The 71004-nt window shown below is 45.7% G+C and overlaps 2 protein-coding genes and 1 long non-coding RNA gene across 5 annotated transcripts; 2 read left to right on the top strand and 1 right to left on the bottom strand.

Annotated features, from left to right (window-relative positions):
• Positions 1-1769: 1769 nt before the first annotated feature.
• On the bottom strand, positions 1770-6350 carry LOC133381334 (uncharacterized). The gene is made up of 3 exons (XR_009761662.1): positions 6263-6350; positions 5103-5125; positions 1770-1855 (listed from the first exon to the last, which is right to left on the bottom strand). It is a non-coding gene; the product is annotated as an uncharacterized LOC133381334 (long non-coding RNA).
• A 14808-nt stretch (positions 6351-21158) lies between these two features.
• Positions 21159-31452, top strand: LOC133381296 (zinc finger protein 436-like). Of its 3 annotated transcripts, none has more exons than XM_061620240.1 (4): positions 21159-21259; positions 26385-27284; positions 27979-28090; positions 29164-31452. In XM_061620240.1, the coding sequence occupies exons 2-4, from the start codon at positions 26511-26513 to the stop codon at positions 30432-30434; spliced, it is 2157 nt and encodes a 718-aa protein (XP_061476224.1). In that variant the 5' UTR covers positions 21159-21259; positions 26385-26510; the 3' UTR covers positions 30435-31452. The 3 variants fall into 3 exon arrangements, with proteins under 3 accessions (XP_061476224.1, XP_061476226.1, XP_061476225.1); XM_061620242.1 differs by having other exon boundaries at positions 21178-21264; XM_061620241.1 differs by lacking the exon at positions 21159-21259 and adding an exon at positions 21317-21415.
• An 8075-nt stretch (positions 31453-39527) lies between these two features.
• LOC133378893 (uncharacterized) lies at positions 39528-68055 on the top strand. The gene is made up of 11 exons (XM_061613508.1): positions 39528-39604; positions 40203-40351; positions 42678-43743; positions 46011-46140; positions 47250-48516; positions 53231-53473; positions 54167-54206; positions 55422-55722; positions 58372-58763; positions 59488-59617; positions 62509-68055. Exons 3-11 carry the CDS (start codon positions 42937-42939, stop codon positions 63855-63857), a joined length of 4659 nt encoding a protein of 1552 aa, XP_061469492.1. The 5' UTR covers positions 39528-39604; positions 40203-40351; positions 42678-42936; the 3' UTR covers positions 63858-68055.
• The last annotated feature ends 2949 nt before the right edge of the window (positions 68056-71004 follow it).

Here is a 71004-nt window from a genome sequence, read left to right as displayed (position 1 = left end):
CTCAAAGACTGGAAGTTAAACCATCAAAAGTCACATTATATGTGTTTTTATTGTATTTTATATTGTTGTACGTCGCCCAGAGTGTCCGTTAATTCGGACAGATGGGCGACTAACAAATAAAATTTATTTATTATTATAAGTGGAAGCTGCAACAAAATGTTGCAGTGTGGGCTGCTCCTGCTCTGGGCACTCCATTCCATTCCCCCTCCTCCTGACGTTTTCTCTTTTTTGCCCCTCCCCACGAGTCAGTCAGCATTCTGTGGCCACTGGGCATGCTCAGACCTCATTGGGTTCCTCTTGCTTCCCCTCAAGGCTTTACAGTCTTGCAAGCCGTTGGGGTTTCCCCAGGCCTCATGATGCTTCCCTCTTGTGACTGGGAGGTGCTCTATTAACAACGGCACTCACCGCCTGAACACTGAAAACAGAAGGAATGATGAAGAGGTATGTCACATGTCTCCTCTACCCACCCTAGAGTATTGTGTCCCCTATGGACTGGAGATCCTTCTGATTGGTTAAGTTGAACTGAGGGTGCAAACTCAGCTAAACACAGGGCAGATCCACACCATACATTTAAATCACATCCACTGAAGACTGAAAGGGCATGACTTCCCCCAAAGAATCCCGGGAACTGTGGTTTCCCCCTTGATGAATCTGGTGGGCAACGATTATATGATCTTATAAGTTGTCAGGCATCAAATGCTGAATATCATTGCATGTCAACAATTCCATAAATACTAGTCTGGGCATTTGACATCCATAATACGCCTGGTAAACATTCTGCTAATGTTCAAATATGCGGGAAATAACAGGAGAATATGCACCATCAAAATCTTACAGCTGAAAATCTCTTCATTTCATTTCTGTGGTTTAGATTTCATTTCAGGTTTAGCTCATTGCCATGGTGATGAGTGGATTTTGCTTTTTAAGTCTCTGGTGAGTTTAAACTGCAATCCTTATTTTTTGGTATTGTAATCTATCTTGACATTAAGTTAAACCACAGATGGGGAACCCGTGGCCTTCTAGATGTTGTTGGACTCCAACTCCCATCAACCCCAGCCAACATAGCCAATGGCCAGGAATTATGCTAGTTGTAGTCCTACAACATCTGGAGGGCTACAGATTTTCCACCCCTGCATTAAAATGTTCTGTGGTACACTTGTCTACAGTGGGTGCTTCTCTCCAAAATATTTTATAAGGGCCTGTTTCTCTCTCACGCAATCCCAGGACAAGCTCCGCCCACCAGTGACATCGCTACCAGCGTTCTTTGCAAAAAAAGACTATCACAGACATACCTGAATTGTTACCCACTTCCAGCCGCAGATTCTCTAGGAAAGAAGAGACGAGGTGTGAAGATCCTCATAAAGAACTTCCTGCTGAGAATTGAATTCGCCTACTTTGACTTCAAGAAAGAGGTTTACACCTCAAATCTTTGCAAGTTTTACTTTACGCCCACCAATTTCGAAAGGATTTACTTTCCTAGGACATGCAAATAAGATCACAGCTTTCAGAAAGGATTCCGTTAACCCAGGCACTTTGTTAAAAGCAGTGACTTCTTTAGTGGTCACACCGAGGCCCCCTCTGCTCTCTAAATAAAAGCCCTCTTGTACCGCTTTTGCAGTCATGGTTCCCCCCAAAGAATCCTGGGAACTGTAATTTGCTAAGGCTGCTGAGAGTTGCTAAGAGACTCCCTGTTCCCCTCACAATTCCCAAAGTTCCACGAGAACAGGAATTGACTGTTAAACCACTCTGGGAATTGTACTTACCTTTGAACTCCAGAAGCACCTCCTGAAGGATGGTCCTTTTCTCAGAGAAACGGCCAAGCCTCAGTTCCAGCTCCATGAAGCCAGATTGAGGCCTCGGAAATGCAAATGAGGAGAGGGTGGGGGTCAAAATGAAAGATAGTGATTTGAATTCTACAAGCCCATTGTTACAAGGTGCAAGGCCCGGAACTATAACTCCCACCCTGCACTCCCACTTTTGTATGGCGGGCTATGAGTTCCTGAGGTATTGTGCGAAGGACAAAAAGCCTGTTTTGGAAGCAACAAATATAACTAAGAGAAACTGATATAAATGTTATCTTCTCCTTGGCAGATTTCCCTCATGTGGAGCAGAATCATCCCATTGTTCAAAAAGTAGCCTGAGTTTCTCAGGGTCAGCAAGAAACATACACCGACACACATAGACACACGTGAAATCACCTCATACCCAGACCCCTCCTGTGCAGAGAGGGGGAGAGAGAAAAAGTCTTTTAAAAAGAGGCTTGAATCTAGGAGAAGGGGGGCTAACGGCGATCTGAGCTCCAACACATGTTACAACGCTCTCAATGCAGGACTGCGGGAATGGAACCAGGGAGTCTGAGCCTCGGGCGAAGTCTTGAGGCAAACAGATTCCTTTCTGATTTTGGGTCAGAGCTCTTCCACATCACTTCAGCTGTATTCAGCTGCCCACTCCTGGACCTAGGATAGATAATCTCTCCTACCGGTCACTCCTTATAGTAATAGGGTCCTTTGACCTCTTTAGTTTAAAGTTATGAATGGGTTAGGATATTAATGATTAAGTTGCCATGTACCCAGTAATTTTGTAATGCTATTCTTCTCTTTCTCTCAATAAAAGAAAGCTTTGTTTTATTTTGGATTGGACCTGCAATTTCTTGGGTTATACACGCACCATTTAGGCACACTTCAGGGCAAACTGCTTGTTTTATCCCTAGCAAAAGATCCGCCTCCTCTCAAGGAGGTGTGTTTCATGGGACATGTGGGTGGCAAGTACGTATACTCAGGTTCCCAAGAGCACGTGTCGTAACACCATTTAGGTACAGATGTGTGGTGAGGTCTGCCTGGTGCCATCATTAACATGCTTTCGGAACCAGGCATTTGATAGGTTATGATGATTTTAAGAAGAACCCTGCTGGATCAAACTAAAGGGCCATCTAATCCAGCATCCTGTTCTCACACTGGCCAACCAGATCCCTTTGGAAAGCCCTCAAGCAGGACATGAGCGCAACAGCACTCTCCCCTCCTGTGGCATTCAGAAGCACACTGCCTCTGACTATGGAGGTGGATCGTAGCCATTGTGGCTAGTAGCTACTGATAGCCTTATTTGTCTAGTCCTCTTTTTAAACCATTTGAGTTGGTGGCCATCACTGTTTTGCTGGTCCTGAGAGTCAACATTCAGCTTCACTGGATGTCCTCCAGTTCTAGCGTTATGAGAGAGGGAGAAAACTTTTTTCTTAATCCACTTTCTCCGTGCCATGCCTAATTTTATATACTTCTATCAAGTCTCCTCTTATTTTGCTGTTTATCAATTATATGTTTTGTTTGCTGAAGTTTCTGCTCCTATTTTAGTGGGCCTGGTTTTATAAGTTTTTGTCTGGCTTTTACTGTAATATATTGTTCCTTTTTTTAAAAAAAAGTTCTGCTTTATGCTTTTAACATTTTGTAAGTTGCTTGGTGACTTTGAAATATTATTTATTTATGTAACAAAACATACATACTACTTGATTGTGACAAAACCTCTAAGCGATTTACAAGAAATATTAAGATTAACAATAAAAACAGTTAAAATTAAAACATTTAAAAGACAATTAAAATCAGCAATAAACCAAATAGATATTAAAACACGTCAACATCTATGTGTCTGGATAGGCTTGCCTAAACAGAAAATGCTTTAAGCAGGCATCGGAAAGAGCACAGCAAAGGTGCCTGCCTAATATCAATAGGTAGAGAGTTCCAAAGAGTAGATGCTGCCACACCAAAAGAAAATTTTTTTACAAGTATGGAACAAATATTATGTGGCGCCTGTAACCGGGCCAGACAGTTCCACAGATCAAAGCAGTCAGGTGGGCATATAGGGGGGGTAAGGCAATAATAATTATGATAACAATATTACGTGTAGACTGGAAGTGTCTAAGTGTCCGCAGAAACTGCTAGCTCTGTGTAAGATACCTCATGGGGTGAATCGCTGAACTACATGCGGTGGCCTTCCCAGTGAAGAAACTTCATGCCTTAGAACAGCCTTCCTCAGCCTGGTACCCCTCAGATGTTTTGGTCTTCAACTCCCATCAGCTCCACGAAAGAATGGCCAATGGTTAGGGATGATGGGTGCTGTAGTCCAGAGGTGGGGAACCTCAGGCCTGGGGACCAAATCTGGCCCTTCAGGCCACTCCGTCTGCCCCTCAAAGCTCTTCCCAGAGCACACCCCTCACCAGCACTGCTCTGTGACCTCCTCAAGTGCTTTGGGCTCACTGGAACATGTCCTTGAGCAGCGACGATGCCTCTTGCTTGCCTGAAGGGAGGCTGGAGGTACATGTATGTAGAAGCCTCTTGACTTTTGCATGGCTAGAATGTAGACTACTGTACAAAGGTCAGAGAACATCCATTGCTCCACCCACTTTTTGCCTCTGGCCCTGCCCAGTATTGGCATGTAACCTCCTTAGGGATACGCTAGAATTCTGCCCAATTTGGATTGGGAACTGAATTTTCCATTAATTTGCTTATTCTCAATTGCCAAGGATTGGATTTTAATGTAGCAAATTTCCACAGCTATTTTTGAAATCGGACTTTTAAAAAACCAAATCCGCCTCTAAAACATTGATTTCAAGAATGACAATATATCAGTAGTTCCTTTAAAAATATCGGTATGAATACCTATGTTTTTTCCAAGCAAAAAAAAAATGGGTTGGTAAAAGCAGCAGCTAGCAAGTACAGAATGAACTCAACTCAATGCCAGCCTGTTAGGTTGACAGAACGCATTCAAAGCAGCACCACCCAATGAATCCCACCCCTAGGCTCCCAGAAGGTTCCCCAAGAGGGAACGTGGTCCTCAAGCTGAAAAAGGTTCCCCACACCTGATGCAGCCCAAAACATCTGAGAGGGCACCAGTTTAGGGAACCCTGCCCTAAATGGACACCACTCACCCAGGCTAATCTGTTCCAGCTGAGCCTTCCTCGAGCAACATGGCCTACCTGAAGCTCTGCTTTGCTCCGCTATCCTTGGTTATTCTCTAGTCCTGACTTTCTCTTTGCCCCTTTCCTTCTGGGTTTCCAACCAAAAGTAAGATCAACCACAAGAAGAACAGAAGGGAGATCAAAGGCAGGAACTCACCTGATTCCAGCGCAATCCATGTCCTGGCGTGGAAACAAAGAAGAGGATGTCAGCAGGTGTGTCTAGGCTTTTACAGGTCCCGCACATAATTTCAAGAACATAGGAAGCTGCCTTAACCTGAATCAGGCCATTGCTCCATCTAGCTCAGTATTGTCTACACTGACTGCCAGTAGCTGGCCAGGGTTGCAGGCCAGAGTCCCTCCCAGCCCTACCGAGAGAAGCTGGGGATTAAACATGGGACCTTCTGCATTCAAGGCAGATGCTCTGTGACTGAGCTTTGGCCCTTTAGCATTGCCACTGGATAATTTGGCATTAGGAGAGGCCCAGCCAGGCATTCAGTTCCAAGAGCAGGCATATAGGGTGGGCAGGCAACAGTCAAGCAGGAAGCATTCTTGTAATCTGGCAGTAGTCTCTAAGGGTGACATTCTCTCTCCAGAGAAATATAACAATAATAAGATTACTCCTGGATCAGGCCAAAGGTCCATCTAATCCAACATCCCATTTCCCACAGTGGCCAACCAGAAGCCTTTAGGAACTCCTCAGGCAGGGCTTCCCCTGCTGTCACCCAGCAACTCGCTACTCAGCAGCAGACAGTCTCTGAAGGTTCAATTTAGCCATCATGATGGTTCAATCCTTCCAATTAAGGGCCCCAGCTCGGTGGCAGAGCATCTGCTTTGCATGCCGAAAGTCTCAAACTCAGCCGCTGGCATCTCCAGGTAAGGCTGGGCTGGCAGCGTTCCCCATCTGAGACCCTGCAGACCCGCTGCCAGTCAGTGCAGACAATACTGGACCAATGGGCCTGACTCATTATACGGCAGCCTCCGATGCTCCTAGGAGGAGTCCGTTTTTTCTCTCCCAACATGCTAGAACTCAGGATCACTCAGCGGAATTGATTGGTAACAGCTTCAGCATAGAGAAAAGGAAGAACCTTACACAATAGATTGTTGCATTGCCCCCACTTATACAAAGATTTATTTCACTCCCCGCGACTGATAAACACCCTGAAGATATAGCGAAAATATAAGGCTAAGCCGTAACTCAATCTGTGACAGGCACACTTGTCAATTGCAAAGAGGGTTCCAGATGAAACTGACACCTTCCTAGGGCGCAGCAGCACTGCCCAACCGCATGGCTGTCGTCGCTGCATACAGCAGCCTCACCTGAAGGAAAGATCTCGGTGGCTTTTGGTCTGCTTTTTCAGAGGGAACTGCCCCAGCTCTTCTGCCCCGACTCCCTCTCTGCCGGACAATGTCCCGATCCAGCTCCGACAGCCAGCTCAGCAGAAGCTTCTCCTGCTCCTCCAAGAACCGGTGCAGCGCCTTCCACTCCCACGTGATCTGCTGCCTCTCCGAGTCCACCCGCCCCTGCAATGGAAAGAGTTCCGACATAAAGGAGCCTGACGCTCATTTTGCATTCATCTTGGGTGAGCAAACGCAAGGGCCAGATGTGGGATTCAGCCTAATTTCATATTAGTGGCAAGAAGGGAGAAATTGAGTGAAAGGAGTGTCAGAAAGAGAAAGAGAGAGAGAGAGGGAGAGAGAGATGATATCTTAAAGAAAAATGGGTGGCAGAAAGAGAGAAAGAGAAGGGGGGTGCTGCATACCCACTTTCGGTTCTGGCTGTGGCTACTTGTGGCTCTAGCCCTTCTCACCAGCATGCAGCCACTGAGGAAATGTGGCCCTTGACCAAGGTTCTCCACCCGACTTTATGCATTTAGGGTCAAACTAGATGCCATTAACACAATTAGCTTTTTTGTGTGTGAGCACCTTTTCAATAGAAATCTTTATAAAAGCCAGAGTGAGGAAGCATCTAGCTTGGGACCCAAATATGGTTGGCAAGGGAGGGGCTTTAACCCTGCCCTTCTTGCTATGGGCTCCCTTTGGGAGGAAAGATGGGATATAAATTTTAACAGTAACAACAACAATATTAATATCTGGGTGGGGGAGGCATGCCTGCAAGTTACTTTTAAAAATCCATTTACAGGATTGCCAATTAGTTGCCAGTTCATTTCCGGGCCCAATTCAAGGTGCTCACATTAGCGGTTAAAGGCCTAAATGACTTAGGTCCCAAATATCTGAAAGATGTTTGATCTCCTTCCCTATAGATCGTCTCAGGTGTTAAGATCAGCGGAGGGAGCCCTCTTGGTAGGCCCAACACCCTCATTGGCCTTCATTGTATAGCTTTTGTCGTATGCTGAAGATGCACCTCTTTACCCTGACCCTTTGACACTTGAGATGTACATTTTTAGGACCCAGCCTATGCTCTTGACTGTAATTTGTTTCAAAAGCTTAAACGGCTTAGGCGCCAAATGGGCTCCTGCTGGGAGGAAGGGCGGGATACAAAATAAATAAATAAATAAATAAATAAATAAATAATAAATCAAACAATACGTAAATAAATAATGTGTGGTACTGTCTTGAGAGGTGTCCAAATGCAGAGCAAGCAAGGAAATCACTTTCCAAAATATACAGTGAATTATTTTCAAAAAGCACACGCAACCTCCCTACCCACCAACAGTTCATTCCACTTTTCCAGCTCTTCCGGCAATTCTCCATTCTCTCCCTCTTCCTTCATGGAGGCCAAATGGTTCTGCAGTTGAGGAGAAGCAACAATGAGAAACGAAGGAAAAGGTTTTTGGACTACAACCCCCATCAGCCCCAGCCAGCATAGTCTTCATCACTGGCTATGTTTCGCTCCGTCTCACTGGGTTGCTCATGGGCAGATTCGAACCCTGATTAGATTCCCAAATTAACACTAGTCAGAGGAGAAGATGCGCTTGTGAGGAACAGGAAGGTGACAAGGAACCAGCGTTATGGGAGGGCCCACTGGAGCCAGCCCCATCATGGCACAAAAATATGGATCCAAGATTGAATTCTCCTGATTTGCACAAGGCATGCCAATGCACTCACCCAAACCACCCTCAAATGAAAGCTGACCTTGGCTTCTATGGTTTGCAAGGTAAAAGCCACCTATCCAGCCCTTGCCAGAGTCATCATGGCACAAAAACAGATGTAAGGCACTGGCCCGGTCCTCATGATTTTTAGAAGAAATCTCTTGAAAGCCACCAACGTATCACAGTTTGGAAATGGAGCGGAAATTCCTGCAATTCGCATGTTCGTCTGAGGTCAGGCATAGACATTGTGGAAGCAGATACAAGCATTATTTTTGACGTTTCCTTTCCATTAAAATGCATTGAAATGAATTACATAACTCATTACATAAGTTTCAGCCAGAGCAGATCATGAGACAAATGGCTGAGGTTTTAGTGGAAGCTGGCACTGACAGCGCCGAAGCCAGGACAAGACAGAAATCACTGCCTGCTTACATCCCCATCTGTGATCTGATTATGGCTTTCAAGGGATTTCTTGTAAAAATGTGGTTATGTGCTTTAGGAGGTGGATCCAGTATGAAAATCATGTGGATCTGTGCCCCAGTGCCATCGAAACACCAGACTGGACCTTGCCAGGAGAAAACTGGAGGTTCTCTTTTACTTGGCTGCCTCCATCATCCCGCTGTGGCCTGTGAAAATGGTCAATGGATGCCGTGTGTATTGGGTTAATCGTGTCCCCTGCGCCACCAGCTTCCTTCACACTAGGGGGACATTCGTGGACTCTGAAGCTGTAGACGTTGGCGTAAGCCTCCGCCGGGTGCAGCTTCTCTGCGCTCCCTTTGTGGAAGCTGATGTTGTTCCTCCACTTCCAGCGTTGCAGCCACCCATCGTTTGGGTTGAACTCTGGCCGGCCCAAAGCCTCTGCGATCTGCCGGGCCTTCTGCGCCAGGATGGGGCCGCTGATCAGCACATCAGTAGCCCTGGCGGTTTCATACCACTGCAGCAGGGCATCCTCAACATCGGCGTCTTTGCCTTTTCTCTTCCGCTTGCGGTCCGGGTTGGCATTCCGCTGCCACTCGTCCCAGAGCTGGTTCTGCTTTCTGAGCAGGTCCGAGACGGTCGATTTCGGGAGGCCCAAGTGCTTGGCGAGGTCCCGGTGGCTCATTGGTGGCAGGTGTCGTAGCTGATCCAGGATGCCGATTTTTGCCCCCAGGGAGAGAGTGTTCCTCCTCGCTGCCATTTTTGGATCCGGGGCTGGCGAGCCAACGTGGGAGGCTCTGGGGCGCCTTGAAGCAGCCACATTAAGTAACAGGTTTGGGCTCAAGGTACTTTGTAGGCCTTTCGGCAGGAGTCATTCAGCATCAGAAAACCTTTCAGGATTTTGTCCTGCTAAACCAAAAGCACAAGGGACCCTGCAGGGGGAAAAATGTAAAAAAATGAAAATGCAATTTTAAATAGCTAAAAATATAAAAATAAATAGCCTCAGATTTCTGGATTGTTTGATGGTTTATAGCAGGAATGGGGAACCTGTGGCCGTCCATGTGCTGTTTGACCCAGCCAGCATGGTCAATGGCTCAGAACCTGAGGCTGGGTTTCCTTATTTCCTCCTCCTTTCCAGTGCATTTTTCTTTTGTGCAGTGTCTTTTTGGAACATAAGCCTGAGGGCAGGGACTTTTTTTTAAAGCTGCTAGACAAGACTTTTTGGGCTGAAGAGTGGGATTTTTAAAAAAATCCTTTAAATAAACCACTAATGGTCAGGGACTATAGGAGTTGTACTCCAATAACGTCTGAAGGACCACAGATTTCCCACCACTGGTTTATACAGCCAAGCAGCAGAGCAGCAGTAATGCATCACGTGGAGATGGTCCTATCTAAAGGATCTCAGCTTGCATGATTGGGAAAGACCGCTCTCTGCCAGGACCTTGGGGATGCTCCGCTTGTCCACAGGTAGCCTAGGTGGTGCCATCCGGATGTTATTGGATGACACATCCCGTCATAATCGGGGCAGTCCAATGGGACCATGTGTCACCGGTCCTGAAAGTGCTGCACTGGCTGCCAGTGAACTACCGGGCCAATGTCAATGTACTCGTAGTAGCATGTAATGCCATAAATGGCTTGGGACCCAAATACTTCAAAGAGCCCCTTCCCCAGTGGACGCTATGACTGGTAGGTGAGGCCTTGGTGGTGGTGCTGCCCAGTTAGCATTGACCCCGTGACAAGGTCTTTTCAGTGGTAGCTCCGTTTGAAGAATGTCCTCTCTGGTGAAGTGCAACTTTATCCATCACCATTGACGTTTGGGCGGAATCTGAAAACATTCCTGTTTACCCAGGCATTTGATGACCGAAGGAGACTCCTTCTGGCAACTTGGAGATTAATGGATGAAAGAATGTTTTAACTGTAACTGTTTTTAGAATTCTTTTGTTTGTTTGTTAAATTGTTTTGTTGATGTGTTTGCCACCCTGGAAAGAAGAGCAGGATATAAATTCAACTCCAGTTGCAATCACCCCTGACCATAGGTCATGCTGACTATGGCTGATGGGAAATTGAGATCGACAACATCTGGAGGGCACCATGTTGCCTACTCCTGGGGTAGTTGATAGCAGGAGGACAAATGGTGTGACTCACATAAGGCAGCTTCACATGTTCAAACAAAACTTTTGATGACACATTGTATTCCTCTGTTGGTTTGCATTGGATTGTTGCTGCTAGCAGCAGGGGGAAATTACGGGGCTCATAGCATAGCCTTTAAGATGCTAGTCCTGTGTAAGGATGGACATAATGTTAATTTAATTTTAGACACTCAGTAATGAGAAGGAGATGCTTGCGTTCCTCCCCCATTCCAACCAGTCCTGAATAAATACAATACTTTAATAACAAATCTTCCTAGGCTACGGTGTTATCTACACTTATCTGGGGGTAAGTAAAATTAAATGGGGCTTACCTCCGAGCTGACATGTGCGCTGTTACTTTCTCCGATTCCATGGCACCGTCTTGTTGTTTGGTTAGGAGTTAACATACAAGGATTAATATCCTCATTCTTAATGAGAAAGGCCAAACACCCACACCTCTCACTTAGAAGCGGCCTTATAGTGAGTCAAACCATTGGTCTATCTAGCTCAGTATTGTCTACACTGACTGGCAGGGTTTCAGGCAGGAGGGTCTCTCCCAGCCCTACCTGGAGATGCCAGGGATTGAACCTGGGATATTATGCATGCAAAGCAGATGCTCTGCCACCGAACTGCAGTCCTTCTCTAAACAACACACATTACAGGAACATAGGACACTTCCATTGATCCATCTAGCTCAATATTGCCTGCACTGACTGGCAGTGCCTCTCTGGGATTTCAGATGGAGTCTTTCCAGCCCTACCTAGAGACACCAGGGATTGAGCCTGGGACCTTCTGCTTGCAAAACGCCTGCTCTGCCACTGAGCTGTGGTCCCTTCCCTTAAAGATAAGGTAAGCTTCCAGTCCTCATGGTTCGAAATAAAGAGCTGTTTAAACAGGAACACAGGCAGCTGCCTTATACCAAATCAGGCCATTGACTGGTCAATCTCATCTTAGTATTGTCTACACTGACTGACAATGACTCCCCAGGGTTTCAGATACGGAGTCTTCAACGCAAGCACTTTTGCTGGGTTTTAAAGGAAAGAGTGATAGAAGATGTGGATAGCGCTGCAGGGCCTTTGCAGAGGGGGAACTGGGGGAATTTCTGGAGAGACTGAGGGAGGGAACCCCTCACTGCCTTTTCCCAGTAAGGTCAAGGTTAAAGGCTGCAATCCTAGGCTCACTTACCTGGGCGCCAGTCCCATTGAACTCCACAGGGCTTGCTTTTCTACGCACGCTCGCCTAGCTTTGCATCACAAGATCCACTTCCAGATCTCGGTCTCCAAGGTGGACAAAGGATTGGTCGGGAGACGCCTGTCTCTCCAATGGCAGATGATTTTCTTCACAGCCTGGACGCTGATCCCACCGAAGAAGGCAGAAGCATGAGTAGCAATTGATGGTCCCCCGATGCAGAAAATCCTAGAGCAGCAAAATCTTTAATTAAAAAAATTTATCTGGTAAAGAAAAAAATGTTCATTTTTCCCTCTCTTGCACTAAAACTTCAGGATCTGGTCGCCCACTTAGAGCATCTCAAAATTGCAACACAGGAGTCATGGCCCCCTCCTCTTAAAAACCTGCAGAGTGGTGTGCTTGCTTTGAAGATACCCTCTAATGCTCTGGGGTAAATCAAACAGCTGAGCATTGATGAGAGAGAGAGAGAGAGAGATGGAAGGTGAAAGGGGGAAAGGGAGGGGTCTTCCTTCTACTTTCTAAGAGTGAAAAAGAAAATCAGAGCCCTCTGCTGGTGTGCAATGGATGGATGGGGGGAGAGATGCGTGGAGGGAATATATATATATTTGCTTGCAAAAGCTTCCAACACGTTCCTGCCGAATTATAAGGCCATCAAATTTGTTTATTTTATTTTATGAGGATTTATATACCACTTTATCATCAAAACCTCTTCAGCAGTTTACATAAAGTATACATTAAGATGACTGATAAAAATCAGATGTTAAAAACATCTTAACCCTAATTTTCCCCCCAAAATACAATCAGTTGTAAAAAATACGCATTATAAAATTCCACATTAAAACAAATGTCAGTTTTACATGTCTAGATTAAAAAAAAAAAGGTTGTAGTAGGTGCCAAAAACAGTACAGGGAAGGTGCCTGCCTAATGTCAAGAGGCAGGGAGTTCCAAAGTGTAGGTGCTGCCACACTGAAGGATCGATTCCTTGCAAGTGCAGAGCAAACATTATGTGCGGCTCATCAGTTCTTGGAAAGTTCATTGAAAAATTAGTTTCTGTTCGGGTTCACCCCCTCCAAAAAAAGAATTAATTCCAGTTTGAGTTTTGCCCCTCAAAAAAGGAACTAATTCCATTCCAGTTCACTTCACACAAATCATTGACATGGTCCTCAGGATTTTTTTCCAGCCTTCAGAACTGTACAAGCTTCTGCGCTAAAATACAAAGTAGATTTAAGGCTGAGAAAACATCAACACACACACAGAGTGATATGAACAATTGCTGTATTCATTTCCCCCAACAATTGGGATCGTTAGGCTTAAACAGCAGCATCGCTTTTCAAAGAGGTAAAAAGGGTAAGTGCAGCGGCCACAATCAAAGACAGAGTGAAGGGCAATGAAGCTCACATTACTGAACTAAAATTAAAATGGAATCGAACGGAACCTTTAGAAAGCAATACTAGTTTCGTCCTCATCTTTCTTCCTGCCAGGGGCAACACTGAGACCAAGGATTAAAGGCAGAAGCCGAAACATTTTGCCACATTAATCAAATCTCTGTTTTGTTGATAGAAAGCCAATGTAGTGTAATCGTTCGAATGTTGAAGCAGGGACCTGGGAGACCAGGGTTCAAATCCCCACTCAGTCATGAAGTTTGCTGGGAGAACCTCGGTCAGTCATAGTATCTCAGCCTAACGTGCCTCGCAGGATTGTTGCGAGGATAAAATGGAGAGGGAGGAGAACCATGTACACCGTCTTGAGTTCCTTGGGCAAAAGGTGGGATAAAAGTGTAATAAAATCAATAAACATTCACAGTAATACACACACGTGCGGATACGCACGTATAAATAACTACCTTAAACGGTCTGTCTTGTTCCGAAAAAGACAGCTTCACCTGTTAATAACAACCTGTTGTATATTGGCCCTCCAGGCTTGCCATACAAGGAACTGCCGATTCTGCCTAGGGCTGTGGCACTTTTGTTTCAGTTCTGAGTTGCAGTTTGGCCTGCAAGCAGCACCATGCTGTGGGCCTTGTTCTCTTCATCTCTCCAGTGATAGTAAAGTTCTTCTTGTATATCCTCTGTGTGGCCTTTTCCTTCAGAATACTTTTTATTATAACCTATATATGTAAAGATGTAAGCCCTCGTGCTGTCCCACTGTCATGGCATCACAGCATGACAGGGGGGGTGGCGCGGCGGCAAAGACTGCTGAGCTTTGGTGAACCATGGAGGGGGGAAACGTTGGCTCTGGTAGGCAGGGTTGGCGAGCGAAGGGAGCAAGGGTGGCACCTCCTAGTAATAATAATAATAATAATAATAATAATAACAACACAAGAAGGCAATGCATTCTATAAGCCAATGTAGGTACCAACAGTCTGTAACTACCAGTGACGGTAACTACAAAACTGAACTTCCACTGAGTATGGATACTGAAGTCAAACAACAGGATGTAACACCAACGAGACCTGGAGTATTTGCCTAGCAGAAATCAAGCCGTCAGAGCCTTCCCCTATTATAACCTTCCCCAACTGGACGTGTTATGTAGACTGGGCTGGCTGGGAGCTGATGGGAGGCATTACCCAAATTGTCTGGAGTGCTGGGCTGGCCCTAGGATAAATGGCAGCCTGGTTGAGGAGTGCCTTTGGCACCCCCTCTCCCCATCATCAGCTTTGCAGGGCCGCCCAGAAGGTTTATGGGGCCTGGTGCAGGTGTGATGTTTGGGGGCCCTACTGCTGCCCCCACAAGGACCGCACACATGTGCACAAAGCTGGAGGCCACGTGCACAGTCTCAGTGTGGGAACGCTCACCTGCAGCTCCTCCTTGCCCTGGGATCAAGCAGAGAATGATAGCTGCGCTTCGTTCTTTCTTACCTGGGGATAACAGAACAGGGATCAGGTTGTGCTTCTCCTGATAGGGTTTTGTTGTTGTTATGTGCCTTCAACGTCGATCACGACTTATGGTGACCCTATGAATCAGCGACCTCCAATAGCATCTGTCATGAACCACCCTGTTCAGATCTTGTAAGTTCAGGTCTGTGGCATCCTTTATAGAATCAACCCATCTCTTGTTTGGCCTTCTTCTGTTTCTACTCTTCTGTTTTTCCCAGCATTATTGTCTTTTCCAGTGAATCAGGTCTTCTCATGATGTGTCCAAAGTATGATAACCTCAGTTTTATCATTTTAGCTTCTAGTGACAGTTCTGGTTTAATTTGTTCTAACACCCAATTATTTGTCTTTTTCGCCATCCATGGTGCGCAAAGCTCTCAAATTCCAACCCCCTTCTGGCAGAGCTTCTTTCTGCCTCCTGGGGCTCAGCCTCACAGGTCTTCTAGTTCTTGCCCACTGCTGGCCTTCGCTACTCCCTCCCTCCTGATTCCTCCCTCAAGGCCTGGCCTCACACCACTCCGATGCCTTTTCCTGCGGTAACTGCCACAGAAAATTACTCTCCAGTGGCACTTGCCTGGAAATCTTAGGTGGCGTTCGCTCACTCACTCAGCTTACTGATTTTTTTACCTAGCACAAAAGATATCAAAGTGGGAATTTAAAAAGAAACATACTTTAAACCTAACTGAAGTCAGTTCATTTTTGTCGTTAGTACCCAAACCACCTGTAGAATCTCGCAGGGGGGGGGGAAGGTTACAGACACTTGCTTTTTGCCACCCTAGTGCACTGCAGACAGTACATTCAACAAACACAGCCACTGAGCTCAGCTTGGAGCCCTTCTCACCCCGAAGGCTGGCCCTGCTGGACAGCACCAGGTTGGGGAAGGCTACCCTATCACTTTATCAAGCTTGGAGGCCTAAGATTGGCCTGCTCCATTTCTGCATGTTGGAGTCATCTGTTCAAGAAACACACACACACAGAGGAGCCCTGCGAGGCGGTTGGGTGATCAGCAGCTGCGGGGAACAAAGATGTCAGGACAATCTGGTGACTTGGTTGAGGGAGTCTCGTGATCCACTGAAGGACAGAAGATCCATAATAGTTCAACTGTACAACATGTCAAAAAGGTTGCAGGTTCAATGCCCAGCTGTTTCCAGCTAAAGCAATAACCGGAAGCAGAGCTGGAAAGTTTTTTCCTTTTTTTCTCTTCCTCAGATCTTGGAGAAGAGCTGACCGGCACTATAAGGACTGAGAGCAATGGGGTTTACTCCCAGGGAGGTGTGCAAAGCATTGCAACCTTAGAGAAGAAATGCCTCTGAAGCAGGGTTGCCATATTCCAGTTCCACAAATCTGGGCAGGCTAATTTGCATATTATGTAAATTATTTGCATATTATGCAAATTATTTGCATATTATTTGCATATTATGCATATTATTTGCGTATTAATGTTTGGATTGTCCAGTTGTTTTGTTTTTGTGCCTAGGAATTACCACTAAAAACGGGAAAGATGGGAGAAATCTTTTTTTTAAAAGCAACATTTTCAGCCTTAAATGCCTAGACTCTAGTTTCCAACACTATGGAGTATTTATTGATTGATTAAGAGGATTTATATCCTGCCCTTCTGCTGTTAAAAACAGAGCTCAGCACAGCTTACAAATATAATAAAAACAATAAAAATACACAATCAATATAAAAACATAATAAAAACACAAAATAGCAACAAACATAAAGTAAGTCAGCGCAGCAGTACGGTTAACCGTATACGATACATTTCAAAGATGTGGTGGGTGGAGAAAAACAAGAAGCCAAAATGTTAGGAAAAGGAGTCTTTCACACCACATGCTCAGTTCTAAATACTGTTGCAGCAAGTTTTACAAGTTCCTCCAGTATTCCACTGGTGCAGGCACTCAGACATTCAAAGTATCTGTATGTTTCTTAGGTTTTGTAAAAGCATAGCTTTGCTTAACTCAAAATTTCTTCTCCCTTTGATCAACCACATCTACACAGGCTCCACCTCCATACTCAAAATGAAACTGGGCCTGGAAGTGTGCAACAACCCCACACATACCTTGCTAGTAAGATTACCAATGCCAGGATGTCTGTCTTATCGACTGCTCTCCTGCTCCCCCCCCCACCGGGCATCATGAAAGACCCAGTCCTGGGCTCAGAAAGAAAATAAATATCTGGTCCTCTTCAAAGTATTGATAAGCCTCTTGTTTTAATTGAAATAATAATTATAAATTCTTGCTCTTATCACTAATGGGAGTTAATTATCTTGCATATGCTGCTGTTGCTTCTATGGCTGTAACGGAGTGAGGTTAAAGATAAGTGGAATGCAAATAGGAAAAAAAAAACACAAAAGGCAGTATCACTTTCCTAAATGTAATACCATACCAACCACAACAAGATTCCTATGAGTAAGGCAGAAAACTAAGCATCTCACAACCAGTCAGGATTCATAAGCAAAAACCAAAAATATGATAAATGAAGAAATATTTATATAAGCATGACTATCAAATATATTTATTATTTACACAAACTGTAAAGATATTTATAGTGCAATCCTAGGTTTATTTAATCAGAAGCAAGTCCCAGTGTATTCAGTGGGGCCTACTCAAACAGGGGCAGAAATGCAACCTCAAGTGATAAGCAACATATGGGATTAGCATTGCTTTTACAAAAAGCAAGTATTGGGAAGGTTTTCAAAACACTGCCCAAGATCTGACTCCTGCACACAAGAGGAAAAGAAACTAAAATGTATATACTTACCCAATTTATGAGATTTTCAGATAAACAGGTGGTGAAACCACCATTTTGTTTTCTAGACATTGCCTCAGGTCAATGAAACTGAAACAATCCTGGCTTTTCTGATTGGCTGCAATGCTGAACGGGCGGGGTTAAAGCTACCAAGTGCTAGTACTGTTTAAAGAAAGATTTAACAGTTGGGGGGGCGGCTGACGTTTTTATGTATATCTCGAGAACCGGACCACCTAGAAACTTAATTTTTTTTAAAATTAAAGGTGAGAATCCGGGCCACCTAAGGGCTAGCTGGGCACCGGGTGGCATGCAAAGAATCTGGGTAAAACCCAGCTAACCGGGCAATATGGCAACCCTACTCTGAAGAGTTTCGGTGAACAGATTTACAAAGACAGGAAAATATCCCTCTGCATGCATTTAAAGCACATTTCCTTCCCTCGAAGAATCCTGGGAACTGTAGTTTACCCCTCACAGAGTTACAATTCCCAGCACCCTTAACAAAGCACGGTTCCCAGAATTCTTTCAGGACAGGGATGTGTTTCAAATGTATGGTATGTGTCTCTGGAGGCTCAAACCTTCTTGGCAAGACTTCAATAGCTGTAATCAAAGCCTGCAGCAGCTGCAACAACTGTTTTCCCCACTGACATTCCCTGTTGTTTCCAGGAACAGCTGGCATACTCTAACTGGGCTTTTCCTTTCTGATCCCTTCTCACCCATCGACCCGCCCCGATTTCCTGATATCCCTGGTAGGATCTCACTCCTAGGTCTTATTCAGTAGGACCTATAACAACAACAAAAATATATTGCAGTGCGGTATATTTTCATTCAGCTTTCTGCCAGCTGAGTCTTTTTTCCAAGATATTCCATTCCATTCCCTGTCCCCATTTTCCGTTTTCCATGCCTACAAAGACAAAACCAGGTCACTACAAAAAAGAACAAGTAGCAGTGAGAATTGCCAGATATCCAAGCTGGATTTAGAAAGGCAAGAGACACCAGAGATCATATTGCAAACATACGTTGGATAATGGAACACACCAAGGAATTTCAGAAGAAAATCACCCTGTGCTTTATAGATTACAGCAAAGGCTTTGATTGTGTAGATCATGAAAAACTATGGAATGCTTTAAAAGAAATGGGGGTGCCACAGCATCTGATTGTCCTGATGTGCAACCTATATTCTGGACAAGAGGCTACTGTAAGGACAGAATATGGAGAAACTGACTGGTTCCCCATCGGAAAGGGTGTGAGACAGGGATGTATTTATCACCCTATTTTTTAAATCTATATGCCGAACATATCATATAGAAAGTGGGATTGGACCAAGATGAAGGAGGTGTGAAAATTGGAGGGAGAAATATAAATAATTTAAGATATGCAGATGATACCATACTACTAGCAGAAACCAGTAATGATCTGAAATGCATACTGTTGAAAGTTAAAGAGGAAAGCACAAAAGCAGGACTACAGCTGAACATCAAGAAGACTAAAGTAATGACAACAGAAGATTTATGTAACTTTAAAGTTGACAACAATAACATTGATCTTGTCAAGGATTATGAGTACCTTGGCACAGTCATTAACCAAAATGGAGACAATAGTCAAGAAATCTGAAGAAGGCTAGGACTGGGGAGGGCAGCTATGAGAGAACTAGAAAAGGTCCTCAAATGCAAGGATGTATCACTGAACACTAAAGTCAGGATCATTCAGACCATGGTATTCCCGATCTCTATGTATGGATGTGAAAGTTGGACAGTGAAAAAAGTGGACAAGAGAAAAATCAACTCATTTGAAATGTGGTGTTGGAGGAGAGCTTTGTTGATACTATGGACAGCCAAAAAAAAAATAGGCGTTAGAACAAATTTAACCAGAACACTCACTAGCAGCTAAAATGATGAAACTATCATACTTTGGACACATCATGAGAAGACATGATTCACTAGAAAAGACAATAATGCTGGGAAAAACAGAAGGGAGTAGAAAAAAGGAAGGCCAAACAAGAGACGGACTGATTCTATAAAGGAAGCCACAGACCAAGATCTGCACAGGATGGTTTATAACAAATGCTATTGGAGGTCACTGATTCATAGGGTCACCATAAGGTGCAATCCACTTGAAGGCACATAACACACACACAGTAGAATAAGAAAAGAGAGGTGTTGATATGCTTGGGGTAATCCTGACGTTTGCAGAAATAGGGTTAAAACAACAAAAGCAAAAACAAAATCATAAGGGGAAAAAAAATGACAGCGCCAAAAAAGTCAAAATGCAGCCCAACAAGGAGAAGACATGCTTAGTAGTCATGGAATATATCAAAATAATAAACAAGCAAATCCCCCCGAGCCCCTTATTGCAGGGCCGGGGAACACATGGATCTTCAGCTGTTGTTGGGACTCCACCTCCCATCAGCCCCAATCAGCAGAGCCAATGGCCCAGGATAATGGGAGTTGTAGTCTGACAATATTCTGGAGGGTCACCGGCTCCCATGGGAAAGGGCCCTAGCTCAGTAGGAGGAAGACACCTGCTTTGCATGCAGAAGGTACCAGATTCAGTCCCCAGAATCTTCTAGGTAGGGCTGGGAGAGACTCCTGTGAGAAACTCTAAAGAGCTGCTGCCAGTCAGTGTAGACAGCACTGAGCTAAATGGACCTCAGCGGTCTGGCTCAGTTCCCCATTCCTGGTTTGTGATATCCTGGAGGAGAGGGCATAGCTGACTGGAAGCCTGAGCAGCAGCTCTCTTGTTAAGGCACGGCTGGGGAAATCTGTGGCCCTCTGGATGTTGTTTGACTTTAACTCCCGCAATCATCTCTAACCAACCGCACAGTCTGAATTTCCCTGTATGTTATTGAATCCCACCCCTAAAATATTACCAACAGCACTCCCAGACAAACCACCTTTTCTCCAGGCTTTTAGAAGGTGTCAGGTGGAGTCATTTCTGAGTTTAGTTACTGCCAAGTATGGTGTTTATGAGAAACTGCTTTCACGTTTTGTTCAATTATACTTGATTGCTGGCTGCAACCATGGCTTTTTTTGGTAATAGTACTCACCAGTATGGAGTACCAGCTCCTTTTTCTTTTCTTTTTTTGCTGCCATTGGCACCCACAGCACTTTTATCAAGATATGAGTACTGGTCCTTCATTTTTGACCCAAAAAGCACTGGGTGCAACAAACCTACTTCCCCAAAAGATCAAGCCTTTTGTGATGTGCCTCTGGAAAGGGTGGGATGGCACTTGCTTTGATGCAACATTGTCAAACCTCTCCACAAACAAATCAGCGCGAATGCTCGCTGAATAGCCCACATCGTCTCATCTCCCTGCAAACAAGTCAGGATGAATGCTCAATCAACAGGTTCATAAGGCATTACGCTTTGTGTTGCCTTATTCTGACTTAAAACCGCCCTGTGACAAAATTGGTGAAGGGCAGGATAGAAACATCGCAATAAACAGCTAACCAGCTGATAATATTCTCAGCAACAACATGGCCAGGTAATGTTTGGGTAGCAACGCTTGTCCCTGTCTCTCTCACTCTAGCACCTAATGCGGGAGGGACGGAGGGAGTCCCCATACTATGCGCCTCCAAAGCTCTCTCTTCTCTTTTTATGCTTTAAGTTGTGTTCCTGCATTGAGCAGGGGGTTGGACTCGATGGCCTTACAGGCACCTTCCAGCTCTACTATCTTGTGATTCTTTTTACTTCCTTTAACTTACGCAGGCGGTGCTGAGAGAAAGAAGCTGGGTGTGGCTATTTGAAGGGTTAAGATGACAAAGCTCCCTATGATGAGATTCCTAGAGGGGCCAAGAAAACTTCAAAGGTGTGCTTTGTTGAAAAGGGGCGGGGAGGGGGGAAGTAAGAGTTCCTTCCGGTCGGAATACTCAGAGCAGCTGCACAGCAGGAGATGAATGGCGGACGCGTGGTAAGGTGGGAGAGGTTTAAAACGGGATGCGCCCCGTGGTGGGTGGGAACGATGCAATTGCGGACGATGCAACGGGAGGCGGCGGTGCTTGTATGGAGGGAGCAGGAGGGATGACACGGGTGCACCCCTCAAGCCAGCCCCTTCCCTCATCCTGTGGTAGGGACGCCTTGCAGCTGCTCCTGCAATGGGGAAGGGCCTTAGCTCAGAAACACCCGGGTTCAATCCCCGGCATACCCAGGCAGGGCTGAGAATGGCCTCTGCCAGTAGTCCTGGAGAGCTGCTGCCAGTCAGTGTAGACAATACTGAGCTAGAGGGACCCATGGTCTGACTTGGCGTAGGGCAGCTTCCTATATTCTTATCTGCCCTGCATGAAGGCGTCTTCAATACAAGAGTTGTAGGTCAGAAGTATGAAGCATCTGGTTTGCATGCAGAGGGTCCCAGATTCAATGCCCGGTATCTCCAGGTAGCGCTGGGAGACACCCCTGTGGGAAACTGTGGAGTGCCACTGCCGGTCAGTGCAGACGATGCTAGGTAGACCAATGGTATGACTGGGTATAAGGCAACTTTGTATTTTCCCCACCCTGCTAGTCTTGGCTGAGTAAAACAAATGTTTTGGAGAGAGTTCAGTAAAGAGCAGTGATAAACCTTTAGAGAAGCTAGCCAGTGTCGGAAATGGACAAGCTTTAGAGTTCACTTGGGATTCTTCTTCAGGCTTTTCTGCTGTGTTCTCAGCAAAAATAAATTAAAATGGCAAACCCTTTAGAAGTTGGTTGCTCCTGTTCTGTGCCTTTTACAATAGAGATGGGAAACCTCTGTGACCACCCAGATGTTGCTGGACTTCAACTCCCATCAGCCCCAGCCAGTATAGCCAGTGGGAGGGGCTATAGGAATTGTAGTCCCCATCACTGTAATAAAGGGTGGAAATAGTACACTGGTCCTGTTCTTAAGAAAAAAAGTGATGTATGCCAGCAAGAGTATTTCACATTTCCTACATGGCAATATCCCTATCATTATGCTGATGTAAGGTGAATTCTGAGGGCTGTGGGTTCTGTTCCTACAAGCTCTCTATTCTTCCAATTGTTTCAATTGATTTTAATCTTCTGCTTCAGTATCATTGTAACCTGCCCTTGGCCTTATAGTGAAGAGCAGGTATGAAATCCAATTAATCATTCAGCTGATGCAGGGACCCTTGTTGTGAAAGCTTATGTTAGGAAGGCCCATCATGGTCCAGGGTCCTGTTCTCACAGTGGCCAAGCAGAGGCTCCAATGGGAAGCCTGCAAGCAGACCCTGAGCGCAACAGCTCCTCTCCACTTACGATTCCCAGCAGCTGGCATTCAGAGCCTTGCTGCTTCCGACTGTGGAGGCAGAGCATAGCCGTCATGGCTAGTAGTCATTGATAGTCTTATTCTCCATTTCTGAAACATTTATTATTTAGTTGTTTAGACAATTTATATACTGCTTATATTCAAACAAAACTTTAAGTGGGTTACGACATGAGTTAAAACATCTTAAACAAGCAGCATATACAAAAAACCCAAAAGAATGTCTATATTCTGTAAAGCTCTATTAACAACTAAACAGAACATCCCCTTTAGTATCAAAATAAGCATTACATAAAAATCAGCTACAAAAATGGAAGGTAAATTCATAATGCACATAGTAAACTAAACACATTGTAAATTGCTTTAAGATGCCTTATAGGAAGTGATTCATAAATGAGATAATTAATGTTTAGCTGGTGGGGATGGATGGGAATTGTAGTCCTTTGACTTCTAAGTTTAGAACTGGAGTGTCTTCTGGTGAGCGTAAGCTCACAGCATGATGCTGTGGCATAGGAGGCTAGGACAATTGCATTATAGAATTACAGGAATTGTAATCTTAAGGCTTCAAGTATCTCCTCGCAAAGGGGTGCTCCATCCTGCTCCTCCTTGCTAAGCTACAGTCCTTCCCTCAGGAAACTAGTCCTTCTCATTGGATACCTTATTAGCACCACCTCTACATCCTGCATAAATCCGCATTTTAAAAGTATGATTTAAAAGTATGGGGATGATTGTTGTTTGATGGTATGACGTAATTACTCTTCTTTTAATAATGTTGTAAGTTGCTTGGTGACCTTTGGATAACAATCAACTAATAAAAATAATTAATCTGGATTAAATGCTATTGTTTGTCCACCTATTGTCTATCGCTAACATGGTGCTTTGAATTTGCCGTGGACTCTACATGGGGCTGCCCTGGAAGGCGACTCGGCAACTTCAGCTGGCCCAAAATGCAGCAGCCAGATTACTGGCTGGGGTTCCTTTTAGAACATATAAAATGCCTGTTTCAAAACAGCTGCACCAGCTGCCGTTTCTTTTCTGGGCCCAGTTCAGGGTGTTCCTGTTAATGTTTAAAGCCCTAAATGACTTGGGTCCCAAATATCTGAAAGACCTTTTGGTAGTTCCGCCTTCCTCAGAAGCTCAGGGGATGGTTGCCCAGGAGAGGGCATTCTCTATGGCAGCCCCTACGGTGTGGAACTCCTTCCCCACCAAGGTGCGTCTGGCAACTTCATTGTACAAATTTCGGCAAATGTTGAAGACGCACCTCGTTACCCTGGCCTTTGACACCTGAGATGTGGTTTTATAGGACCCGCCCTATTTTCTGTGATGTTGTTCAGGTTGTTTTTAATTGTTTTAATTATGTGTTTTATAATTGTTGTAACCCTCCCTGGGACCTCTAGGTGAAGGGCAGGTATAAATTCTCAATAATAATAATAATAATGAAAGCAAGGTATGAAGCTCACAAGAGGTGGAGGATTGGCTGGTCTGTGAGAGGTTGAAAGAGGGCAGGATGTCAGATTAATGTGTTGATCTCTCTCACTCCAGTTCTCAGGTCTTCCATTTTGTCCTTCATGGAGGATGCAATCAGTGGCCATGATGGCTAAATTCTTCCTCCACTGTTGGAAGCAGTATGCCTCTGAATGCCACTTGCTGGAAATCAAAAGTGGAGAGAGTGCTGAGAGACCTGGGTTCAAATCTCCACTTGGCCATGACGCTCGCTTGGTGATCTTGGGCCATTCATTGGTTTTAAATTGTTTAGGACTGTGGTTGTTTGGTATATTGTATGTTATGTATAGCTTTTATTATTGTAAGTCGCCTAGAGTGTCCACTAACCTGGACAGATAGGCAACCAATAAATAAAATTATTATTATTATTATTATTGTTATTGACTCTCCGCCCAACCTACCTCACTGGGTTGTTGTGAGGAGAAAATGGGGAGTGGGGAGAGAGCCATGTATGTTCCCTTGACCTCCTTTGGTGGGATATAAACGGGGCCGGCACCAGGCATGACTGGGCCCTTGGGCACCAGCCTGCCCTGGGTCCATGGTGCCATAGCCCAACCCCCCTCACACAGGTAGGGTGGGGCTAATAAGCCCACCCAGACATCTCACCTACCTCTTCTGTCACAGTGAATGACGTGTGTGGTATACGCACATGCCTACCACCGCAAGATGGTGGCCGGGGCATTAGCCCCTTAGAGAAGCCTCCACCACTATCTTGGTTGATGGCAAGAATGTGCACGCAGCATGCATGTCATTCATAGGGATGGAAGAGGTAGGTGGGACACGTGGGCTGACTTACTGAATCCCTCACTGACTGTATGGGGGGGGGGTCCCTGGGAGCTCCCTCTCTGCGATTCACAGCAGGGTTGGAAGCCGATGCTGCTGTAGATCACTGAATGGGAATGCTACCCTCCCACCCTAAGGAGGCTCCCTTCAGGGGCCCCTCTGGGCCGCAGGTACTCTCGGCCAGGGCCCATCCTGGCTGCCCTTTGGAGCCAGCCCTGGGTATAAATGTAATAAAATAAGGTTAAATAAGTAACTTCCCCTCTGACGCCTCTTCCCCACCCCCCGCAGTCCAAACTTATGCTTGTATTTAACTAACTTTTATTCAAAGTGGACCCATTGAAATTATTCACTATGACTAACTCACATCCATTAATCCCAATGGGGCTACACTGAGTCAAAGTTATTTGAATACAACCCTCCATTTTTAAATTCTAAGCAACCCAGGGGAAGCAGGATGGGGGGGAGGATCTTGCAGAACTCTAATTCTAGATTTAGCAGTGAGAGTGGTTTAGGCCATATCCACACCAGACATTTATTCCACTTCAACCGTCATGGCTTCCCCCAAAGAATACTGGGAAGTGAAGTTTGTGAAGGGTACTGAGTGTTATTATTTGACTCCTATTCCCCTGACAGAGTTCCAATGACCAGAGAGGTTTCAACAGTCAGCCTCTCTTCCCAGAGAATTCTGGGAATTGGAGCTCTGTGAGAGGAAGAGGGGTCTCCTAACAACTCAGCACCCTTCACAAACCACACTTCCCATCATGCTTTGGGGGAAGCCAGGACTGTTTAAAGTGGAATAAATGCCTGGTGTGGATGAGGCCTATAGTTAGAATATCTGAGGACTTGGGAGGAGGGAGAGAAGTTGCTCCCCCCAGTTGCTCCTGCCAGAGGCTGTGACAGGCCTCTGAATCACAGTTGCTGGGAATCGCAAGTAGGGAGAGTGTTGCTCTTGCGCTCAGGTCCTGCTTGCAGGCTTCCCGTTGGGGCATCTGGCTGGCCACTGTGAGACCAGGATGCTGGACAAGATGGGACCTTGGCCTGACCTAGCACAGAGACCAGGATTCAAATCACCATTCAGCCATGAAGCTCCCTTGGTGACCATGGGCCAGTCACCGTCTCTCAGCCTAATCTACCTCACAGGGGTCTTGGGAGGATAAAATGGAGAGGAGCAGAATCTTGTATGCCACCCTGAGTTCCTTGGAGGGAAAGTGTGTTATAAATGAAATAATAAATAAAATTTATTTTATTTATTTAAATTATTTCTATCCCACTCTTCTACCCTATAATAGGGTGGCTTACAAAAATAAAATCAAACATGTACATAATAAAATTGTAAACAGTAAAATCACAAAAACATTAAAATAAATTTAAAATACATAAAATACAATTAAAATACATAAAATACAATATACACACACACATATATACTAAAGGAACTTCAAAGGTAAAATTTAATGCAGATTTAATGCAAATAAAAACTTTCTTACATTATTTTGTTCTTGTCTGTTTCTTTCAGGGAACAGGCCCTCTGGAACATTATTGGCTCCCGTTTCTAACTAGTTGTGGGGCTGGGGTCCCCGATTAAAATCTGGAGAGAGACAGAGAGACCTTGGGAGGCAGTAGCGAAGTTGCTTTGCCAAAGATGTCTGCTGAGCAGGAGATGCCGTCAGATTTGGGTGCTGCTTTCCCAGAGGAGCTGGATGGGGTGGTGCTCTCGGAGACGGAGGAAACAGCAGACCCCACGGCGTGGGCAGAAGGGATGAACAGCCCTGGGGCCACCCAGACCAGCAGTATCGGGGATTTTCTGCTGAGTTCGCCAGGGCAATGCGTTAAACATGAGCCAGGTCAGGGGCTGCTTCTGCATAAAGAGACCCGGTGGCAGGAAATCCTGAGCACAGTGGAGTCGCATAGTTCCGACGGTACAGGCCAGCAGATGCCGGACCCCCATCGCCAAGAGGGTGCCCAGCCTTCTCCAGCCTTCGTCAAGGTGAAGGCAGATGCCAGCCGGTGCCCCACAGAAGAGCGGGAGACCCAAACCCAGGCAGGCTTTGGCAGAGAGACCCCCCTGAGCCTGGACCCCTCTGGGCTGCTGAAGGAAGAAGAGGCCCCTAAGGAGGACATGGTCATCTCGGAGATCCAGCGCCAACGCTTCCGACAGTTCCGTTACCAAGAGGCGGAGGGGCCCCAGGAGGCCTGCAGCCGCCTCTGGTTCCTCTGCTGCCGGTGGCTGAAGCCGGAGAGGCACACCAAGGAGCAGGTTCTGGAGCTCATCATCCTGGAGCAGTTCCTGGCCATTCTGCCACCCGAGGTCCAGAGCCAGGTCATGGAGGGTTGCCCAAAGAGCTGTGCCCAGGCGGTGGCCCTGGCTGAGGGATTCCAGCAGAGGAAGCGGAAGCCTGAGAGGCTGGATGAAGAGGTGAGGGCGAGGTTGTGTTCTGGTCAATGGTGGCCAGTGCTCATTTTGGTAGGGCGGAAGGAAGAGTGACCCAACAGTAGGTGGCGCCAGAGCCAGTCACAGGCAGAGCCAACTAATTCTAGATTTGTCCCCATCCTCCTTCCTGCTGAGTTTCATAGTGGCAGTGCTGAGGCTAAGGGAAGTAAGAAAGCAGGAAGTAAGAAGGCAGACCGGTGGGGGCTGGCTGGGGGCAGACTGAGGTTGGTGGGGCAGTGCCCCACTCGCCCAAATGGAGAAGCTTTGTCCACTGGTTGTGATGAATCATAGAATTGGAAAAGGGTCTTCAAAGGTCATCTAGCCCAACCCCCCGTTCAGTGGAGGATCTCCAGTGCAGCACCGCTGACAGGTGGCTGTTCATCCTCTGCTTTGATACCTCCAATGAAGGGCAGCCCACCACCAACTGAAGCAGCTTGTTCCACTGTCAAATATTTCTTCCCATTAAGAAGTTTACCCTAATGTTTCTCCAAAATCTGCCACTTCCTCCCATTGGTTCTTTTTCATCTTTTTTGGCTTCTGCCCACCTACATCAGATTAGGCGACGGGCTGTAAGTTTTTTGCACCACATTTGTGAGGCCTGAGAGCTTCTAATCTTCCCAATATTTCTCTTTCCTGCTGTATCCCTCTGTGTCAAATGGGATCTTTGTTTCTGTTTCAGGTGCCAATAAAAGAGAGGGGCCTGGATTTCTCTGTGACAGAACAGGCACTGCTGGATTGTGAGCAGAACCAGGCCTTTGGGGAGGGTGACGCTCAAGTCGCTGACTCGTTGGGTAAGGATTATCAAAGTTATGAATGCTTTGTTGACATTGTGTGTTTCATAGGGTGACCACCCTGAGGTTTCTACCTAGAAATCAGACTATAATTCAGACACTAGTTTTATACTTATATGTATGTGCAGGTCTTGACAGTTTCAAGTGTTGCCACATGACTGCCAGCTTGGATGGCTTTAAAAGGGGAATGGACAAATTCATGGAGGAGGCTATTGCCTCCAGGATCAGAGGCTGCATGCTGATGACCAGCTGCCAGGGAACAGGAGAGGGCTATTCTGCTTGTGGGCTTCTTAGGGGCATCTGATTGGCCTCTGTAATGACAGTGCTGGACTAGAAGGGTCTGGTCTGATCCAGAAAGAGATTCTTTTGTTAAATTTCTTTTTAAGTCACCTTTTAAGCCACCTAAATAATGGTGATGGGGACACCTTACAATGTGCCCAAGAAGAGTTTTCCCTAATCTGAGTTCCACCTTGAAGCAGAGCCTCGCCAGAAGATCTTCAGGCAAGAGGCAAGTTCATATAGCTCCCAATTAAGAACCGGGCCAGTGAACTCTGAGCTAGCATTAAGGTTGGTATAGTGGTTCAGGTGTCTTAACTAGGTCCGAGGTAACTCCAGTTTCAGTCCCCACTTGGTCATAAAATGCATTGAGTGCTCTTGCACAAGTCTCACCCTCACTCTTTCACCTACCTCACAAAGTTGCTCTGGGGAAGAAAGTAGGGGGGAGAAGCCACGTATGCCCCCTTGATCTCCTTGGAGGAAGAGCAGGCGATAAATGCAGTGAATAAATAAAAACAGCATACATGGTTGTCTTCCCCTCCCTTCCTCTTTTATCCTCACAACAGCCCTGCAAGGTAGCTCAGGCTGCAAGAAAGCAACTAGCCTAGTGAGTGTCATGGCTGGGTGTGCATTTGAACTCTGATCTTCCTGGCCTCACTCTGGCAACGATAACTACTATGCCCCCTGGGTTGGACTTGAACAGGCATGTTTCATAGTCAGTCCCATGTATGATGTGTTGCAGTAGCATAGCTTGAATCCTATGTAAGGTTTCAAATTCTCCTTTTTCTTCACCTCAGTAGGGGAAGAGCTGATGAGTACGAATGAAGAGCGAGATCACCCAGAAGGTTCCGATGAAGAAGCGAATGGGGTAGTGATGGGCAGCCTGGAAGAGGAGGGTCCCCAGTGTGATGATGAGCCAGAAGAAGTTGCCAGAAGTTGGCAGGGGCCCAAGGAACATCAAGGAAGTTCTCTAGAGGAGGAAATAGAAAGTCCTATTGCTCATAAGAGTGACGAACCCCTTGGTGAAACCACAACACAACAGAAAATCCACATGGTGAAGAGTGAGAATACTGGTGTTGATGATGGCAGCTTTCCGGACAGCTCAAGCATCATCGAAGTTAAAGTAACCCACACAGGCAACATGCCCTATAAGTGCTTGGATTGTGGGAAGAGCTTCAATTACAGCACCAGCCTTGTCAGGCATCAGAGAATCCACACGGGAGAGAAGCCGTACAAATGTTTGGACTGCGGGAAATGTTTCTGCCAAAGTTCAGGCCTCACAATTCATCAGAGAATCCACGCAGGGGAGAAAGCCTATCAGTGTCTGGACTGTGGAAAAAGCTTCCGGGTGAAGTCGCACTTAATCAGGCACTCCATAATTCACAAGGGAGAGAAACCATATAAATGCTCTGAATGTGGTGTTGGCTTCTGTGAAAGGTCGGAGCTTAGAATCCACCAGAGAATTCACACAGGAGAGAAGCCGTATAACTGTGCTGACTGTGGGAAAAATTTCTGCCGGAAGGCAGATCTTACACTGCATCAGAGAATCCACACGGGAGAGATGCCGTACACCTGCTTGGAGTGTGGGAAAGGCTTCCGCTGGAGCTCAAACCTGATTACACATCAGAAAACGCACTCAGGGGTGAAACCTTTCGAGTGCACTGAGTGTGGGAAGAGCTACTATTCCAACATGAGCCTTATTAGACACCAGAGAGTCCACACAGGAGGTACCCCGTATATATGCTCTGACTGTGGGAAAAGCTTCTGTGATAGCACCAGCCTTACCAGGCACCAGAAGATCCACACGGGAGAGAAGCCCTATGTCTGTATGGATTGTGGGAAAAGCTTCAACCGGAACTCCAACCTCATTTCACACCAGAGAACCCACACGGGAGCAAAGCCATTCCTGTGTGTTGACTGTGGGAAAAATTTCAGGTCTAAATCGGAACTTCACAGGCATTACACGGTCCATGTGGGAGAGAAAAGTGAGAAAAGCTTGGCTGGTGGGGATCCAGAGAGTATTTCATGTGAGAAGACTAACAGTGAACAGGAAGTTAGAAATGAATAGAGAAGGGCTGGGGAGGAGGTCTGTTTCTTTTTAAGAATGTAATAAGGCGTGCAATGTATCGTCCCATCAGTTGATGTACTTTTGACACTTTCCAAAGGAAAAGGAAAATAACGCAAAGCAATCTCAAGACTTTAAATTCCTGTCTCAATCAATCACTTCTGGATTCTGGTAGCCATCACTGCATCTTCTAATTTTTCTCCTCCCCTTGTCTCAGCTGGGGTTCATGGGAAACTTTTTTTAAACAAAACCTTCCTCGTTTCTTTCTTCCCCTTTGCCCCAGTTGGGGTTCATGGGAAACTTAAAACAAAAAAACTTTCCCTTTTTATTTTTTAAAAAAATCTTACTGCGTGCTAATTTATATCAGGAATTGCTGCTCCTTGCATGATTTGAAATGCAAACTTATTAATAATACTCCCTTTGTTTTTGTTGGTTTTTAAAAACACTAATGTTTTTGGCATTTTTGTTCATGGCACTTGTATTCCGGGGCCTGCTGTGGTCAGGTTGCTTCCATGCCTTGGTAACAGAGCTCAGTCTCTGCTGAAGGCCTTTGTCGATAATCTCTCTCTGCTTGGAGACTTAACGGGGAGACATTGCACTCTTGATCTCCCAGGGGCCTTTACAGTAGTAAAATCATGCAAGGTTTGCTACTCAGTCAGATATAATTCAACATTAGAATGATACCTGGCTAATACTCTTTAAGTATTTAAATGTAGAGTTTCTTTTTTCCTTTTTGAAGTACTTACTAAGTTATTAGAAAGCATTTTGGAGGCCTGAAAGGCAGACATTTAATAATAATGTTTATTAAGCTTTTCTTTGTTCTTCACTCTGATAGGGCAGCATTTCCTAATGAGCTTGTGCAGGTTTCTCTTAAGAGTGCCCTAATCTGTGTGCAACTCCATTAAAAGAATGTTCATTTCTTCCTATTATGTATTGCATGATATTCCCTAGGTGGCAATTTATTATTAATTTTTTCCTCCATAATTAACATGCTCTGAACACGTTTATTCAGTAAAGTTTGTTTAAAAGATCTGTTCCTGCTATGGTCATTATCACCTGGGTTGTGACTTCCTTAATAGTATTTATTTAGGGTTGTGCCCAGTGCTACTCCTACTCAGAGTAGACCAGTTGAACTTACTGGACACAACTTAGACCCCATCTGCACTATGCAGTAAAAGTAGTATCATACACTTTAAATTATCATACCTTCCTCCAAAGAAACCTGGGAGGTGTAGTTTGTGAAGGGTGCTGAGAGTTGCTAGGAGACCCCTATTTTGCCTGAGAGAGCTGCAATTCCCAGAGTGGTTTAACAATCAATCCCTCTTCTCAGGGAACTGTTGGGAATTGTAGCTTTGTAAGGGGAAATAGGGGGGTCTGTTAACAACATGTCCTTGTGAAATAAACAGCATTTCTCAATGAATCTTTTCCCAAATACTTTCCATCCATTTGTATTATAAGAATATAATGAACTTGCTGGATCAGGCCAAAAGCCCATCTAGTCCTACATCCTGTTCTCACAGTGACCAGCCGGAAGCCCGCAAGCAGGACCGGAGCGCAAGAGCACTCTCCCCTCCTGCAGTTTCCAGCGACTAGTCTTCAGAAGCATTCTGGAGACAAAGCATAGCCATCATGGCTAGTAGTCACTTAGCCTTATCCTCCACGGATTTGTCTAATCCTCTTTTAAAGCCTTCCAAGTTGGTGGCCCATCACTGACTCTTGTGGGAGCGAATTCCATGGTTTAACTATGTGCTGTGTGAAGTACTTTGTTTTGTCTGTCTAAATCTTTCAACTTTCAGCTTCACTGGATGTCTGTGAGTCCTAGTGTTGATGGGCTAGGGGGGAAAAGTTTCTCTTACTCACTTTCTCCGTGCCATGCATAATTTCAAACGCTTCTTTCATGTAATCGCTGACTCGCCTTTTCTCTAAACTAAAAAGCTCCAAATGCTGCAACCTTCCCTCATGGGGGAGTCACTCTATCCCCTTGATAACTTTGGTTGCCCTTTTTTGGAACCTTTTCCAACACTACAATATCTACTTTGAGGTGAGGTGACCAGAATTGTACACGGTATACCAAATGCAGCTGCACCATACAATGCTGTGAAAAAGTATTTGCTTCTGCCTGATTTTCTGCATTGTTGCATATTTTTGGCACTGAATGCTACCAGATCTTGAATCAAAATATAATAGTAGAGAAAAGGGAAGCTGAGTGAACAAACACAAAATTTTGACACTTACTTCGTTTATTTATTAAAGAAAGTTAGGCAACACCTAAGGCCCCTGTGTGAAAAAGTAATTGCCCCTATTAACTTAACCCAGTGAATGGATTATTAGGGCCAGGTGTCTGAATACCCTGGTAAACAATCAGACCTGATTTGGGCCAGCCCTGCCCAATATAAATCTAACTTTGGCCCTTGCCATCAGATTGAAGTTGCCACCACACAGGTTCCAAAGCCACATCATGCCACAATCAAAATAAATCCCTGAACACCTCTGGAAAATAGTTGTTGATGCATATCAGTCTGGAAATGGTTACGAAGCCATTTCTAAGGCGCTGGGGCTCCACCAAATCACAGCCAGAGCCATATTGACCAAATGGAGAAGGTTTGGGACAGCAGGAGTGGCCATCCTGCCAAAATCCCTCCAAAAGCAAGGCATAAAATGCACGAAGTCACGAAGAACCCCAGAACAACGTCCAGGGATCTGCAGACCTCTCGCCTCAGCCAAGGTCTGTGTTTATGACTCCGCCATCAGAAAGACACTGCAAACATGGGATTCATGGCAGAGTGGCAAGGCAGAAACCACTGCTCACTAAAAAGAACATGAATGCTCATCTAGAGTTTGCCAAAAAGCACCTGGGTGATCCTCAAAGAGTTCTGGAACAATGTTCTATGGACAGATGAGTCAAAGATGGAACCTTTGGGTGACATGGGCCCCGTTACATCTGGCAAAAACCAAACACTGCATTCCACATGAAGAACCTCATACCAACAGTCAAGCGTGGTGGCAGAGTCATGGTTTGGGGATGCTTTGCTGCATCAGGACCTGGACTACTTGCCATTATTGAAGGAACCATGAATTCTGCTTTGTCTCAGAGAATTCAACAGGTGAAGGTCAGGGCTTCTGTCCATCAGCTGAAGCTCAGCTGGGTCATGCAGCAAGACAATGATCCAACACACACAAGCAAGTCTACATCAGAATGGTTGAGGAACAAGAAATTTAAAGTTTTGGAATGGCCTAGACAAAGTCCAGCCCTGAACCCCATTGAGATGTTGTGGCAGGACCTGCGAGGAGCAGTTCATGCTCAAAAACCCACAAATGTCACTGAGTTAAAGCTGTTCTGCATGGGGGAGTGGGCCAAAATTCCACCACAGCGCTGTGAGAGACTGATCAGGAACTACAGGAGGTGTTTGGTTGCAGCCATTGCTGCTAAAGGTGGCGTAACTAGGTTTGAGTCTAAGGGGGCAATTACGTTTTGAGGGCATTGGGTGTTGCTTAATTTTCTTTAATATATAAATGAAATAAGTATCAACATTTTGTGTTTCTTCACTCAGGTTCCCTTTTCTCTAATACTAGGTTTTCGGTCAAGAACTGACAACATTCAGTGCCAAAAATATGCAACAATGCAGAAAATCAGACGGGGCAAATACTTTTTCACAGCACTGTAGATTTGTATAATGGCATTACGATACTGGCAGCTTTATTTTCAGTTCCTTTCTTAATGATCATTAGCATGGAAATTGCCTTTTTCACAGCTGCTGCACGCTGGGTCAACATCTTCATCGAGCTATCCACTACGACCCCAAGGTCTCATTCCTGGTCAGTCAACACCAGTTCAGACCCCATGAGTGTGTATGTGAGATGAAGATTTTTTGCTCCAATATGCATAACTTTACACTTGTTTATATTGAATTGCATTTGCCGTTTCACTCCGTTAGGAGAGCTCTTTACAATCACTTATTTTAACAATTCTGAACAATTTAGTATCATCAGCAAATTTGGCCACCACACTGCTCACCTCTAACTCTAGATCGTTTATGAACAAGTTAAAAAGTGCAGGTCCTAATACCGATGCTTAGAGGACTCCACTTTCTATATCCCTCCACTGGAAGAACTGTCCATTTATTCCTGCTCTCTGCTTTCTGTTTACTAGCCATTTCCTGATCCACAAAAGGACCTCTCTTACTGCATGACTACTAAGCTTACTCAGGAGTCTTCGATGAGGTAGCATGTCAAAAGCATTTTGAAAGTCCAAGTACACTATGTTCACTGGATCATTTCTATATGCTTGCTGACACTCTCAAAAAACTCCAATAGGTTAGTGAGACAGGACTTACCTGTGCAAAAGCCATGCTATTTCTGCTTCAGCAAGGCTTGCTCTTCTATATGCTTGGTTATTTAATATTTAACAATACTTTCCACTGGTTTCCCCAGAACTAACATTAAGCTAACCATCCTGTAATTCACAGGATCTCCCCTAGATTCTTTTTTAAACACTGGTGTTACGTTGGCCACTTTCCAGTCCTCTGGTATGGAAGCAGATCTGAGGGACAAGGTACATATTTTGTTGGAAGATCAGCAATTTCACATTTGAGTTCTTTGAGAACTCTCTGGATGGATGCCATCTGCATCTGGCAATTTGTCACTTTTATTTTGTCTATTAAGCCTAGAACTTCATTTCTCGATACCGCTATTTGCTTCAGTTCCTCAGACTCCCTGCAAAAGTTAGGTCAGGCACTGGGATCTGCCGTCAGGGCCGGTTCTAAAGGGTGGCCAGGATGGGCACTGGCCCGAGGGCCCCAGAGCTACAGGAGCCCCTAAGGGGCCCTCCATGATCTGCGCCCCCCCACGCCCCCCACTTACCTGTCAGCCGGCTTTTTAGCATTGCCCTTAATGAAGATGGCGGCTGCAGCTTCCCTAAGGTACTGAAGCCGCTGCCGCCATCTTAGTTGATGGCAGAGATGTGTGCGCATAGCATGCACGTGTGCCATCAACAAAGATGGTGGCGGAGGCTTCATTCCCCTTAGGGAAGCTGCAGCCGCCATCTTCATTAAGGGCAATGGTAAAGACTAGACAGGTAGGGTGTGTGTGCGCGCATATACACATGCGCGCACACTCACCCACCCACCTGGGGGCCAGGGCAAGCTGATGCCCAAGGGCCCCTGCATTCCTGGAGCCGGCCCTGTCTGCCATATATCCTCTACTCTGTGAAGACAGATGCAAAGAATTCATTTCACTTCTTTCTGACCTCTTTATCCTGCTTTAGCACACCTTTGTCTCCCTTGTCATCCAAGGGTCCAACCACCTGCCTTAGACTGTTGCGTTTTTAATGTATTTAAAGGATTAGTTGTTGTTGCTGCTTAGTTTTTAGCCATGTGCCCCTCAAATTCTTTCTTAGCATCCATTCGTGTTCTCACTCTAGTACTATCTCTTGCTTGTCTGGGTGGAGGATAGAGAGTAGGGATATGGGAGAGATTCAATTTGGTTTGCATTTAAATTTGCAAGCCAACATGAGAACTGAAACAGCTATCTTTCAAAGTCCGCTCTTACTCGAATTTTGCTATTCAGTTCTCCGACCAAGCAATGTTTACAAAAATGCATGTAATAGGAAAAACTGTGCCTAAAAATGATATACAGTGAAAGTATAGCACACAGCAATGCATTAGAGAGAGAGATTATTAGCAACAATGTGTACATTAGTCAAAACTGCATAGAACAATGTGTTTATTAGGAGAAATTAGCAATAAAATGCTGAAGAATTTTCAAGAGGATTTTTAAAAGAAAATTCACAAATATCTTCAGAGATGGGGAGAACTGAATTTAAGATTGGGAAAATGAGAAACCGAGAGAACCAAAATTGACTGATCCTTTTACGTAGTGTTAGAGGAGAGCTTTGCGCATACCCTGGACTGCGAAAAAGACAAATAATTAGAACAAATCAAACCAGAACTGTCACTAGAAGCTAAAATGATGAAACTGAGGTTATCATACTTTGGACACATCATGAGAAGACATTATTCACTTGAAAAGACAATAATACTGGGAAAAACAGAAGGGAGTAGAAAAAGAGGAAGGCCAAACAAGAGATGTGTTGATGCCATAAAGGAAGCCACAGACCTGAATTTACAAGATCTGAACAGGGTGGTTCATGACAGATGCTATTGGAGGTCACTGATTCATAGGGTTGCCATAAGTCGTAATCAACTTGAAGGCACATAACAAAGAGAGGGGTGTGTGGATGATGAATGTCCCTTCTTTTGCTTCTGTAGTCCCAAGCAATCAGACAGTGCAAGGAGTGTGGAGAATGTAGTCACTTCTTGCCCTTGCCCTTTGGGATCTGGTGCATGTTGGGTCCAGATGAAAGAGACCTGCAAATGGGTATCCTGTGTGTTTCCAATAAAACAGCAGCACATATATCCTTTCCCTCTATTTCTGATGTTCAGGGCCATTCCTTATATCACCCAAATGGTGCAGTCACCCATGAGAGGGGAGTATGATGACTTGATAATTGTATTAGAAAATCCCTTGGAAGGAATCAAAGTATTGATGGATAAATTAGAAGAATTTGGACCATTAGCAGGATTTAAGATCAATAATCAAAAAACGAAGATGTTGGTGAAAAATTTATCTTTAAGAGATCAAAAAGAGTTAATGGAGAAGATAGATTTTAAAATAGAAGAAAAGGTGAAATATTTAGGTATCATTATGACAAATAAAAATTCAAAGTTGTTTCATAATAATTATGAAAAACTATGGACAGAGATTAAGAAAGATTTGTTAAAATGGGATAAATTACAGTGGTCATTAATGGGTAGAATATCTGTAATAAAAATGAATGTATTGCCGAGAATGATGTTTCTATTTCAAACAATACCTGTCATATCCTCTGATCTACCTTTCAAACAATGGCAAAAAGATATTTCTAAATTTGTTTGGCAGGGGAAAAAACCAAGAGTTAAATTTAAATTATTACAAGACGCCAAAGAAAGAGGAGGGCTGGGATTACCAAATTTGAGACTTTATTTTGCTGCTTGTTGCTTAGTCTGGATAAAGGAATGGATTCTATTGAGGAATAAAAGATTATTGGATTTGGAGGGTCACAACCTGAAGTGGGGATGGCATGGATATCTATGGTATGATAAAGTAAAAGTTAATGTGGATTTTAATAATCATTTTATAAGACGTCCTTTGTTGAATATATGGAATAAATACAAAACAAGGTTTTTTTCGAAAATACCACTATGTGTTTCAAGTCAAGAAGCATTTTATAGAAGAGAAATGGCTGGAAAAGAGAAATGGTTAACTTACCAAGAACTATTAGAAAATGTGCATGGTGAATATATAATGAAAGAGAGAGAACAACTAATAAAGGAAGGATATAGTTCACAATGGTTTGCCTATTTACAATTGTTAGAAAGATTTAAAATGGACAAGAAAATGTATGGGTTTGAAATAAATAAATCTGATTTTGAAATAGGTTTGTGTACAAATGATGAATGCATAATTGCAAAAATGTATAAATTTTTATTAAAAATGGACATGGAAGAAGAACAAGTAAAAGAGTGTATGGTTAAGTGGGCAAAAATTTTTGGTTATAATATACAAATGGATCAATGGGAAAATATGTGGAAAAACGGTTTGAAATTTACATTATGCTATAATCTTAAAGAAAAATTTTATAAAATGATGTATCGTTGGTATATGACTCCAGAAAAGTTGTCAAAAATGTATAGTAATGTTTCTAATGTATGTTGGAAATGTAAACAACAAGAAGGATCTTTTTATCATATGTAGTGGTTGTTTAAACAGGCAAAATTATTTTGGGCACAGATAGGTAGGATGATGCAAAAAATCTTAAAGATAAATATTCAGTCAAAACCAGAATTTTTTTTATTGGGTTTTATGGATAAACAAAAGGAAAAGAAATATGGAAGAATATTATATATGATCACGGCAGCAAGATTACTATATGCACAAAAGTGGAAAATGGAATCAATACCAATAATGGAAGAATGGCTATTGAAATTAATGGACTTAGTTGAGATGGACAAATTGACATGTCTTATTAGAGAAAAAACGACAGATACATTTCTTAAGGAATGGAAGCCTCTTTTGGACTTTTTGTTGAAAGAAAAAAATGAAATGATGATAATGGGATTTGATGATTAATTAAGATAGACTTTGGAAAAAAGTGAATTTCGTATGTTTTAGGAGACAGGTTTGATATATATTATATACTTATAGCTGATCTGTAACAAATCGGAAGTCAAGTTTTTCTTTTTATTTTATTTTTTTCTGTTGTATTGTTTTTGTTGTATTTGTATTTGTTTTTATAAAAATTTGAATAATAAAAAAATTATTATAAAAAAAAAGAGAGGGGAGTATCTGAACGCTTGGGGGCTCCCCAAGGTCTCCAGAACTATAAGGGATCTTTCGGCTGGGGTGGGGGACCCAAAAAAACAGCCCAGTGAGGACTGAGCGTGCTCCTTGGCCACAGCATGGTGGCTGACAGTTGGGGGAGGGGAGAGAAAGAGTGGTTGGAATCCTGAAAAGCAGCCCTCCGTGCTGCAACATTTTGTTACAGGGCCCACCAGTAAAAATCTTTAAACGTGTCAAGAGACAAGAGTACAGGAGGCTTACTTTGCTCCTTGTGACTGCAATCAGTGGAGGCTGGTCCAGGAGGGCAACTGAGGCACTGCCCCTCCAACTTCAGTCTGCCCTCCGCCAGCCCCCACCTCCCTGCCTTCTTACTTCCAACCAGTCTCGGGTGACATTGCCTGCTAGCTGCCTCCTCAGTCTCAGTGTTGCCCCTTGGGGAAGGGGGAGGGGCAAAACTAGAGTTAGCTGGCTCTGCCTCTCATTGGCTCTAGCCATGCCTGCTATTAATTCTGACTCCACCTACTGTTGGGCTTCTTGCGTTTTGCCCTGCCAGTTTCACAGAGGCATCAGCCACCTGATTGTAACTGCTAAAGAGATTCAGCATCAATCCCAAATGTCCTCTTTCCCCCCCCTCAACAAACAGTTAAACCCATCAAGCTTCCTTGCCTAGAGAGGCCCAGAAAGATTAAAGAGTGTGTGTGTGTGTGTGATATGGGGGAGGAGGGAAAGAAAGTGAGAGTCCCCTTCCTGTTAGAATGGCTTGGTGCATCTTACTTCCCCACCAGGAGATGGATGAAGTGAGTGAGGTTAAAAGGATGCACATTTAGAACTCTTGTTTTGTTTTGTTTTGCATGAGTGGGAGAAAAAATATGGCAAGAAACCCAGGGAAGGAAGGTGGGTGACTTAGCTGGCAATGTTGGGCGTTTTCACCAAAGGCATGCATTGCTGCTCTGGTGCTGATGCTCCTTCCAATAGTGATCTCATCTGGCAAGCAGAAGTGCAGTGGCAAATTCAGAAGTGCAGGGTCCCTGCATGTTAGTCATAGCCACGCCCCTCCCCCCTTTTTTGCTGTGGGGTTAGCTACTGAGAAAACTCTTCTCAGTGGCCAACTCACCACCTTTCACTCTGATTGGCTCCAATCAGCAGAAAAGGACAAGGAAGCATGTTAGAAGACTCTTCTCAGTGGCTAAGACACTCCCCTTCATGTTTACAGGTGCCGGAGACATAGGGACGGTGCTGGGACCCTGTTCCTAAAAAAGGAAAGGGTCTAAGATCCCCCGAGACCCTAGATGACTACATCCCTGCTGACAAGTGCCAACAGAATGCATGCCCACATCACCATCTATGAAGGAGGTTGCATGCATGTTTTCTAATTGACACGTTTTCCTTTTAAAGGGTTGTCAACTATCTCCATCGGAGGAAAGTGGCTTTGGCTGCTCTGGATCCTTTGAACTGCCGCTTGACATGTCAAAATGAATAGGCTACTGGGTTTTTGGAGCCTGGAGAGAAACAGGATCAGCTGCTCATAAGAAGGGCAGGAACTGGTGAGAAAAGTTGGCAACCCTATCTTTCCTCGAAAGCACAGGTGGTGTGTACAATAATGGGGGGGGGAGGTTTTAGTTCTCAAGAACAAAATTTATTTTATTTATTTTATTATTTGATTTATATCCCACCCTTCCTCCCAGCAGGAGCCCAAAATGTGATACAACCAGTGTGGTGTAGTGGTTAAGATGCTGGACTACAACCTGGGAGACCAGGGTTCGAATCCCCACACAGTCATGAAGCTCCCTGGGTGACCTTGGGCCAGCCACTGCCTCTCAGCCTCTGAGGAAGGCAGTGGTAAAACCACCTCTGAATACCGCTTACCATGAAAACCCTGTTCACAGGGTTGCCATAAGTCAGGATTGACTTGAGGGCAGTCCGTTTACGTTTACCCTAGCTCAGTGGCAGGCCACTTGCTTTGCATGCCAAAGGTCCTCAGTTCAACCCCTGGCATCTCCAGATAGGGATGAAGGCCAGTCAGTGTAGACAATGCTGAGCTAGGATATTGTGTGTGTGTGTGTGTGTGTACGTACACATTGCTTGCCTGGAGAACTGCATTACAAAATTCAGAGGAATCAGAAAGATGATGGCTGTGTTTCCAAAACAATATGCAAACTGAAATTGCAAATTAGGTAGATTTGCCTTTAAATGCTAAGTGAATTGAATTTCTCCCCCATCTCTACTCGACGCCCACCCAGGAGACATCTAAGCCCCTTCCAGCTTGTCTCCTCAAACCACCACCCCTCCCAAGTCTGCATCCCCCCTCTGAGATTGCAAACGTTTCGCTTATCGAAAGGGGCAGAGTAGTTGCATTAAGCCAGTTTTTGCCAACCTGGCGGCCTTCAGATATTGCGGACTATAACTCCCATCAGCCCCGGCTCACTGGTTGGGGCTGATGGGAGTTGTAGTCCAGAACACCTGGAGGGCCCCAAGTTGGCAAGGGCTGGTTGTCACTTCGCTGCTGTGGTACGCCAGCTCTAAGCAAGACACCCGTCCATCAGAAATGTATTTACTGTATTCTTATTTATTTATTTTATTTATATCCTGCCCTTCCTCCCAAAAGGAGCCCAGGCAGCAAACAAAACACTAAAAACTCGCTAAAACATCTTAAAAACAGACTTTAAAATATATTAGAACAAAACATCTTTTTTTTAAAAAGCTTTAAAAACATCTTAAAAAGCAATTCCAGCACAGATGCAGACTGGGATAAGGTCTCCACTTAAAAGGCTTGTTGAAAGAGGAAGGTCTTCAGTAGGCAGCAAAAAGATAACAGAGATGGTGTCTGTTTAATATTTAAAGGGAGGGAATTCCAAAGGGTAGGTGCCAGTACACTAAAGGTTCGTTTTCTATGTTGTGCAGAATGGGCCTCCTGATGAGATGGTATCTGCAGGAGAACCTCACCTGCAGAGCACAGTGATTGACTGGGTATATAAGACGGTATCCTGATCTCAAGCTGTACAGGGCTTTTTACGCCAAAACCAGAACCTTGAACTTTGCCCAATTCAGCTTTGGATTGTCTACTAATCTGCCGTATCATGCGAAAGAGTCAGCTAGCCAATGTACTGCAGTTTGTGTTGCTCCTGTAGTTGAGAGGTGAAATGAAGGGTGAATGTAGATTTTGGACTATTGTAATGTGCTGTATGTAGGGCTCCCCTTGAAGATGGTCCGGAGGCTGCAGCTAGTGTAGAAAGAGGTTGCTAGGCCAGCAAATGGAGCAGCCCGATGGGACTGTGTGTCCTGAAAGCGCTGCACCGGCTGTCCAATTCAAGAAATTAGCACTAGCAGTATATAAAGCCTTAAATTGGTTGGGACCCAAGTACCTAAAAGAGCACTTTCCATAGTAATTAACTATGCTGAACCCTACAATCGGCAGGCCTTACTGGTGGTGCCACCAGCAGCTGCCTGGTTAGCATTGACCCATGACACGGCCTTTTCAGTGATAGCTCCCCGTTTGTGGAATGCACTCTGTGGTGAGGTGCATCAGTCTCCAACATTACTGACTTTTAGGAGGAATTTGAAAACACATACTCAAACATTTGATGGCTGAAGGAGACTGTTTCTGGCAACCCAGATATCCCTGGACAGAATAATAATTTATCTGCAACTGTTTTTAGGATGTTTTTAGCCACAGCAGTTTTTAGAATGTTTTAATTGTAACTGTTTTTAGAATGTTCTAATTTCTATTTATTTATTTTTGCCATCCTGGGCTCCTTCGGGAGAAAGGGTGGGATGTAAAAAATTTTAACAGTAATAATAATTTTTAAAAATTGTGGTGTGGGGAGGTGTGCCTTCCTTATTTCTGTTTCTCGTTCCTCTCTTTCTTTCAAGGAGGACCTGTTTCAGTCTGGGATGTCCTTGCTTTAAACCACTTCCTCTTTAAACCACCTGTTTTTCTAAAGATCCCTGGAACATCACTGTGAGACATACTACAGTCTTGAGGGTGGGGTGGGATGACATCGCCTGATCCAAAGGACTAGCAAAGAGGTAGAAAGCCGAAAGCTGGACATTTCCCCGACAAAGTAAGAAGGCTGGAAGTGGGCCAAGCAAGCTGGTTGCTTTGGCAAAGTGGGACTTAGGCCAAGAAAAAATGGCTGCCACGGAGGGAACACAACTAGGCTTTGGCTTCTACTTCCAGACCACAGAAGAACAAAAGGTGAAGCCAGAAGTAAAGATGGAGGAGCGACTGCTAACAGGCCTTTTACGAGGTGAAGGAGGAAAAACCCCTCAAGCCATTCACGCTGGAAGAATCAGGGAATTCCTACAACGGTTGCCAGGAGAATGCATTAAACAGGAGCCTGAGGAGGGGCTGCTACAGCATTGGGAAGACCAATGTCAGGAGTTTCTGAAGACAGTAGAGTCCACTCAGTCAGAGATGGAAATCCCACTACTGCCAGAAGAGTTGGGCCCGTGGAAAGATGCTAAAGCCTTCCTGTTCTCCTTCGAGCAAGTGGCCCAAGCCTGCCAGTGGCCCAAGGAAGAGTGGGTGGGCCAACTCCTGCCAGCCCTCAGAGGAGAAGCTAAACAGGCCTTCAACAGGCTTGAGGTCAGAGACAGAGACAATTACGGGAATGTGAAGGCAGCCATCTTGCGAGGGGATGCCATCAGCAGGGAGAAGATTCGCCAGCACTTCAGACGTTTCTGCTACCAGGAAGCTGAAGGGCCCAGAGCAGTTTATAGCCGACTCCAGGAACTTTGCTGTCAGTGGTTGAAAGTGGACAGGCACACAAAGGAGCAGATTCTAGAGCTGCTGATTTTGGAGCAGTTCCTGACTGTCCTGCCCTCAGAAATGCAGAACTGGGTCCAGGAACGTGGTCCAGAGACCTGTTCCCAGGCAGTGGCCCTGGCTGAGGATTTCTTGCTGAGCCACTGCAAGGCTGAGAGACTGGAATCGCAGGTAAGAGAACTTCATCCTGACTTTTCACCTTTCCACTGAAACATAAGAACCTAAGAAGAGTCCTGCTGGATTGAGCCAAAGGCCCATTTAATCCAGCATCCTGTTCTCACAGGAGCCAGCCAGATGTCCCAATGGGAAGCCTGAAAGCAGGACTTGAGGGCAACAGTGTTCTGCCCACTTGTAATACCTCCACTGTCAGAAGCAGTATGCCTGGGAACTGCAGATGGGGAGAGCTGCTGCACTCAGATCCTGCTTGTGGGCCTCTCGTTGGGACATCTGGTTGGCTACTGTGAGAACCAGATGCTGGACTAGATGGGCCTTTGGCCTGATCCTACAGAACCACTATTGGGCAAAAACAGATTCAAAGCACTGGTCCTCATGGATCCTCACACTATATTGTTTTGATTACATACAATTCCAAACGATACAAGTTCAAATTTGTCTTTCTTGGGCTGACCTTGTCCTTTTCTGATCTGTGAGTTAGCTTCTTGGCCAGTGCCACTGTCCACACACAAACATACCATGAGTCTACGGACAGTCTATCCAATGTACACCATTTATGAGCAATTTCGAGGCGTGCTGCCACCAAAAGTAATAAAATTAATTCTTTACCCAGCATGTCTTGGTTAGAACCTTCAAACACATTTAACAATGCTAGCTCTGCTGACACAGTAATGGATTGCCCCGTAATTAGAGCGAATTCAGTGAATACAGCCGCCCAAAAGTTTTGTATTAAAGGGCAAAACCACCACATATGTAAATAAGTTCCAAGATGGTCACATAATCTCCAGCAATCTGGATGTGTAGCGCTTGTAATGCTGGACAATTTGACTGGAGTCTTGTACCATCTGTGGAAGACCTTAAGAGAGTCTTTCCTTATTTGGGCCAATAGAGAATGAAAGGGTCTTTTTAACCACAGAGCTGCCCATTTCTCATCTACGACGGTCAAGGCCAATTCATGGTCCCCCATTGTTTTGATCCCCAACATGGAAACCATGGAAGAAGCTAACAATAGTTTGTAAATTCTGGAGACCATTTTTTTTAATTATGCTGCACATCAAACACTAATCTCTCAAAGGATGTAAGTTCCCTTGTTGCCTGACCATTGATTCAAAGTTTCTGATTCACGGCTATCAAGAGCCACTAGCCATGATGGCTATGTGCTCCCTCCACTGTCAGAGGCAGCATGCTCCTGCATAGCAGTTTTTGGGAATCACAGGTGGGGATAGTGCTGTTGCACTCAGGTCCTGCTTGTGGGCTTCCCATTGGGGCATCTGGTTGGTCTCTTGAGAACAGGATGCTAGGCTAGATGGGCCTTTGTCCAGCCCAGCAGCCAAGGTCTTCTGATATTCTTAAACCCTAGATAATCAGCCAGTAGACACCAAAGAAGGGGAACCTGTGGCCTCTCCAGATGTTGTTGAACTACAACTTCCATCATCCCTAGCCCTTGGGCCATGATGGCAGGGACTGATGGGAATTGTTGTCCAGCAACATCGAGAAGGCCACTGGCTTTCCATCCCTAGACGTTACAGTAACCATTGTTACTTTTGGTATAAGGCAGCTTCCCACATCTCTATGTTATCTCCCCTAGCCGTAATGACCATGTTCTCCCTCCACTGTCAGAGGCAGTAAACGCCTCTGAATGCGAGTTGCCGAGAGTCACAAGTGGGGAGAGTGTCATCACGCTCAGGTCCTGTTCACAGGCATTCCAAAGGCATCTGATTGGCCACTGTGAGAACAGGATATTAGACTAGATGGGCCTTTGGCCTGATCCAGCAGCCAGGCTCTTCGTAGGTTCTTATTTAACACAATTTATATGCCACTTGATTGTAGAAAACCTCAGTGAAATGGAAATGGACTGCCTTCAAGTCGATCCTGACTTATGGCGACCCTATGAATAGGGTTTTTGTGGTAAGGGGTATTCAGAGGGGGTTTACCATTGCCCCCCTCTGAGGCTGAGAGGCAGTGACTGGCCCAGGGTCACCCAGTGACCTTCATGGCCGTGTGGGGATTCCAACCCTGGTCTCCCAGGTTGTAGTCCAAAGCGGCTTACAAAAAAACATTAAAATTATCCATTAAAGCAGTTAACAAGTAACTAAAATATTGTAAAAACAATTAAAATAGTAATAGACTAAAGGAGATGTCTTTGTTTATTTAACCAGTGTTCTTGTGCTAAGAAGCAGCAACAATCTGTCCCTCCCTTTTTTTTTGTTATCCTCCAACACTTGTCCCCCTACCCTGACAGGGTTCCTCTCTGCTGTTTTCAGGCACGGATACTATTTGAGGAGGCAGCTGTGTGTTCTTCTGACGCAGGGCAGGCACTGCCTGACTCTGAGCTGAGGGAGATGCGTATGGAGGGCAAGCAGCAAGGTGACAATGAAGATGTAAGACCTCTGGGTAAGTGTTTGCTTTATGCCACGTGCAGCCCTCCGTCTCTTTCCGTGTGGCCCCCATCCCCCCCAAAGCCCTTCATACCTTCCCACCGCAGCCCCTGCCATCACTGGAACATACCACTGTCTGGTAAGCCATCGTTTCTTTATGCATACGGGCCAGGCCCACAGCACAGGGGCTATTGAGCAGCCCTTCCAAACCATCTGTTTCCTGGATAGAGCATCCCTTGTGGAATGCCATTCTAGGACTCGAGCTCTGTGGTGTTTTTCTCCGGACCGCTTCCTGACAGCTCTGTGTGCTTGCTGTTTTGCTGACTAGTGGGAATCAGCGGAGGCAAGCTTGATGGCTGGTTTGCAGGGGTAGGGAGGTATCTCTTGTTCTTTGGGAAGCTTCATGATCAGGCACGTCAACAGTGAAAAGCTGGAAGGGACCTTGGAGGTCATGTAGTCCAACCCCCATCTGAAAGCAGGAATCTTGCAACAACGGTTATTATAGACTAGGGATGTAGAACCATCTCCAACCTCAAGATGTTGCTGGAGCCCCAACTCCCATCATCCCCAAAATGGCACGGCCAGTAGGCTTGGATGATGGGAGCTGTAGTTCAGCAACCTCTCAAGGGACACAAGTTCCCCACCCTTGGCATAAACCATACTGTGCTAGATGTACCAGTGGTCTGACTCTGTATAAAGTGGGTTAGCTATCAGCTATGGGCCATAGCTCAATGGTAACCAGCAACAGGTCCTGCTTGTGGGTTTCCTGCAGGCATCTGGTTGGCCACTATAAGAACAGGATGCTGGATTAGATGGGCCGTGGGCCTGATCCAGCAGGTTCTTAATTGCTTTGCATGTAGAAGGTCCTAGGTTCAATCCTGGCATCTCCAAGTAGGGCTGATAATGTCCCCTGCCCGAAATCCTGGAGAACCACTGCCAATCATTGTGGACAATACTGAGCTAGATGGATCTGACTCAGTCTAAGGCAGCTTCCTTTCCATGTTCTTTCTGCAAATCTGCTTCTCCACAGACAACTTCACCTCTCCTCCCCTGCCCCCATGAGCTTTGAACACTCAAAAGCCCTGTAGAAACACAAAAGTAGTATTAATTCTCTTTTTCCTCCAGAAAGTGAAGGACTGCTGATGAGTTTGGATGAGGAGCAGAAATATCATCTGGATGGCTCTGCTGCAGAGGGTCCCAATGGGACATCAATGGAGAGAGAAGGGGCGTCCTCGTGTGATAAGCTGGAAGGTGCTTTAGAGAGGCAGAAAGTAAATAGCCCACCGGAGAGGATGGTGGGATCTGATCCTTTCATATACAGTGGGTGCCTCAGAGAGACAACAATAACAGGACAACAACAGGGAATCCACACACGGAAGAGCCGAGGCCCAAGCAATGTGGGTGGGAGAAGCCAGATCAGGCAGAGATCAGGCCTTATTAAACATGAAAGAACCTATGTGGGGGAGAAAGCACACACATGCTTGGACTGTGGAAAAACCTTCTTCATGAGCTCTACTCTGTTGACGCATCAGAGAACCCACATGGGGGAGAAAGCGACAACCAAGAGCTTGGACCGTGGGAAAGCCTTTCTTGAGAAATCACACCTTATTAGGCATTACCGAGGCCAGGCGGGAGACGATTCGTGCAAGGTTGCTGAGTGCAGGAAGGGCTTAGTCGAGAACACGGGCCTCCTGAGGCATCGGAGGATTATGCACACAGGCGAGAAGCCATATAAGTGCCCCGACTGTGGGAAAAGCTTCAGCCTAAGCTCAAATCTTATTTTGCACCGAAGAACTCGCACAGAAGGGTTTCCATCTCCCTCCTGTGGCCATGGGGAAAGTCTTGGCGATGGGTCAGAGCTTGATAGACCACAGAAGACTCGCAGGAGCCACTCCTCAATGATGCACTCGGAGTGTGGGGGAAATGTTGGTGATAACCCAAGCCTCATTAAGCATCAGGGAATCCACCCAGAGGGGAAGCCGCATGAATGCCCAGACTGTGGAAAGAGTTTTCTTCTCAGATCAAACCTTATTTTGCACCAAAGAACCCACATGACAGCGAAACCATTTCATTGCTCTGAGCGGGAGAAAGCTTTCAAGGGCAGTGCAAGCCTGGTCAAAGACGAGAAAATCCCGCCAGAGGAGAAGCCACACAAATGTTTGGACTGTGGGAAGAGCTTCCTCCTGAGCTGCAACCTCACTTTGCATCAGAGAACCCACACAGGGGTGAAGCCTTTCCAGTGCTCTGACTGTGGGAAAAGCTTCAGCGACAAGTCTAACTTCCATAGGCACTACCGGCTCCATGCCAGAGAGAAACCACACAAATGCTATTTCTGCGGCAACAGTTTCAGTCAGCACCAGGATCTCATTGCTCATGAGAGAATCCACTCCCAGTAGGGTGGGTGCACCCCTGATCAGAATAACATCCTCCATCTCCACTGAAGAACATAGGGATACACTGTGCGCCCACTTGGCCTTGCTTCCCCATCGTAGAGAAGGTCAGTTCTGATTCTGTGTGAAGAAAATATGGAACACCCCCCAGGTTAATGATATAACTGGAGAGCTGTGTAAACCTATGGTACCAAATTCACAGCCTTTGTTCTTAGTGGCAAGACAATGAAGCAACTGGGCTGTGTAGGCTCATTCTGCCTCTTTATCTTTGTAGTCCCAGGGTGGGAAACCTCTAGCCTGTGAGCCAGATTCAGGTACCAATTTGGCCCACAGTGTCATTTCCCCCCGAACCACACTTACCTGCCCCACACCTGATGTCATATATGAAGTGTTTCGTTGTAGAGGAAGATGATGAATCAGCTTTCTGTGCTTCAGGCCCTGGATTTATTTCCTCGTTCGGAGCAGACAACCAGAGCCATTCAGTTTGCATTAAAACTGTGCGATGACATTTACAGGAAATGATCAACCGACGTGGGCAGTGACGATTAGGAAGTACTTTGGAAGAATTCACAAGCTCTCTTTCGGCAGTGAAGCGTCCAGGTTCTGCGTTGACCAAATTGTGTTTAGATTAAACACACGGTTCCAAGGTGGAGAAGGCTCTTTCCAAAACTTGCCAACTTTAATTGGGTTTGTTGGAGCTTCCGAGGTGCAAGAGTTGCCTTCCCCAATCCTGTACAAAAAGTGAGTGGGGGTGGTGTGTGTCCAATTGTCACCACAAAAGGGGCATGTGAACCACCTTCCCAGCTTGCGCGTGTGTGCTTGCACACACAGTCTTGAGGGCTGCATTCCCTTCTGGGCAGTTTTCTGCAGGCTACATGCTAGTGATGGGTGCGGCCAGGGGCAAAAGTGGGCAGAGCAATAAATGTAAATTTGACCTTTATATAGTAAGCTAGTTTCTACACCCACTCACACACCCCTCTGTCTATCCCCCATCCAGGCAAACCAGAGATATTCTTAATTAAAGAGCGCATTCCAGTCAGGCAAAAACTCTGAAAGAGGACATGGAACAGGCCGGTGAGAGGTGTGGCCTATGGAGAGGGGGTGTGGCCTAAGGCAAGTCCCAAGGGCCAGACAGTGAGGCCTGGAGGGCCGCATTTAGCTGCCAGGCCTGAGCACAGAGAAGTAAGAAGTACTTCTTCAGCGCAACACAGAATTTATTTGTGGGATTTGCAAGAATGAGGCGAGGTGATGGCTGATGGCTTTCAGAGGGCAGTGGAGAAATCCATGGAGGACTACAGAGTCTGTGGAAGGCTATTTGTCACAGCAAGTAAATGGAACACCCATGGTCAGAGGCAGTCTACCTGTGAACATGAACTGCCGTGGGGCAAGAGCAGGAGAAGGCTATTGCACTCAGGTCCTGCTTGCGGGCTTCCCATATTGGGGCACCTGGTTTGGCCAGGATGCTGGAGTAGAAGGCCTTTGGCCTGATCTAGCGGCCAGGCTCTTCTCAGCCATGTTGGCTAAATGGAACCTCTGTGTTCAGGGGCACTATATCCCTGAATACCAGTTGCTGGAGGGACTAACAGCAATGGGAATGTTGTGCCCTGCTGATGGACTTCCTTGAGGCGTTTGGTTGGCCACTGTGAGGAATGAGGCGCTGGATTAGACGGACTCGGATCCAGTAGGGCTGCTCTGAGGTTCTTACCAGCCCAGCTGGGAGGAAAAGGCCTTTTGTACAAGAGCTTATGGCCAGGCGTGAGGAACCAAGTGCCCTCCAAGATGTTGTCGTCATACCTGACCACTGGCCATGCTGGCTGGGGCTGATGGGAATTGGAGTCCGTGTCTGGAAACCCTCAGATTGGGGAAAGGGGTTTCAAATCAGACAAACATCCACACAGCAACTCGTGTTTCATACACAGGTGGAAGGAAATGGTTGTCAAATGTTGTTTGAGACTTGGGGTGAGGGGGAAATTCTGATTCAGTTTGCCTTTAAAGGCCTACCCAATTCACTCTTTCCGAAATAATACATGGAACGAAACACAGCCGTTCTTTGAAATTGTCCCCTCTCCGAATTTTGCAATGCTGTCCTCCAGCCACGTATACAAACGTGCACATGCTAGGGTAAAATAGGTATTAAAAAGCATATGTTGGTAAAATAGGTATTAAAAAGCATATGTTGGTGAAAATAACATAGAGAAAATGCCTTGCCTTTGGAAAAATTGCTTTGGAAAAATCTGTGTACTATAAACCCAGTTACATACAAAAATGTGTATATTAGGAGAAGTTCACACTACAGCGCAGATGCATTTTCACAAGGACTTAAAAAAAAAAGCAAACTGGTATGGAGGGCTGAATTTAAGATAGAAAAAAAATGAGAAACCAAAATTGACAAATTCACCCATCCCTGTTTAAGGCTTATACCCGTGTTTTCCCCAGGAAACATCCCAGTTACTTAATCTGTACTTTCACTGCCTAGAGCAGGGATGGGAAAGCTGTGGCCCTTTAGATATGCTGTTGGACTCTAGCTCCCATCAGCCCCAGCCAGCATGTCCAATTGTCAGGGATGATGAGCTTGGAAAAGTTACTTTTTTGAACTACAACTCCCATCAGCCCCAGCCAGCATAGCCACTGGATTGGGCTGGTGGAAGTTGTAGTTCAAAAAAGTAACTTTTCCAAGCTCAGCACCATTTGGAGGGCCAAAAGTTCCCCAACCCCGTAGCCAGAATGATAGTCCTCCAGGTAGGATTGTCACCTGGTGGGTTTTTTCTTCTTCAGACCATAGTACTTAAATCTATTTTTAAAAGTGATACAAATCTGTAGATGATTAAATCTGGATACGCTTGCCTATGAATAAATCATTGTCCTGTGTTTTTTCTCTGGCACATATCACAGCAAGCCCCGTTTCAGAAAAGGCATTCCTTCCTCTGTGAAGGTGAATGGGGGATTGCTTCTTCTAAGCTTTGAAGAACATCACATGGGGCTAGTCCTCACTGAGGTTGATAGAAATACAAGAAGCTACCACAGGCCCCTGCAGCTGGGTATTGTTTGTACTGACTGGCAGTGGCTCTCCAGGTCTTAGACAAAGGCCTTTTCCAGCATTACTTAGAAATGTTGGAGATTGAACCTGGGACCAGTTGCTTGATCACTGCGCTATAGCCCTTCCCCTCAACCTGTGCTGACACGCCTGTCTCCGGCCTGTAGAGCTTCACAGTAGGGCTCATGTCATAGAATGGTCCTTCACATATTTCATATATACAAAATCCCTCCACACAGAAACCTAGCAGATTGGGGAGAAGGATTCCAGCCTAGTCTTTTATTTGACATGCTAGTTGTCTTTGTGCAGGGTTTAAAAAATATTATTATTCAGTCATGTGAGTCTCTCCCACACGCCAGAACCTATGGTTTGAAGTGATAGAAGCCAGACACAGGTTTACTACTTCAGTGAGAAACCCAGAGGAGCGTGTGAGGAACTAGTGATGCCAGATAGATTTCCATGGTGTCAAGCCTTGTCCACATTGCGCATCTTGCTGTCATCCTCAGAAGAGTTGGCAGAAGGAGGGAAAGAACCACACACACACCCCTTACATCTTCCCTGATATGTATTTCTGAATCCCCTCTGCACATAAAAAGCCAGCAAATCGGGTCAACGGGCCTGTTCCCTGCTGTGCTAGATTTCTACGTGTGAGGATTTAAAAATATTTATTTATTTATTTAGCAGAATTCATTCATCGGCAACACAAAGTGATTCACCCTAGATTGAATTTGATTTTTAAAAAGATAATGATGGTGCCAATGCTAACTGCCCACTAGTTGGACTATACCTTTCATCCAAGCGCAAGGCTTATTCAAAGCCTTTCCACTATTGGCCTTCAGCTATTGATCTATGTATGGTTAATTGGGGGGCACCTTTTTTTAGTCAGTAATTTTTTTTTTAATTGCTCAAAGACAAATTACAAAAGTTGGGGGAATGTATTCATAAGACAATATTGCATAAATTATTTGTGCATGGGATAGAACTTCGTTTTGATGCTAACACCCTCCCTTTTCATGCTGATTGGCTCCCTGGGACGTTTGTTGTTGTGGGGGAAGGCATGAACAAAGATCTCACTCTCAAGCCAGCAGCAAAAAAGGGGGAAGGGTTGTGGCTGTATCTATCATGAAGGGATCCTGCACTTCTGAATCTGCCACTACACTACTACAGACAATATGATAAGAATGATGATGATGATGATAGGCAGGTTGACATATCTCTTATCATGCACGGTTGCCAGTCGACCAGGAAAATGGGCTTGTCTTGCTCTTGTTCAGCCTTTAATACTAGCATGATCTGCAGAAGTAAGCAGGACAAAGCTTTTCACAGCCTGGAAAAAAACAGTAGCTGTGGCTGGGTCTTCTCTGCAGATAAAGCAGTTTTTTAATGTGCAGGAGCAGGGAATGGGGAGCAGGTCGGCAACCTTACTTTCATGCAGCCGCTAAGTGCACAAGAACAGGAGACGGGTGAGCAAGTTGGCAACCTTACTGCCACGTAGCCATTAAATACACAGGAGCAAGAGATGGCGAGCAAGTTGGCAACCTTACTGTCACACAGCTGTTAAAAGCACAGGGAACAGTGAGCCACTTGGCAACCTTACTGTCATGTGGCTGCTAAATGTGCAAGAACAGGAGACGGGTGAGCACGCTGGCAATCTTACTGTCACACAGCCATTAAATACACAGGAACAAGGGTTGGAGAGCAAATTGGCAACCTTACTGTCACACAGCCGCAAAATTCACAGGAGCAGGGAACAGTGAACCATTTGGCAACCTTACTGTCATGCGTCTGCTACATGTTGAAGAACAGGAGACGCGGGGTGAGCAAGCTGGCAGTCTTACAGTCATGAAACCGTTAGATGCCCAGGAGCGGAGGAAGACGAGCAATTCGGCTCTAATTCAGCGCCGATTCGGGTGTCGAACAGGAATGTAAGGGTTAAGTATCGAGCTTGGATTCCTAGAGAGGCCCAGAAATTGGGGAAGGGGGGCTACGCATATGCAAGAGGCTATTACTTCCTGCCTAGCCTTTTTTGTGTCTTCTGGGGTGGGCGGGGATCTGTGTGTGTGTGTGTGTGTGTGTGTATTTTAAATTTCCTTTTTGCAAAAGGGCCCAAGAATTGCAAAATGAGATATTCAAAAAGCCCATGAAAGTGGGGTCTCCTTTTGGATTCCTGAGAGGTAGCTCTGTATCTATATATTTATATTTAACGTATATGTTGCATTTTGCAAGAGCTGAGGAGGGATTTGCAAGGCTGAAGGTCCTGAAGGTGGCGGGAGGGGGGGAGAGAAAGATCTGCTACCTCCATTAGTTTCAAGAGCCCAGTTGCAGACCTCTTGATCTGCCTGAGCTTTTGAACAAGCAGCCGCATCGCTTTGATTTCATTTCTGTCCCATGGGTTGCTGTCCCATTTGATCTTTCCTCAAATTTGACATTTGAATTCCTTGTTTTCTCTGCTTGCCCTGATACTCCATGGTTGGTTTCAGAGCAATGGGATTTTTCATTGATTATTTTTTATTTGTTTTTAAATAAGCTGTGGGTGGCTTTGGAAACCTTTAAAAAAAGTTGGAGAAGAGTGTGTTAAAAATTATTTACAAGATACAATTTGGACCTTTTTAGATTAGGGGGATGGGGGCAGCATATCTAAGAGGAGCCGCAATCAAGGTACGTTACGCCACGGATAGGGGACCTGCAGCCCTCTAGATGTTGCCAAGCGCACAACCAATGATCAGAGATGATGGGAGTGGAAGTCCAACATCTGGATGTCTATAGGTCCCCCATTCCCCTATTATTATTATTATTGTTATTGTTACATTTGTATACCGCCCCATAGCCGAAGCTCTCTGGGCGGTTTACAACAATTAATGAGTGTACAATCTGTGGCTGGGTGTACACAAAAGGCTTGTTCGCATCTTCCACTGAAGCGTCTCTTCTCATGCGTGTTTGTGTGAAAGAGTGTACCCTTGTTAATTTATACAGTTCATCAGCTGTTGTGTACCAAGGTACACATCCTGCACACTCATTGACCATTACATGTGAATACCTGTACAAATGTTCATCCCAAGTATTTGCGGACGCACAGAATATATCCTTGCTAAACACCCCTAAATAGTTGAGCTGTACAGCTGTGCAGAGATTCACAGGTAATGGTCAATGAGTGTGTAGCCAATAGGTGAGATGTATAAATCAACAGTGTACACTCTTTCACGCAAACCCTTGTACATGTGTAGAGACAGCTTGTACCTGTATTCAGTGTAATGTGTGAACTAGCCTAAAATTATGTATGAGGTGGAGGAAGGGGGAAGAGAGAAGCTTTTCTTATCTGGCGATCATTGATCTCGGGGTCCTCCAGGAAAATATGTGGGCAGTGGACTCATAAGAAAGGGCCTGGCTGCTGGAGCAGGCCAAAGGCCCACCTGGTCCAGCAGCCTGTTTTCACAGTAGTCAACCAGATGCCTCTGGGAAGCTGCAAGCAGGACTAGAGTGCAACAGGATTCTCTCCCCACTTGTGATTCCCACCACCACCTCCAACACTGGAGATAGAACATAGCCGTCATGGCTAGTAGCCTTCCTTTCCTTTCTTTTTGTCCTGAATTTCCCCCTTACAGCGTTTTTGGATGACCCCACTGGGTTCTAGTGTTATGAGAGGGAGAAAAATGTCTCTCCACCCACTTTCTCCACACCATGCATCTTTTTTTTTTTAACATATCAATCCTACCCTGCATAGGATTGCACTGTTAGTTAAAATTTATCTTTTCTTAAGGAGCCCCACACAACTGAATTTCAAAACTCTGAAAATTTCAGAATGGTTGGATTGCAAAGGTTTTTAATGTTCAAATTTTAGAATGTTTCATAGCCCTGTCCTTGATTTGTTGGCAGGACAAAATGGCCGCTGAAGAGATGGAGACGCCCTCTGAGAACTTCCTCTTCCAGTCTGAGGGGATGGAGTGTCAGGTGAAGCAGGAGCCCGAGGAGGAACCGTCCCATTGCTGGGGATCACCGGAGTTTTTGACGGTCGTGCAGGTTTCTGATGCGAGACTCGGAGATCCAGATGCACCGTGGAATGAGGCAGATGCTCCCTTTGAGGGAGCAGTGGCCTCCAGCCGGAGGCCTGGAAGAAAGCGAAGGATGTGGCGCTTACCAGGCCTCAACAGGGATGCCCAACTGACATATACTACTGGTAAGCTAATGGGCTGAATTCACAGTCTTGCTATCAGCATAGTAAGACCTGAACGACTTGGGACCCAAATAACGAACACAAGTGTGGGGGGAAGCTTTGGCCTGCTTGTGGGCTTCCCATTTGGCATCTGGTTGGCCACTGTGAGAACAGGAGACTGGACTAGATAGGCCACTGGCCTGATCCAGAAGACAACTCTTGTTCTTATGTGGCTGAACTATAACTCCCATCAGCCCCAGCAAGCATGGCCAATGGCTGGAGGGGAAGGGAGTTGCAGTCCAGCAACATCTGGAGGGCCAAAGGTTCCCCACACCTGACCTAACCTAACCTAACGGATTTATTATTATTATTATTATTATTATTATTATTTGCATTTTTGAACTTGGGTGCCTCAAAGCGTTGTACACAGTAAAATTAAAAATAACACATTAAAATCAGATAAAAACAGCTATAAACAAAAGCTAAAATACTCATCTGATGATATATTTAAAAGGAACCAGTCCTACCTGCCCCACTTGAAGGATGAGCAGAATAAAGGCCACTGGTATATTTAACTACCCTCCCAATTAAAAGCCATGAAAAAATGGAAGTGGACTGCCTTCAAGTCGATCGCGACTTATGGCAACCCTATGAATAGGCATTTCATGGTAAGTGGTATTCAGAGGGGGTTTACCATTGCCTCCCTCTGAGGCTAGTCCTCCCCAGCTGGCTAGGGCCTGCTCAGCTTGCCCCAGCTGCACAAGCCAGCCCCTTCCTTCTCCGCAACTGCCAGCTGGGGGGCAACTGGGCTCCTTGGGACTATGCAGCTTGCCCACAGCTGTACAGGTGGCAGGGCACGTAACCCCTGAGCCACTCACTGTGGGGTGATTTTTAGCTGCCCCTTGACACCCAGGAGACACAACCAGGGCTTTGAACTCACTGACTCTGGACTCCCAGCCAGGCTCTCCTCCCCACTGTGCTATACCAGCTGTTATTAAAGCATAAGCCTGCATAAATAAGGATGTTTTTGCCTGGTGCCCAAAATCAGACAGTGATGATGCTAGGCGGATTTTCCTAAGAAGAGCCTGACTGCTGGATCAGGCCAAAGGCCCATCTAGTCCAGCATCCTGTTCTCACGATGCCCTGACAGATGCCCCAACTGGATCTGAGCACAACAGCGACTCTCCCTGCTTGTGATTCCCAGCTGGTGAATTATTCCCAGTGATTTCCAGCTGGTATTCAGAGGCGTTTTGCCTCCAACACTGGAGGGAGAACTTAGTCTCTGTGGCTAGCAGCCATTGATAAGCCTTATCTTCACACATTTGTCTAATCCTGTTTTAAAGTAGTATTATATCACTTTCATGGCTTACCCCAAAGAATCCTGGGCACTGTAGTTTGTTAACAGTTCCAAGAGTTATTAGGAGATCCTCCGTTCCTCTCAAAGATCTAAATTTCCCAAAGTGGTTTAACAATCAATCCTTCCCACAAAACTCTGGCAATTGTAGCTCTGTGAGGGGAATAGGAGTCTCCCTACAACTCTTAGCGCCCTTCACAAACTGCAGTTCCCAGGATTCTTTGGGGGAAAACCACAACTGTTTAAAGTGGTATAAGAGGGCTTTAAATGTATAGCACAGATGGAGCCTAACAATATTGGAGAATCCTGGGAACTGTAGTTTGTCAAGAGTGCCGGGAATTGTAGGTCTATGAGGTCAGCACCCTTAACAAACTACAGGTCCCAGAATTCTTTGGGGGAAGCTGCGACTGTTAAAAGTGGTATAAGAGGGCTTTAAATGTATGGTGTAGATGGGAATATAGTGATTTTATGGTTGTGTATTTTACATCAGGATTGGAGGGGGGGATCCCTGTGGGGCAGAAGAACAGATCCCAAAGTGGCCAACATTCCAAAGAGGCCACTTTGGCCCATTTGCCAGTCACTGACATCATAGTGATATCTGGCTCAAATCCAGTCCCTGCCGAAAGTGACAGCTGGGCACGGCCTGGACAAAAGGCCTTGTGGGCCGGATTGGGAGCCCTCATGCCTATTAAGGCCTACAATCCAGAGGTTCCCTACCAGTGTTTTAAATGACTGTCCTGATGGTTTACCGCAGGTGTGGAGAACCTTTGGCTCTCTCGATGTTGCTGAACGACAACTCCCATCATCCCTGGCTGTTGGCCATGTTGCTGGGGCTGATGGGAGTTGTCATTCAACAACATCTGGAGGGCCAAAGGTTCCCTCCACCTGGACCACATTCACCCCACACATTTATTTATTTATATCTCACTCTTCCTCCCAGTAGGAGCCCACTGCCCCCCAACATCCTGGGAAGGGTAGTTTGTGAAGGATGTGGAGAGTTGTTAGGAGACCCCTGTTCCCCTCACAGACCTATAACTGCAGGAGATGTCTGGGAAGAGAGACTGACTGTTAAACCACTCGGAGAACTGCAGTTCTGTGAGGGGAATAGGGAGGTCTCCTTTCGGCACCCCTTTACAAACGTCACTTCCCAGGATTCTTTGGGGGAAGCCAGGACCGTCTAAAGTGGAATAAGAGTGGAATAAATGTCTGGTGTGAATGTGGTCCTGATTTACTATGTGAAGCCGCTCTGTGGCCTGGATCAGAGGAGGTGGGGTAGAAAAACACCTTATAAATAAATATATCTCTGTCGGTTGGCCCAGATGTTGATGGAGCAGCTCTGCAAGCCTATAAGAGCCTGGGCCGTGATGGAGACGACAAGCCAGTGAAGGAGCCGGCCCTTTGTGAGGAGGATGCCCTCGAGACGGAGGCCTACCGCCAGTGTTTCCGGGCCTTCCGCTACCAAGAGGCCGAGGGGCCAAGGGAGGTGTGCCGGCAACTCTGGGAACTGTGCCGGCACTGGCTGCGACCTGAGAGACACACCAAGGGGCAAATCATGGAGCTGTTGATCCTGGAGCAGTTCCTGACCATCCTGCCGCCGGAGATCCAGAGGTGGGTCAGGGAAGGTGGGCCGGAGACCTGCTTCCAGGCGGTGGCCCTGGCCGAGGATTTCCTGATGAGACAAGAAGATGCCAAGGAGAGCAAAGACAAAGAGGTGAGGAGGTATGGTTGCCTTTGGGGGCGGGGGCGCAGAGAGATGTCAAGGGGAGCTTAGCTCAGTGGGTAAAGCATCTGCTTCGCACGTGCAATAGGCCCCAGGTTCAATCCCCAATGGCATCCCCAGGTAAGGCTGAGAACGCCCCCTTCCTGAAATCCCAGCAAGCTGCTGCCAGCTAGATAGACCAATGGCCTGACAGTATAGTGCAACTTCCGCTGTTCCTATGTTATAATAATGCATATAATAGTGACAATACTGAATTAGATAGGCTGACTTGGTATAAAGCAACTGTCCATGTTCCGAAGGAACTGCCCATGTTTCTAGTCCTTTGTGGCGGGCCCATAGTACAGCGACAGAGCATCTGCTTTGCGCGAACAAGGTTTCTAGTTCAGTCTCAGCTTTTCCAGGTAAGGCTGGGAAAGGTTCCGTGCTGTGTACACATCATGTATTTAAAATACATTTAAAACACACGGCTTCCCCCCCCCCGCAGAAAAAGTCCTGGGTACTACAATTTACCCCTAAAGGAGCAACAATGCTGAGCACCCTTAACAAACTACCATTCCCAGGATTCTTTGGGAGAATTACTGTGCTTTAGAGGGATGGTGTGTATGCGGCCCTTGTCTGACACCCTGGAGAGATGCTGTCAGTCATTGTAGGCAATACTGAGCTAGATAGACCAATACCTTGCTTTGGATTCTGACTTAAATCCTCCTGTTTTCAGGTGCTGCTTCATCAAGCATCTGCAAATCTCCCTGAAGCAGAGCAGACTACATTGGATATCAGACCGAAACAGCTTTTCAAGGAACCTAAGCAGGAGGAGGAGGAGGAGGAGGAGGAGGCGGAAGCTGTGGGTGAGGATTCCTTTATGTTGTTCTTAGTCTTGTAGAGCATGTAAAGATGTGGTATAGTTTGGGTGGTGGGGCTGCTCTCAATTTGTGGTTCTGTTCAAACCAACCATTAACCTTCCAGAATTGAGCGTTGGAAGAAATGGTTCTGTGAGTGGAAGTTGGCTGTGCACAGCACTGATTGGCTGGCATCTGTGCTGTCTCAAACCCATCTCCTTTCCACATTCCTGGAGCAGTTGTGCAATCTGGGCCTGTTTTTTTGCCAAGCGCTGCTGCCCTTGGGCCTGGTCCGGAAGCTCCAGTTAGTGCAGAATGCAGCGACTAGACTGCTGATGGGGGCAGATAGCTGACAGAATGCAACACCATTGTTAAAACATCTACAATGGCTGCCCATCTGCTACCGAGCCAGGTTCGAGATCTTTCTGTTAATTTACAAAGCTCTGAAGAACTTAGATTCAGGGTAACTCAGGGACCTCCTAACCCTTATTTCTGAGCTTGATCACTGAGATCATCTGTGGGAGTGTCATTAGTCGTCTCCTGAGATGATGGAGCGTACTTGATGTCAACAAGAAACTGAGCCTTCAGTGTCATTGGTCTAGCATTGTGGAATAGTCTTCCAGTGGAGATTCAGCTGGTGTTCTGTATTAGCATTAATACAGCATAAGCTTTTTTATGCTGCCATATTCATGCAGACAATTGAGAAAAAAATCCTTTCTGAAACAGTTAGCTGGTGATCTGCGTTTTTCATTTTTATGTGTTTTTTATTGTATACCTCATTGTTGTAAACTGCGTTGATTTTTTTTATGAAATTGTGGTATGCAAATACATAAAGGAAATCTTAATTGCAACAAATGAATGTTTTCAATGAATAGAAGTACAAATGGGGCTTTTAATAAATAAAAGCAGAACTTCCCCATCGGAAACCTGGAGGAAAGGGTGGGACTAGCATCTGAACCATCATCCCATTGTAATTTATTTATTTATTTATTTATTTATTTATTTATTTATTGCACTTGTACACCGCCCCATAGCCGAAGCTCTCTGGGCGGTTTACAGCAATCAAAAACATTAAAACAAATACACAATTTAAAAACATATTTTAAAAACAATTTAAAACACAATTTTAAAATTCAAAACAATATAAAAACAATTTAAAAACACACGCTAAAATGCCTGGGAGAAGAGGAAAGTCTTGACCTGGCGCCGAAAAGATAACAGTGTTGGCGCCAGGCGCACCTCGTCAGAGAGATCATTCCATAATTTGGGGGCCACCACTGAGAAGGCCCTCTCGCTTCCTGCCATCCTCCGAGCTTCCCTTGGCACCCAGAGGAGGGCCTTTGATCTTGAACGTAGTGTACGGGTGGGTTCGTGTCGGGAGAGGCGTTCCATCAGGTATTGTGGTCCCAAGCCGTGTAAGGCTTTATAGGTCAAAACCAGCACCTTGAATCGAGCTCGGAAACATACAGGCAGCCAATGCAAGCGGGCCAGAATCGGTTTTATATGTTTGGACCATCTGGTCCCTGTTACCAATTTACCATGTGAAGGTAGCAGGAAAGAGGTGCTTTGCCTGCAGATCTACAGATCATTGAATATTATGTCTGTGTCCATCCTTGCAATCAGATGTACTGGGATGGAAGCCACCCTATTAGGAGGCAGAACCATGGGAAGGGCTTAGTGGCAGAGCATCTGCTTTGGATGCAGAAGGTCCCAGGTTCAATCGCCAGCATCTCCAGGTAGGGCTGGGAGAGAACCCTGGAGAGCTGCTGCCAGTCAGTATAGGCAATACTGAGCTAATGGGAGTTGCAGTCCAAAGCATCTGGAGGGTGCCAAGCTGTGCCAAGCAATGGTTTCTTTTAATCATGGTTTGTTCGCAAACAGTGAGTCATCTTACAGGCAAGCACACGAGCTTTGGCTTGTTTCTCCAAAGCTTGGTTTATTTCGGCCTCCCTTGCCTTGTACCTTTGTAGCCCAGGAAGTCTCTTGGGTGAGGTGGTCAAACAAACCATGGTTAGGCAAGGTTGTTGGATTCAGACATAACACCAAGCCGTTGTTGAAACAAGCCATGGTTCGTAAGTCGAAAGCAAACCAAGGTTTCAGGTTGTGATTTTCTGGCAGAAAAATGAGCTATGGTTGGTCTTCTGGACTGGGCTTCCTTGTTCAAGCAAATCATAGTTAGGCTAAGTAAACCATGGCTTACCGTTACATACAAACCAGTCCATTGAATGACATATATATATATGCATATGTAAGTGTGGGAGAAACATCCATGCCAGGTGTACTGTTGTCAGGTGAAGTGTTTATTCCCTTTTCTTACATTCCCTTTTAGGAACCTATTAAGCTGCTTATCCCATATCTCACCCTCCTGAGATCTTTATAACCAGAGATCCAGGGGACTGAACCTAGGATCCTTAGTGTGCAAAGCTGGTGCTGTACCACTGAGCAATGGGGCCCCTTCCTGATCTATTCTGAAGGGGCCTTATAGCAAATCAGACCATTTAGCCTGTATTTTTCCTGACTGTCTGCAGCTCCCCAAGATCTCACACAGAGAGAAGTTGTTCTTAATTCAGCAGCCTGATATGCTTTTAATTGGAGATGCTGAGAACTGACTCTGGAAGAGGAACTTTAAATATGTGCATCCTGCTCACAAAGAAAGGAGAGGCTGAAATCTGCTCCTTCTGTTGAAACATTCTACATTCTCACTACGGAAGTGGAAGAGTGGTACAGATTTTGTTAACCTAAAAAAATTGCTTTTTTAAAAAAAACAGAAGCAAGTGGCCGTGAAAATAGCTTCAGAAGTATGTGTTTTGGTTGCACTGAATACAACATTCTGGAGGTTGTTTTGTGCACATCTTGGGATCTGCCCTAACAGTAGGTTTGCCTGTTTATATTTTCAGCAGGTGTGGGATGGTCACCTGACGATGAGGAAGAGGAGAAGTCACATCTGGAGGAACCTGATCAAGTGGAATCACAGGGGTTATCCAGGGAAAGACTTTCTTGGTGTCAGGAGGATGGAGGCATTTCGGCAAATCAACCTGAAGCAGGACAGAAAATCCTTCCAGGAAAACGAGAAAGGAATTCCCTTCCTTCGTGGGAAGGTGATGAGGACTTTGGCGAAAGAGAAGAGGAGGGGATTCTTAAGTCCGAGGAAGAAAGTTCTTGTCCTCTGGATGAGAAGACCCTCGGTCAGACTATGGGATTTCTTTGCCACCAGAGAATCCACACAGGAGAGAAGCTGCACAAGTGTCAGGTGTGTACAAAAACCTTCACTTTGAGATCCAGACTTGCAGCACATGAAAGGACGCATGCAGGAGAGAAGGCGTACCCCTGTGTGGACTGTGGGAAAAGTTTTGGCGTGAGCTCAGACTTGGCTTGGCATTTAAAAACCCACGCGGGTGAGAAACCTTACAAATGTTTTCAATGTGGAAAAAGCTTCCGCCACAACCATTCCTTCACTAGTCACCTGAGAAGCCATGTGGGGGAAAAGCCATTTCAATGCTTGCGCTGTGGGAAAGGCTTTGCTACCCGCTCAGATCTGATTAGGCACGAGAGGTCCCACACAGGCGAGAAGCCCTACAAATGCTCAGATTGCGAGAGAAGTTTTTGTCAGAGCTCACAGCTTATATCCCATCTGAAAGTCCACACGGGAGAGAAACCTTATAAATGCCCCGAGTGTGGGAAAATCTTCAGCAGGAGCTCACACCTTCATGGACATCAGAGAGTCCATGCCACTGAGAAACCGTTTAAATGCTTAGATTGTGGAAAATCATTCAGTGGGAGGTCCCACCTCAATAGACACCAGAGAATCCACACAGGGGAGAAACTCTTTAAGTGCTTGGTCTGCGGAAAGAGCTTCTGTATGAACTCGGACCTTGTTGCACATGAGAGGATTCACACAGGGCACAAACCTTACAAATGCCTGGACTGTGGAAAGAGCTTTAGTCAGAAGCAGCACCTGACGAGCCACCAGAGGACCCATACAGGAGAAAAACCATATGTCTGCCTGCATTGTGGCAAAGGCTTCAGTGTGAGTTCCAACCTCAATACACATGAGCGAACTCACACAGGAGTGAGACCCTTTAAGTGTTCTGACTGCGGAAAAAGCTTCAGTCAGAAATCACACCTCATTGGCCACCAGAGGATCCACACAGGGGAAAAGCCCTATTTGTGTGGGGATTGTGGGAAAAGCTTCAGTTCAAGCTCAAACCTTATGGCACATGCGAGAATCCACAGTGGAGAGAAAGTATAAGACCATTCAGAGGAGATCTGGAACAAATCTGATGGACGAGAACTCTTAATCAAATGCCTTCCTTTCAATAGCCTTCTCTCCACTAACTAGTATGTGGAGGCACGCTCCCTCTGTTCCTGGAGATAGCACAGGGCCATCACAGCTAGTAGCCACTTATCCTCGATGAATTTGCAAATCGTGTTTTAAAGCTGTCGAAGTTGGCAGCCATCATCTTGTACAAGAGAATTCCACAGCTATGCGTTGAAGAAGTACCTCCTTTTCTCTTACCCGAATTTCCCAGCAGTCAACTTCTCTAGAACATGGAACCATTGGTCCATATAGCTCAGTATTGTCTACACTGACTGTCAGCAGGTCTCCAGGATGTCAGACAGGGGCAGATGCCAGAGACTTTTGCTTCCAATTCATCTTTTTACTTTCAAGACTTGAAACTGACATTCTCCTTAATAAGAATTCTCTTCCCTCCACCCCTCGCCCCGACATTCCCGATTGTTAATAGTACAGGATATGGGAATTTTAGGGGGTGGACACAAACGGTAACAAGATATAAGATATAAGAAGTACTGTACTTAGCATGTTGATACTCAACTGTTGATAACTTTTAAGGCAATAAAATGTAAGGCAGAAGTGGGCAAAGATTTGTCCTCTGCTGACCCCACAGGACAGGAGTCGTTCTATGGGCTCCAGTTTCAGGAGGGGAGTTTTCAGTTGAGCATTAGGCCCACCCAGACTGCTCTTTTATTGGGGGTCTATGCAGCAACATGCCATCGATGCGTTAACAGTGTATTTGAAGTGGATTTATACTGGACTGTTCACACTTCATCCTGCTTTATCAGGGGTGCTTCCCCAGGCTGCATTCAGACGGCACTTTATTCCATCTTCCTGACCTGCTAATTTTCATGTTTTATGTGATCTTTCACATGGCATAGAAGCCGCTACTGGGAATCTAGTGGCAGTTTAGTGCTCATTTCCGTGTGAATTGTTTCCAGAAAACAATCCTTTTGCAACCCTGGAATATCACATTTGGCATTGTAAGTTTCCCGCAGTTTTCATGGATGAGGCCCCCATCCCTTATTTGGGCTGGTATTTTGTCTTGCCATGCATTGAATTGTAGGGGAACAGAAGGGGAACATGCGCGGAAAGGGTGGGGGAGAGGCCACACGTCCTATGATGCTCGTCGTGTGAATGAAATTTAATGCAACATGGTTGTATATTGATCAAAAAGCCACAACTCCATAATGCAACAGGTACTGCAGGGTAAAAGGAATGTTAGAATTTGGGACATAAACACTAATGTTATAACCACGAAAACTAATGCAACAAACTCCCTGTCTGAATGCAATCCCAATGCTCCCGCATGATTGTATCCACACTTTAATTCTGCCCATACCATTGTCTGTGTTCCTGTCATTGGATATTCCCCCTGAGCACCAGTAGGTTGTGCTATCACGCCCTGCCACCCACACTTTCATGTGGACGCTTTTTATGTTTAGACTGTGGTTGCTGTGCTAAACCTATGCGCATATCCACAAGGAAACCCACAAGAATGCTGATATCTGGTGTCAACACGCTGCGTCACCAAGAAGTGTGTTTAATTCGGTGCATTTGCCAGGGCATCCTAGCGGAGCAAAAAAAATATTAAAATTGAATATTTGTAGTATGAAAAATTACAGGATTTCAGCCGGAAGCTATGGGCCATGCGCTGATTGCTAATGAAGCCGTATGACTGCCCCAGTCTTTTGCGGGAGCAAATAATTTTGAATGCGGGAGTGTGTACAACCACCCCAATACCACTGAACAGAAATCACCATGAAGGCACGATTAAAAGGATGGCTGGAGGGGGTCTTACTGAGAGTAAAAGCAGTCCAGCAGTGGAACTCTTTACCTAGACGAGTGAGTGGATTTTCTCTTGCTGGAGAACTCTTAGTGACAGTGATGCAGGGTGGAATTTTTCCCCAGTGCTTTTTCCACTGAAAGTTTATTTGCCTTGTATAAGTTTATTACTAACAATGAATGGATGCCAGTTGCAAAGACAGTATTAGGCAAGCGTGGCAGTTTCAAGTTTTTTAGATTTGTTTGCTAAATGCAAGTAAAATAAACATACTCAATTAGATCACCCTCAAGGGCAGGGGTGGGGAATCTTTTCAACCCATGGGCCACATTCCCTTTTGGGCAGCCTTCCAAGGGCCACATGCGAGTGGTGGGCAGGGCCAGAGACAAAAGCGTCCCAGACAGCAAATGTTAAGTTTGACCTTTGCACGGTAGGCTAGTTCTGTACGTACTCGCACACCCCTCGGGATCCTCCATCCAGGCGAGCGCAAGACATTATCGGAGTCCAAGGATATATTGCAGCTGGGCAAAAACACTCAGAAGGGGAAGTGAAGGAGGGCCAGTGTGGGGTGCTGCCTGGGGAGAGTCCCGATGACCAGTTAAGAGAGATCTGGAGGGCTTCATTTGGCCCCTGGGCCTGAGGTTCCCCGCCCCAGCTCTAGGACATCAGAAAAATGTTCCAGTGCAAATGGAACATATTCCAGTGCAGATTGCCCAAACAGGGAAACGATGCTAATAGCTAGCTGGGGCTGATGGAAATGGTAACCTAAAACATCTGAAGGGAATAGGTAAAGGCAGGCTGCTGTAGAGGGTTCTTTGCGGCTGATACCAGTCACAAACTTGTAGATTTCTTTATCTGTGTGGACACAAAGGCGTATGAAGTGGTGGCTGTAGTTAGTCTGGAAATACCTAAACAACGTCCTTTCATGCAATAGTGAAGAAACGTGGCAGAAATGCCCCAGAGAGGCATCTCCATCGTAACTCCTGGGTGAGGATGGGTATCTGCGTCTGTGTTGGTTTGGTGTGGAGCTGGGGAGTTCTCAAGCATGCTACTTCCAGGGCCCACTTGTGATGGCTAGAAATGACTGAATCCCATCAGTCTCAAAATGGTGTTGCAGGGGTGGAGCCTGACACAAATTGGTGGCAGGTGGAGGCAAAGTTAGTGTAATCAGCAGGCAATCCCTGGTATCACCTTCTACTAAGATCTAACCCATCTTTGGAAATTGCTAAATGGTTTCTTGCAGTGTTTTACCTTGTTCAATAGCTCAGGTTTTTTCAAGCTGACATTTGTTATGGAGATTTTGTGATTCAGGCTCCCCATTTTAGGCAGACTTCACTGATCCAAAGGCTCTTAAGTGGAGAAGGATTTTAAAAAAAAATTATTTCCCCCCCTTCCCTCTTTCACATGCCTCTCAAAGTATTTTTTACTCATCTCCTGTAATTTCTTCTCAGGTTGTACTTGTATCTTATACCCCACCACTCAACTTGTATCTTGTACCCTACCACTCAAAAACTGCCATTTCCTTTCATCCTTCCTGGTCCTTTTAAATTCACAGTTTCCTCTTATAACAGCATTAGTATTACTATTATTAACCTTTTATCTCTCTGATTTCCTTCAACACTGCCTCTGGCCCTTTCAGGTCAGAGCAGGGAGAACTTCTCCCCACCCCAAACATCTTTGTCTCCACCCAGCTGCTTTTACTCATCCTGCAAGAAATGGCTGATGTTTGCATTGGTCCCACTGAAAGGCTATGGCACAGCTGTGGGGCAGGCAAGTGAGGAGTCACTGGGCAGGCTGTGGCCCTGAGGCCCACCTGAAAATTGCCCAGGGAGTCCTGTAGCCAGGGTGGGGCAAAAGAGTGCATCCCCCTAGATTCTTTTGGAAAGTTTTCTTTTTAATTTGTGACATGACAGACAATGACAGCCTCCCTATAAAAAAGAGTGACACCTTGTTTGAAGAACAGGAACAATTTATGAATAGGGCTGTCTGAAAAATTCAGTGCATAAGGAAGGGTGAGTGCACAATAAAAGCGTCATGTGGAAGAGCCCCCCAAAGCCTGCTCACACAAGACTTTCCCTTGTTGAGGGTGGATTTTTCATGGTTACTATCACCCTATACTTAAGTGATCCTAAAAATACCCCAGCCTGTATAATAATATGACCCTTGTAGAGTTAAATATTAAAACTTTGTATTATGGGCTAGAGTTAGTCTCCACCCCTTGGACTTTCCATTGCTCTGCTTCAGTTTCAGTTGTGTTCTCTGCCCAGCCAGCAATAAAAAAGCATGTTTGTTTGCGTGCAGTAAGAAGTAAGCGTTTGTTTATTCTGCAGTTATTACGATGAGTAGAACAGGATTGAGTGTTTATTGCTAAAGGGTGAAATAAAGACAAAAAGTGATCTGAAAAAATATCTGTCCCATGTTAACCTTTACTGTTTTAAAGCCCTCACTATACTCACAATCATAGTGGTGATTATTTCTTTTTCTTGAGTACTTGATGGCAAAGGATAAAAACACCAGTAGAGAAACAGACACTGCTGTGCACACTACAGCTAGCTGATTGGCCGGCCACCTGGGCTGTAACTCAGGCCTAATTTCTGATTTTCCCTATGTGTGCAGCTCAGCATGAGGTGTTTTCAGGGTTTCTGGGCAGAAAAATTCAACCCAGCAACCAGTTAAAAAAACACACACCATTGCTTTCCACAGTTAGTTTTCCATTGCTTAATTAGTCCTTTGTATAGCAACCAGTTTAAATGATTTCTTTTGATTGTCCAGCAGACAAGACTAGAAGGAGGGACCCTCAAGGAGGAATTAACAAGCACACCCTAAAGTATTTTTGCCCTTCCCTAAACTTGTGGTATGAACAAGTCTGTTTGTTAAACTGTGATACCTAATGCAGCATCAAAAGCAAGCTCAGGAGTTCATTGGCATTACCACATCCAGGGCCAGCTCCAGGAATGCCGGGGCCCTTGGGCATCAGCACGCACCCCCCTACCTTTCTGCTGTCTTTTACCATTGCCCTTAACGAAGATGGCAGCTGCGGTTTCCCTAACGGGATGACACCTCCACCGCCATCTTTGTTGATGGCACACGCGTGTCAACTAAGATTGCGGCAGGGGCTTCAGTACCTTAGGGAAACCGCGGCCGCCATCTTCGTTAAAGGCAATGGTGAAAGACAGCAGAAAGGTAGGTGGGGGTAGGTGGTGGGGCTGTGGGGGGCCTGCAGATCGCAGAGGGGCAGCTGAGGGGCCCCCTGTAGCTCCAGGGGCTGTCAGGCCAGTGCCCAACCTGGCCGCCCTTTAGAACTGGCCCTGACCACATCTGTCCCTGATTCATGAAGAATCAGAACACGGGGACAGACCGCAGGTGGATGAGGATTGTAGCTATAGGCAGCCAAGCTTCTGATATTCTTGGGGATTTCTCAAAAAAGGTGAGATAAATCAACAGATTAAACTTCACTTAACACACTCTCTGCTTAGGAGGATTGAGGTAATATCGTCTCCATCAGTGAGTGGGGTGGGGGAAGGATTGGCTGGCGCTCCTCCCCCCCTGAAAATGTATGATTAAATGTATGGTGTGGATGTGACCTTAGCCATGACATTCATTTATTGCATTTTATGTCCCACCTTTCCTCTACAGAGGCATACATGGTTCCCACGTCTTTCCCCCGTATTTTATCTTCAAACAGCCCTGTGAGGTAGGTGAGGCTTAGAGAAGGCAGTGGCAGGCCACCCCAGTGAGTTTCAGAGCCAAGAAAGGCTTTGAACCCAGAACTCCCAGATCCTAGTCCGACACCCTGACCTCTACACCAGTATTTCTCAAACAGTGGGCCTTGGGACCAGCCCTGTAGCCAGCCAGCCTTGTTAGACAGGGCAGCCAGAAGCTTCCACAGCTCTCTCCAGTGCTGGGTTTACGCATAAACTCAATTTAAGGACTCAGATTATGAGGGGCCTCTAAAAAGGAAAAAAAATAGTAAGGGGGGGGGACGGAAGGCACCTAAATCAGCCACCACTGCATTCACTCACAGTGGGAAGTTCTCTGCGCGTCTCCACTGTTCAGAACGGAAAGGGAGGATGGGCATCCAATCCTGGCATCTCATGAAATGTGGGCATGTTTAAGGGGCTGTGTTCCAACGCCAGAGAGGCCGAGCCAGTGGGAACAGAAACTGAGCAGGGGGAGCAAACAGCCTCTTGTACACGGTGGACTTTTGAGGGGATATTTACCAAGATCTTTTGTGGGTACCATAGGAGGTACTGGCAGGCACACTGGCCCCACAGGCATCAGGCTGGCAACCTGCGTCCGCTGTGTCTGAGGGTAGCAGGCTACTTTAAGCTCTGCCCCCCCCTCCCCTTAAGGAGACCGGCCAGCAGGAACAGCTCAAGAGCAGCAGTGGTAAACTTGTGGGTCTCCCGCTGTTGCTGGACTACAACTCCCATCACCCCGACCATACTGGCTGGGCCAGATGGGAGTTGGAATCCCCACATCTGGAGGGCCCCAGGTTTCCCCACCTGTGACCTAGAGAAACACCCCATTATGCTCAGTTCCTGTGACATTCCCTCAGACGTATGCCTCCACGTCCTCTCTCTTTGCTAACCAGTGTGTAGCAGCTAGGATAAAGGCAAAATCAATGCTAGGAATCGTCAGGAAAGGAACTGCAGGTAACACTGCCGACATCATAATGCCGTTGCACAAATCTATGGCGTTGCTGTGTTTGATATACTGTGTGCGCTACTGGTCGCCTCCCCTCAAAAAGGATGTTTTAGAGTTGGGAAAGGTTCAGAAGAGGGCAACCAGAATGATCAAAGGGATGGAGCGACTCCCCTGTGACGAAAGGTTGCAGCATTTGGGGCTTTTTAGTTCACAGAAAAGCCAAGTCAGAGGCGACATGGCAGAAGTGTATAAAATTATGCATCGCATGGAGAAAGTGGGTAAGGTTTTTCTCCCTCTCTCGTAACGCTAGAACTTGTGGACATCCAATGAAGCTGAATTTTGGAAGATTCAGGGGAGACGAAAAAAAGTACTTCTTCACACAGCACATAGGTAAACTATGGAATCTGCTCATACAAGAGGCAGTGACGGCCTCCAAACTGGATGGCTTCGAAAGAGGATTAGACAAATACGAAGATGGAGGATAAGGCTATCCGTGGCTACTAGCCATGATGGCTGTGATCTGCCTCTATTGTCGGAGGTGGTATGCTTCCGAATACCAGTCTTAAAACTGCAGGAGGGGCAAGTACTGTTGCACTCAGGCCCTGCTTGGCAGCTTCCTATGGGGGTACCTGGTTGGCCCGTGGGAATAGGCTGCTGGATTATGATGGGCCT

The sequence above is a fragment of the Rhineura floridana genome, chromosome 3 (assembly GCF_030035675.1).
Source record: "Rhineura floridana isolate rRhiFlo1 chromosome 3, rRhiFlo1.hap2, whole genome shotgun sequence".
Lineage (NCBI taxonomy): Eukaryota > Metazoa > Chordata > Lepidosauria > Squamata > Rhineuridae > Rhineura > Rhineura floridana.
This window is presented reverse-complemented; position numbering and strand designations above follow the sequence as displayed.

Coding starts and splice junctions, on each gene's coding strand:
- LOC133381296 (XM_061620240.1), top strand. CDS start 26,511: ATGTCTGCTGAGCAGGAGATGCCGTCAGATTTGGGTGCTGCTTTCCCA. Junction 27,285..27,978: donor CTGAGAGGCTGGATGAAGAG/GTGAGGGCGAGG, acceptor TTTCTGTTTCAG/GTGCCAATAAAAGAGAGGGG. Junction 28,091..29,163: donor TCAAGTCGCTGACTCGTTGG/GTAAGGATTATC, acceptor TCTTCACCTCAG/TAGGGGAAGAGCTGATGAGT.
- LOC133378893 (XM_061613508.1), top strand. CDS start 42,937: ATGGCTGCCACGGAGGGAACACAACTAGGCTTTGGCTTCTACTTCCAG. Junction 46,141..47,249: donor TGAAGATGTAAGACCTCTGG/GTAAGTGTTTGC, acceptor TTTTTCCTCCAG/AAAGTGAAGGACTGCTGATG. Junction 59,618..62,508: donor GGAGGAGGCGGAAGCTGTGG/GTGAGGATTCCT, acceptor TATTTTCAGCAG/GTGTGGGATGGTCACCTGAC.